This window comes from Setaria viridis, chromosome 5, assembly GCF_005286985.2.
Source record: "Setaria viridis chromosome 5, Setaria_viridis_v4.0, whole genome shotgun sequence".
Taxonomy (NCBI): Eukaryota; Viridiplantae; Streptophyta; class Magnoliopsida; order Poales; family Poaceae; genus Setaria; species Setaria viridis.
This window is the reverse complement of record NC_048267.2, coordinates 12,945,310-13,013,675: the sequence shown is the minus strand read 5'-3', so window position 1 is coordinate 13,013,675 and position 68,366 is coordinate 12,945,310. Positions and strand designations below refer to the sequence as shown.

The window sequence follows — 68,366 nt, the reverse complement described above, 5'->3', positions numbered from 1 at the left end:
AGAGCAACAACCAAAGTCTTCGAAATTGTCTCATTCAAGTTCATTTTCTTCCATTTGAAAATGATGTCGCCATTAAAAAACTCCACAAGTTTCCCATTGAAAACGATGTCGAAAGTCTTTGTTTGAACCAGGATTTTCGTCATAAGCAATGTGTAGTACTACTACATTCAAGTGCTCCAACGGCAGTTTCTGTTTGTTCGCTGAGGAATTCAGTGGTAGCTTTGACGTGTGACATGTCCATGGCAAAATTCGTTTTATGATGAATCCACGTAGTTCATTCACAGGCACGCATCCGGTCGTGATGTCCTGGTACAAGGACGCAAAGCAGGCAACTTTATTACTCTCCAGCGTGCCCGGCTGACGCACAGATCAGACATCGCCGTCACTCGCTGCACAACGCAATCTCCCTCGATCGAGAGCCAGCACGATCACGCGACACGGCGGCGCACGCCGCGTTCCGTCAGACGAAGAGCAAGCCTTCGGCCACCTCCCGCGCCGCCTCGCGCCCCATCAGCTTCTCCACGATGGCCACCGCGAACTCCATGGCCGTCCCGGGGCTCCTGCTCGTGATCACGTTCCCGTCCACCACCACCCTATCCTCGCACTCGCTGCCGTCCGCCGCCGTCGCCTTCTTGCCCTGCAGTTCGATCGTGCAGCAATTCCCAAGGTCATCAGACAAACCGAGATCACATCGATCGATCTTTGTCCGGCGTGCACTGAGGTCAGGTGTACCTTGAGGAGGCCGTGCGGCTCGAGCACCTGAGCCGTCGCGTCGCAGATGGAGCCGTACGGCATGTTCGCCGCCGCCTGCTTCTTCAGAAGCGCGACGAGCTTCTCCTTCCCGGCGAGCGTCTTCGCGCCGGGCATTCCACCCTGATCGATCAAACGAGGAACGAGAGAAGAGCTTCATCAGCGACAGGCATCCAGTTCGGCAGGATATATACATATATGTATCGAGCGGGTAGCAAGAGCTAGCGACGACTTGCCGGCACGACGATGAGGTCGAACTGCTGGTCGGCGGCGGCGCCGAGCAGCACGTCGGCGACGATCCTCATGCCGTAGCGCCCGACGACCTCGACGCCGTCCTCGGCCGACGCCACCACGACGTCCGCGTTGGCCCTGCGCAGCGCGTCGATGATCGTTATCACCTCCATGTCCTCGTTCCCGTTGGCAAGCGGGATCAGAACCTGAAGCAAACCGAGAAGGTTTCAGAAGGAAACTTTTCTTATGGATGCGGCATGTTTCAGATCTTGGAAACGTGAGCGAGTACCTTGGGCGTGCCGCTGCATTGCCATTGGATCGGGTTGAGCTCCTTGAAGGTATACCCATGTTCGTATCTGACGAGCTGAAGGAGAACAGGCACGACAAAGGATCATTAGCTGATCTGTTCTGTCATCATTTATAGCAAATTCATAACTTAGCGTTCAAAAACTGCTCATTTTGTGGTGACGCGACAAAATTCTGTACAACGGCACTTAGCATTAGTGTAAACTTGGGGTTTGCAGGTAAGCATCCTCTTTTGAGACTTGAGAGTAATGATTTCGTGGATAAACTTTATAGGATGAAAGCATGGGCAATCAACGATCACACCAACTCTCAACAGCTGCGAGGCCCCATAAGGACTCATGCCGACCAATGATTTTGTCTTGGCATTTCCACATGCCCCATCGACCTATCCTTACCAATAGACAATACCAGGTTTTCGCTGAAAATTATGCTTCTGATCTCACAAAATGACACCGCAGTACCCCTTTTCGTAAATTATACCTTACACTCCTTTATACAGATTTAATTTAATTTAGAAACTATTCCTTCTTATCCCCACTTCAACCTTTTTGTCTCGACAAATCATTCATATACTCCACACCTTTTTGTGGCCAAACTTGGAACATATGACTTTTTACCATTTCTGGTAAAAATCAAATGGTTCCGTGTAGAAATTGTACCAAAAACTTGTTAAATATATGTGCTCCGAGCGAACGACCGAGTGATGGAACATGTTCTTCCAGATACAACTTATTGGCATGTGTAGCTAGATGAACATGTGTCTCGTTATTGGCGAGCACATCGCCTACCATTAGCTAGTACAACTATATGAGACACGGGATGATGTGAGAGATAATTTTGGTTGACCGGCTTTCTAAACTCTAATAGTAGCGAGCATCGTTTCTTTTGGTTCCTTGTGTGAATCAGAATCAGAGCGCACGCGTACCATTGGTTTGGCAATCTGGTCGACCTTGTCCTTCCCGTAGAGCTGTTCCACGAGGGCGAGGGCGAACTCCATCGCCGTCGCTGGCCCACTTCCCGTCACGACCTTGCCGTCGACCACCACGTTGGCGTCCACGGCGGTCACCTCGGCCGGGAAGTTCTCCACGAACGCCGGATGAGCAGTCGCCTGCACAAAAGCAAGTTAAACAACCACAATTTTTTTTTGTGCGCACGCGTGTGTACATGTAAACTAAAAGTGAGACAGATCTGTCAGACGTGGCATCGATCGATTACCTTGACGCCGTCGAGCAGGCCCCAGCGCCCCAAGGCCAGCGGCGGCGCGGCGCAGATGGCGGCGTAGAGCCCGCCCTTGAGCGCCTGCCTCCTCACGATGCTCTCCAGCGCGCCGCAGCCGCGGAGGTTGGCCGCGCCGGGGACCCCTCCCTGCACAACCGCCGAGGTGAATCATCAGCGCGCAAAGCTAAACGGGAGGGTGCGCGCGAGCGGCCGCCGGGCGGCAGAGCACCGGCCGGCCGGCCGCCACCGCGTGCGACGTGGCTAGTTCACTCGTCTTACGGGGAGGGCAACGAGGTCATAGGAGGCGTCTGCGCAGTCGGCGACGTTGGCGTCCGCGACGATCTTGACGCCGTACATGACCTCGACGAGCAGGCCGTCGGCGCCGCCCGCGGCCGCGACGGTGACGTCGGCGCCCGCGCGGCGGAGGACGTCGATGGGGACCGACGCCTCCACGGGCTCGGTGCCGGCGGTGATCGGCACCAGCACCTGCGACAGCAAGCCATGTCACCATGTGTTACGTTACGCCGCGCGACGGGACGAATGATGGCAAGATCGAAGGCCCCGGGAGAGCGTACACTACTACGGACAAGCAGGCCAGAGAAGAAGAGTACCTTCTTGACGGGAGGAGCAGGAGACGCCATTGCCGGGTGGATCGGCGGATCCGGATGCTCGCTTCGCTTGCTCGAGCTCGACGACGAAGTCCGTGTGAAGCCGGTGGGCGGTGTGGACTGTGGAGTGATGTGGAGGAGTGGAGCGCACCACGGCACCAGTTCGGCGGGCCTTAAATATGGGCATGTGCGATGTGGAGTGGCCAAGTGGGGTGCCGTGCCGGGGGGAGGAGGTGGCGCGGGCGCGGGCGCGGTGTCAGTGGGCGGCAATGCAAGCGCGCGACGCGGCGGGACATGGCGGCGTGCGCCGCGGGCGCATTGACGACGCAGGAGGGCAGGGGTACGGCCGTACGGGCCCGCCATCATTGACCCCACCACCCAAGTCTTTTCCACTCTACCGGAAGGCGTGGCCCCGCCTGCTCCACGCAACAAATCAAACTCCATGGGGTCACTTCACTTGGTCCGATGCCCATCCAGAGACGATGGGAGCTTGTGTGGAAGGAAACGGGGATTGGAGAAGCTGCCCAAGCTGGTCCTGTCGCCTACCGTCGTCGTCGTACCGTGCCAGGTCCCCCGTGGAAATTGCTCCTCTCATTGGTCAGAGCTTGACTGGATAATTGTACTCCCGTGATATTATGCGCGTTTCTCTAATTTTTCGCGAACTGAATTTGCTGCTCTCCGTACCCCGAATTCATGACCGGATCCATCTTGATCTACGAGTTTTTTTTTTATAGAAAACCTTGATCTATACCGAGTAGATAGAAGAGATGATTATGATGGATTGGGCCAGCCCAACAGCATTCGGTGCTAAGACTATTGGGCCTACAACTCCATGGCGTAAAGCCCAAGAGCTAAGCGAGCGGGTTGTTGTTGATTGGCTCGGCCCGAGCCCGTATAGACAGACCCGAGGAGGCGACGAGAAGCCGCTCGCCAGTTTCTCTCTCCGCCGCGACGATCTACCCATCTCCTCCTCGCACGCCGGCTCCGCTCGCTCCTCCTCCTCCTCGTCCCCTCCGCCCGCGGGTAAGCGACAGCTCTCCGATGAACTGATTCTCCGCCCCCCTCCACAGTAGCCTGTGATTTGTTACTGATGGCCTGCGCCGGAATGAATCCGAGAAACGGCGATTAGGGTCTTGATTTGGTCCTTTTTGTTTGTGCGTTCGGCCGGGCTAGCCTAGGTCGTGGGGGAGGAATTCCCTCGGGGATGTTGGCGTTACGGAAGGATTCAGGGTGGGCGTGTTTGGTTTCATATCTAGGGGTTTCTTAGCCTAGGTCCGTCGAGTTTTGACTGTGTGCCCGGGACATGTTCACGCCTCGTTCTTGGGATGCATCTTTGTATCCCTTGCGTATTTGCCTCCTCTAATTCTGGGGAAACTTGCATCAGGGAGAGGAGGGACCGACGGCAAAGAAACATTTCAACTTTGGGAATTTTAGATACATCCTCTGCTGCAAATGTATGCAGATGCAGCTAGACTCTTGCACGCCATATGTAAATATTTTATTTGTTCTTGACAAAAATCACTAGGTGTTTGACTGTTTGCTTTGCTACTGTACTGAATCATGCTGAATGTTTGCAAAGTTGATCTGCTTGTGCTGGTTTGGGCTGATACAGAAAGCGAATTGGGCAATCAAACATGCTAGGGCAGTATCTATCTTGTACATTCAATCCCATTCAGTCCCCTAGGTTATTTTCGTGATGTTAGTAGGACGACTGCTTGCATATTTCTGTTCAATCTCTCTGCTTCTGCAGCTTTTCAGTTCAGGCTGCTCTTGTTGCAGTCATTAAATTTTGTTTAAGGTCTTGAGGATCTCCTTTTTTTCCCTATATATTTGAGAGTTTTCTTAGAACATACATGGTTTCGAGCGGGCTGCAAAATACATGTACCAGAAAACTTGAAAGCGATGTTATTGTACCAAATGTGTTGCACTCTATGTATCTGCTTGACTATATCTTTTTAATGCTCATCTAAAATTATCCCCAATCACCATTCATGCTACATGATGAATTGGTGTTCTTTTCCTGATTCTGTGATAGATATAGCATTCTGCAGTATTCTGAGCTTATTGAGCTGATTTTTTTTTGTATCAAAGCTGTTGTTTTGTACCATCAGTGTTATTTATCAATACTGTTGAAACTGAAATATTTTTTTTCCTTGAGGGCTGTTTTAATTGTTACTGCAATTTGCAAACTGTCAACTCCATGTGATGTATAACTTGGCCTCATTTTTCAGTTTAAGTGTACACGCATTATAATATCTCTGACCTGATGCCCTCACATTTGTTTTGTCAAATAGGAGTCTGACGTGGTAAACACCAAAGAGCTGGTTGTCGTGTCTTCAAGCTGAGGAACAATGCCGCCTCATAAGATTGAGACCGGGCATCAAGATGTGGTGCATGATATCGCCATGGATTACTATGGGAAGCGTCTTGCTACAGCCTCCTCTGACAACACGATAAAGATCATTGGCGTAAGTGGCGCCTCGCATCAGCAGCTTGCAACTTTGAGTGGACACCAGGGCCCAGTTTGGCAAGTCGCATGGGCTCATCCTAAGTTTGGTTCCATGCTTGCATCCTGCAGCTATGATGGCCGGGTTATCATCTGGAAAGAGGGTAGCAAACCCGATGAATGGGCACAGGCACACACCTTTGTTGAGCACAAGTCCTCTGTGAATTCCATTGCATGGGCGCCTCATGAGCTGGGTCTAAGCTTGGCGTGTGGTTCATCTGATGGGAACATTTCAGTCTTCACTGCTCGTTCTGATGGAGGTTGGGACACAACACGCATTGATCAGGCGCATCCAGTGGGAGTGACCTCAGTCTCTTGGGCTCCTTCGATGGCACCTGGTGCTCTAATCAGTGCAGGACCTTCTGGCCAGTATGAATATGTTCAGAAACTCGCGTCTGGTGGCTGCGACAACACGGTCAAGGTGTGGAAGCTCACCAATGGAAGTTGGAGGATGGATTGTTTCCCCGCGCTACAGATGCACAAGGACTGGGTGAGGGACGTCGCGTGGGCGCCAAACCTTGGCCTCCCAAAGTCCACCATGGCCAGCGCCTCTCAGGATGGGACCGTGGTTATCTGGACAGCAGCGAAAGAAGGCGAGCAGTGGGAAGGCAGGGTCCTGTATGATTTCAGAACCCCCGTGTGGAGGCTGTCGTGGTCGTTGACAGGGAATATACTTGCTGTGTCCGACGGTAACAACAATGTGACCCTGTGGAAGGAAGCTGTGGATGGTGAATGGCAGCAGGTTACCACTGTTGAGCCATAGATCGCTTGAAACCTCGTCCTCTCATATATTATCGCAATAATGCAGGTTTTCTTGTAAGGTAAGTCTGTGGCCATGAGGCTGTTCACAGTAGCAGTGAGCAAGGCACAGACTTGCGGGGTATGAGGGATGGTTTCGGCTCGGACCAAAGTGAGAAATTGAGTTCTTATGTGGATCATTCAATGTCTTTATTCTAAGATTTCTCACCCCTGTTGAATAGGTTGTTGAGTCGGATGTTTGTTATTCTATACACGATATTGGTACCCGCGAACAACCGTTTTGGTTTGTTATTATTTGACGTATATCAAGCCAAAAAGAAAACACAAATCCAGAATCCTTTTTTTTTCCTTTTTCAAAAGTTTGGCAGAATGGAATGCTTGGCGCGCTACATTGCTGACGCTGTGTTCTGGTTCATTGCTGCTGTAAGCTACTTGTAGGGCTAGTTTTCTCCAATGAAACTGTGGCCGAAAAAGAAGTATGCTCGCATCACTCCAATGGCTTTATCACCGAGATGTTTTGAACACGAGAGGCAACGCGTTGAAGCAAACCCGTTCCCTCTTCCTCTCTCCCGCAGACCCGACCGCACGCGCTTGAATCTTCCGAGTTCGGTTGCCGTACGATGCGGCGTGTGCCGCGCGCGGCCGGGTCAGGTGAGGTGTATATTGGCTTGTGCGCCAAGAACCCGTGCCTCTACCTACCTACGCGCGCCCCTGCTGACGCCGAGACTATTGCGCCGCCATTGCCGCCGTCTTCAACCGCCGCAACCGTCGGCGTGCGGATCCGCCGCCGTTTCTCCTCACTGCCGGCGAAGCCCGCTGCCTTGAGGAGGACGCCTCGCCGTCGGCTTCCCGTGTCTGCAACTTGCCTACCACGTGAAGGCGACCCATCGCCACCAGCTCTCGTTTCCCGCCGCCGGTGAGCACGTCTGCGCTTTAAGGCTAGAGTTTCAAAAAACTGAGCTGCAGCACTTGAAGTCATATGAAACCTGCATACATTTAGCAAATAGCAATCAGTCCTGGCGTTAAAATCAGGTGTGACAAACATCATGCGGGAAGAACCGCATGCCATTAAAAACAGAACGTGAATTGTCATGTGTTAGTATTTGATTGTAGTTATGTACGATCCGATTGTTGTGCATAAACTCGGATTTATACAACTCAATATCAATAAATAATTCAATGCAAATCTAGTAAATATACAATTCATAGGCGGCCCTGAATCAGATGTCTGGATCTTATTTCTAGAATCTTGGTAGAAATTGTATAAGCTTCTGAAAAGATATTGCAACATTAGTGTTTTTCTAGTACTTCATTTGGAACTTCCAATGTGCAACTCTGAAACAGGGTATTTCCATCCTTTTATGACAGAAAGAAAAAAAAGAGGCTAATGTCGAGAAGCATTGATTCGGATTATCTTGACTTCTCACATATGGGTGGATTCGACATGGAGGAAATTGTGAGAAAGTTCATAGAGGTAGTAGTAGTGCCTTGCCTTCTCCTAACTTTGATGTTAAGCATTTTTTTTTATCTTGGCTTGTTCCTATATTTAGATATCTATAAGATATGATTTTCTTGGCCATGCTTTGTATCTATTTCTCGCATTTTTGACAGCTCCCGGTCAAGTATCTAGATTCAGCTCATGATAAGGCTGTTGAGTTCATTGAAGATGTCCAGGAAATATTTTTTGCTCCCTTTACTGATGATGAGGTGCTAAATGAGGAGGATCAATCTAGTAGCAATGTCATCACTGAATCTTCGCCAACATCTGTTGAATCGGAGCTAGTTGGACCAAATACTGAAGCCTCTACTCCTGCATCTCTCATAACTGCGGAAAACAGTTCTACTGGCTGCGTAGGTAATGATGCTCATGGAACTGAATCATTTTCATCAAGTGAAAGTACAGGTCTGTCCTTGATGAATCATGTGTACCCAGAAAATACTTCTGAGGGAGGTTGCATTGAAGCTAATGATCTGCGTCTTTTGCCAGAGGCAGAGGACACCTCACCAAGTGAAATATATGGTACAAATTTTTCTAATAGACACTCTATTTCTATTTATTGACATCTTATCGCCTAACTAATTATTTTTCTGTATCATTTTCCCACCTTTTTCCTCCTTTCAGACAGCTCTGAGGAAGTTATTCTATGGAATCCGGAGACTTCCGTAAAACCACAACCACGTGGTTCGTGTTTTCTCATGAGATCATTGCAAACTTTTAATATAAATAGTGTAAATTTTTATATTTTTTTCCACGAGATTACACTTGAATTCCATAGCTAGATCATTGACTTATTACATCCATTAATTTTGATCTCCTTTCACATTTGTTTTAATAATGGAAATTATTGACCTGACAGGACTTACCGCCATACCCCAAGATAAACATGCACCTCATGCTCTGGAAACAGATCAAGTGGCAGAGCAAGCTGGACACTGTTCTGGATATTCAGGCAAATTCCTTACCTCAGCTTATCCACATCCATAAGAGTGAGGAAGGCACATCCTTAGTTTATGTCACTTACCGTGCTTTTCATATTCTTGGCAGTTTCTTCTGTTTGTAGCAGAGAAATTCCGCTAGAAAATTTTAGAGCAAATTACGAAGAGGAAGTGGTATTACACAGCGCAAATGACCCTGTCGGAGTAACAGTGCATGGTTTGCACCTTCTCACCTTTTCAATGTGACATAATTTTCTGTTATTACCTCTCCCCTTGTATTTAAAAGAGCTTCAATGCAAGAATGCATATAACAAGTAAATTGTTTTGAATCATATCAACTTCATTTATTTAGTACTTTAGTAAATGCAAGAATACATACAAAATTCTTTTGTAATTAAATTTGTCTAGCAGCAGCTTGTCCTAATTGGTGAAAAGTAATTTGATGCGAGGTATATAAACTTCTAGCAGGGTTTATTAAACCAGATGATGGCCCTACTTGTTATGAAGGCTCAGTTGAAATGCAAACATGCTGAATATTTGATCTTAAAAGATTAAAAGTGTGCCCTATAATGATTTTGATTGTTCACTTGAAAAAGAAAAGTTAACAAGTGCATCATTATTAGATAATTACTGGCTTATTGAACCCATTATCCACCCACCATCGATATGTTGATCTATTGTTACATTTTGAAAAAATGATGTACATGTCCTGACAGATTCCACCACCATTACCGAAGATGATTATGTACCAGACATATTGCACAAGGACCAACAAGCTGAGCTTCACTGTTCTGCACATTCAGGCAAGCTGCTTAAAATTATAACCTCAGCTTATATTTATCCATAAGAATGATAAAGGTACATAATTTTTTTATGTTACTTACTGTGCCTTCATATACTGAATTTCACAGATATTCTGGTAGATTCTGCTGTTTTCTTTCAAGCACTGCTGCTAGAAGGTGCAAATTATGAAGAGAAAATGGTATCATACAGTGCAAACGACCCTGTGGAAGCAACCCAAGATAATTATGTACCTCAAGCATTGAACAAGGAGGAACAAGCTGGACTTCACTGTTCTGGGCATTCAGGCAAGCTGCTAGCTATATTTATCGATAAGAATGATAAAGGCACATATAATTTATTTTTATGTTACTTACTGTGCCTTCAAATACTGAATTTTCACAGATATTCTGGTAGATTCTGCTACTTTTTTTGAAGCACTGCTGCTAGAAGATTCTACTGCAAATTCTGAAGAGCAAATGGTATCAAACAGTGCAAATGCTCCTGTGGAAGCAACCACTCATGGTTTGTACCTGTACACTTCTGAAATGTGACATGCATGTGTTCTCTCCAGTTGTGTTTAAGTGTGTTTCGAAGCAAAAATGCATTTGACAGCAAACTATTCCGAATCTTCCCAACATCTTAGTATTTGGTAATAAAGTTTGCCTGACTTGTTCATCCGTATAGTAAAAAATAACTTCATGTAATATACAAACTTCTATACTTCAGTAAACTGGTGATGGCCTTACTTGGGATAGTGTTTAGTAATTTAATATATTTGAAGGCCCATTTTCTCCACATTCTCTTATTTGAGTGATGAGATAAGTGAGTAATATGCAAGTGTACTGACTATTTATTACAAAATTAAAGGCATGCCTTCTTATGAAGTATGATTTTGATCGTCCATAATAAGAATACTTAGCTAGTGCGTTTAATCAATTCTAATTTTAATCATGGTTTAAGCATTTTTAGATATTTTTCCTCATCACTGTGAATAATGTCATGTTTCTATGCTTCCTACAGGATCTTCTGCAGGAACTAGCATTTCACATGAATCGAGCTCAGATTTTCCTAACTGTGCTGATGATCCAAATATGACAACTGATACCATGGTTAAGTCTGTTGATATAGTTAAGTCTGTTGATATAAAAGACCTCAGGGATGGCCAGGAGCACATGGAAAATGACGAAATTGAGGTGGCCCCAGTCCCTCAACGAAACAATGCATCATTTCAGGTAATATTATTTGAAACACGGTGGTGCTGTTGGTGTATTGCATCGTAATGTCTGCTTCATGTAAATCTAGTAGGGAGAGCTCGTTTCAGCTCAAGGTTGATCTTTACTGAAACTTCTAAAAAAAGGTGCTTGTGGAAAATTTTAAGGGAATAAGATCACATTACAAAACAGTTGTCTCTGAAGAAATATGGGAACTGATGTTTCTTGCTGCTTGCAGAAAATGTTTATGAGGAACTTGTCGAGTAAGCTCCGGTGGTCAAAGAAGCAGGTGAGTACACATCAGGCCATGCCTGCTGGATCACAGGACTCGGAAAACCTTGGATGTCGACTGGTTTCTTCATCAGACGATCTGGAGCATGACTGGGAGATCGTGTAAAACTGCAAGAAGAAGCTCCATGTGTCTGGTTCGAGGGGAAAGCGTGTGTAAACTACAGATCTCCTTAGTTGCTGCTTATAACCTCACAGAAGGATGAGAACGCGAGGTGTTTGCATCTCTAACACATCCACCGGCATAACTGTAAATTCTAGTTGAGTCTGTTCAAATTTTCTCTTACTGACCTGAAATGCATACAAACAAATATGTACCTTCACTTGGTTTTCCACTGTTTGAAAATTTTCACATTCATCGCAAATAATAAAAACCATGGACACATTCATCTCAAGTAACATCACAATATTATCTGAGGATCCAACTACTGTTTAACATGCATCCACCGCTTGACTTCAATTCCATCGCGCGCCCGGTTAGAGATATGGCTACTATGCATATGGTCAGCACTTGGGGGGTTTACAAAAGTCGCAAGTAGCCCTACACTCTGTATACGTCAAGAAGCAATACTCCTTCCGACCAGTCCCCGTGCAGCAGAAGCACGTACCATTAGGACTGAAGAAATTGCACCTGAACGCCATGCACACAACAATGTCCTCGTTCTCTCTCATACACTGACACAGGCCTCCTGGCACCGGCCAATAGCTGAGGACGACCTGCAGCTGCAGGGATCGGGATTTCAGTCAGTGCTCATCAACAATACTCACTCTTACAAAATTCAAAGTTAATAACATGATCACATAAGCAAATAGCTGATCGAGTATACATTGTGCTTGCATTGCAAGTAGGGATCCAAAAAGCACTGCGCACAGGAACATGGCCATCATGCCGCTGTTGCGCCTCATATTGGATTGAATCTACGCAACTGAACTGTATCGATATATATAGTCACAACCAGGCCAGAAGTTAGCAATGGGGAGGGAGAATAATCAGGATGGACTTGAGCAACGTAACAATGAGGCAGAATTCCTCGCCCTTATATAGAGGTATAGCATGCTCGGCATGGCAGGCCGCCATTGATTGATCGATGAGCGTCTGACAGCTACGTACTGTGAGCGAGCGACAGCTACTGACAATTGTTTGGATGCTTTCCAAATTCCAATTCCCGTTGCTCGGTGCTGGAAGCTTTGCCATGAATTTTCTTTTTATGCTGCCGTGATCGAAGCTTTACAGTTCATATTTTTACAAAAAGTAAGATAAAACAACGACCTGTCGCCTTACCACAGCACGAAAACTTTGGATATCGACTGGTTTCTTCATCGGACGATCTGGAAAGTGACTGGGAGGTCCTGTAAAACTGCAAGAAGAAGCTCCATGTGTCTGGTTCCAGGGGAAAGCATGTGTAGCTTACAAATCTCCTTAGTTGCTTCATACAATCTCACAGAGGATGAGAACGTGAGGCGTTTTCATCTCTAACACATCCATCGGCATGACTGTAAATTCTAGTTGAGCCCGTGTAAAGCTGTTCAAATTTTCTCTTACTGACCTGAAGTGCATGCAGACTTTTATTTGTATGTCCACACTTGGTTTTCAACTGTTTGAAATTTTTCACATAGTCGATCTCCCTTCGTGGCGGAGCTTATTGGGGTAATGGTGATTGGTGTTGTCAATTTGACATAGTACGCGTATGCCCCCAAATTTTCGCAATATATGTGTGGCGTGGTTCGCCGGCGATGGCGAGAGGAGACAACCCTGACTGCTGCGTCATCCATCCAATACAATTGAACGAGTCACACAGGGCAGGATCTTCACCGTGGAAATGGAAACAGGAGAAATTCCCCTTGCCCTCGCCATCAGTATACATTATCCAACAAGGGCCACCGCAGTCCAATTGCAAGCAGACAAGCCAGGCAGTAGCACAGCAGCCGAGCGAGGAGCGAGCAGCATGCAGTGCAGGAGCCCAACACACAAACACAGCCATGCAGCTGCAGAGCTTACACACGAGAGTGACTGGCCGGTGGCAGACTGGCAGGCAAAGCTTTCTTTTATTCTATCTTTTGTAGTTTGTGTCAACGATTCATTATTTTTTTTCGAAATATTTATGATCTAGCATGTTCAAAATACTGATATAGCCAACATTTATTAAAACTTAGTTCAACAATTCTAATGAACAAGTTCAACATTTTATATGAAATGTTGAGCGCAGTACATCTAAATTGCTGAATATACATATTCAAAATGGTGAACCAGTATATTTCGAATGTTGATTTTTCAAAACAACTGAAAAGTTAAAACATATTCATATAAGATCTTGTTTTGTTGCATACATCCTAAATAACGCCATAGTTCAAATGGAATCCAAAACGCTTTTACGGTTTGAAAGAAAGTTGAAGCCAAAGTTGCATACATTCAAAATGGAAGCCTAAAGGAAGTTTACATGTCTTGTTTTCCTGCTGCTATTGCTTGCAACTAGTGCTCAGATGCTCAGTCGGCTGCCCGCCTGCCCCGCTTATTTCATTTACGTTGGATGTATGTGTACAATAATCTCAAAGTGGAAGTCATATATCTTAAAGTTTCAAAAAAAGAAGTCATATATCTTCCCAACTTCCAAAAATTATATAAGATTACCTAGGTCGGGGATGTAGTCCGGATCCAGCACATATGGCTCATCTAGGGCTGTGTATAACCCCTAGCCAGGCCCAAGGCCGACAAGGCTTCCCCGGACCTCTCAGGCTCATCCATCAATGGACCCCTTTTTTTAACCCTTTTTTAAAAATAATTTAAAAAAAATCTTCTCCAACTTTATTTGCGCCGCGTGACCCTTTTGGTCGCGCCGCGGCCCGTGGCGCGGCAGGAAGCCTATGCCGCACCACATGCACTAGCGCGGCAAAGGTGCCACGCTCTCACGGCGCTGACCCGGCGTAGCGCTTGTTGCGCCAGCCCGCCTGGCGCGGCAGCACCTTACAGCCGTGCGTCTGCTCCCTCCTCCTCTCTCCCTCCTCTCTTCCTTCCTCCAGAAACACTCGAGCTCCACCTCCAACTCGGCACCGCCCCTCGGCCCCCCAAAATGCCCCCCAAATCCAGTGTTTTTTGTGAGGAAATTAGGGGAATCGATCCTCGCGTCCTTGGGAGGTATTTCTCCACTTTTTTCCTTATTTTACCATACCATTTGCTAGATCGGTGGATGTTTAGGTGACCTAGAGTTACGGATGTTGTTTCAAATTTTTGATGAAATGAAATGTTCTTACGTAGCATTGGATGCTTAGTTCATACGCAGTAGATTCTCTGCCGGCGATTTTTACGTGTAGAACTTGTTGCATGCTTAGATTTAGCTAGTTATTGATCCATTTGTGTATTGTACATGGCATTGGTAGGTTTATTTGTGCAATATGTCCAATTGATGTGTATAGTTGGTATGGTAAAGTAGATGGATCATTTAGTTAATTTTTGGTCACTTGTTGTGTAGGTGCGATGATGACGACCGGGTTTGAATACAAGCGGCATATGGGGTACATGCATTATGTCGGCGAGTCCAATGCGGATGCTCCCGTACCTCCAGCCCTTCCGGTACCAAATTGTAGTTGTGGCATGCTAGCTGAGGTGAAACAATCAAGGCACCCAAAGACCGCCGGAAGAACCTTCTATGTGTGCAAATGGAGGTTTGATCCTATGCCTGCCGCGCCCTATAATTTCTTTCAGTGGATAGATGGACTCGACAAATATGATCCTAGGATCTGGCTATTCCCATATGATAGCACGCAGCTTAAACCATACCATCAGTTTAGGCGTTGGGTTCCTCCTCCACCAAACCCACCTAGAATGACCAAGGAGGAGAAGCAGGAGGCTGCTTGTAGGCGTGTGAGGGATCCTCCCATGTGCAAGTATGGAGTTGCTACTAAGCTTATGCGCTCTAACTTAGGGGTTCCACCTAAGTTCACTCCATTCTTTCGATGCTCGCTAACGACCCATGTAAGTTTAGTAGGAAAATGTTAGGATCATGTGTAGGAAGCAGTGATAGTTTTTTTACAGGCACCGTGTAATCTTGTCACTAGTTTTATGCAGGATGGATGGCCGCTATGTGATTTTAATGAGTACATCTATGGGCCTAAGCCGATGTGGCCAACGGAGGAGCAAGTGCGGGAGTTCGAGGCTGGAAAGGCACCATGACCATGTGTGTCCTCTCCCAGTGATAGATGCAAGTGTGGTATATTGGCAACACAAGGTGTGGTGCCTTCTGAGATTGGATATGGTTCATTCTGTGATGATGCACATGACGAGTACTGGGTGAGTAACTATTCATCTTTTTTGTTGATTGTTTATGCCATTACATGTGAAATGTGTATCCATTGTTACAAATTTATAACAATATGAACATCTTGTTGCAGGAGGGAAGGCCATGTGATTGGGAAGACTTTTCTGGTCATCATGATTTATTGTTAAAGTTGGATCGTAAATCAGAACCATGGAAGTCAAGAGAAACACAAGATCTGAGAGAAAAGATTAGGGCGGAGTATGATGTGCCTATACCTGACAATGACTTACTATGGGGAAAAATATACCAAGACATGATTCGGGAGACTGAGTGAAGCCTGAAGGACTTTATGCGAAGGAAACTCTTATTAAGTATTGGATATAGAATAGAACCAAGTATCCATGGTCTCTAACTAAAGATGAGAGGAGAGAAAATAGGAGGAAGTTGCAGGAGGAGAGGGAGTTGGAGAAACAAAGGTTGAGGGAGGAGAGAGATCGCATAGGTTTTGTTGTTGATCCGAATGCAAAATACCCTAAGGGTTCATGGAAAAAATATTTGCAGCAGGTTAAGGCAAGGAAGAGGAGGATTGAAATGGAAGAGTTATAAGAAAGGGCGGAAGAGCCACAGATGGAGGCGATGAAGGCACTTGTTGCCGACTTACTTGTTGCCATGACCTTTGGCAAGTGTGACAAGGTTAATGTGGATAAGAAAGGGAAGGGAGTTATTATTGCGCGATGATGATGATGATGATGAGTTACTATATGAAGATGACTCCGACTAGATGAACGTGTTCATTGAGTTGGTACATATGTTTCTTTAATTGTGAAAACTATATTCATTTGTGACAGAACTATGTTTATTGTTGAGAACTCTATTGTGAGAACTATGTATTATGTTATTTGCATCACTATTACATTTTGTAAGCCATAGCATGTACGGATCGATAGATGTGCATGCCTTGAATGGTCTGTGGTCTCCGATGGAATCCGAGGTGGGGATCCGTTCCAGGCTCACAGTGACATGCATGTTCTTGGTTCTTGCCCAAAGGCAAACCACTGCAATGGTTCTGATGTTGTTACATGCTGCAAATTAAAGACGGGATTGATTAGGAAACGAGTTAAACTAAATGGCCTTTCAAATTTGTAATAATTTTTGTTAACCTTTGGTTAACGTCTAGTAACCCATATCGATTACGAGTAGAGCGTAGCTGGATTTGATGGGCTTCCAGTCTCGTCTTGTCTTGCCTAGCGTGGCTGAACAACATGCACAGCTACTACGCACAATTACAATAGTTGTTAGGCGGTATATTGAAAGGGCAGAAAAATATTGCTCTGGGCATTATGGTTTTCGAACATGCCAAAAAAATACAATAGCTATGTGAAAATGCCACAGATTTTGGGCGAAGCACTACCGCGCCAGGCCGCCTGGCGCGGTAGTAGGAAGGTGCCGCGCCAAGCGGCCTGGCATGGCAGTGGTTAGCTCCCACGCCACAGACACCACAATTTCAGTACACCCCAAAGATTTTGAAAGCATACTGAAACTATGCTGTCAAAATCTTTGGGGCGGCAGTGGTTAATTGCCGCGCTGGACAGCACAGTTTTAGTATGCTTTCAAAATCTGTAGGGCATACTGAAACTGTGGTGTTCGCGGCGCTGGAGCTAACCACTGCCGTGCCAGGGGGCGTGGTATGGTAACTCTGTACTGCCGCACCAGGCGGCCTGGCGCGGCAGTGCTTAGCTCCCATGCCAAGCGGACACTGCGATCTAGTTAATTTTCTTTCCTATCTAAGGCAAATCCAGCTTACTGAAGTAGTAACACCTAGCACTGATCACTAACAGTTTTGGACTAGCTATCACAGCATCATCTAAACAATGTCTAAGCACCAACATAGGATAGTCAAATTGCAATCCTTTCTGGCTCTTCAGATATTCTTGCCCATGACAAGGGCATATGAAAACCAACAAAGGAACTTTCTAACAAGACCTTGTCAGTCCTCCTCTAGCAAGTACTGCATCACCTATGAAGACACATAAATCTTAGAATAACTAGCAGTAAATAAGCATTGATCGTAAAGAAATGCAACTCAGAAATCCATTTTCTTGTTTATCTATCTTGCCTAAAATAGAATTGAGATGTCATAAGTTCAATTGTCTAATTTATACAAAAAATGCTGGATCATAACTGTGACAAACTATCATGTTTCATGACCCATACCTAACTTAAGATGAAGCTTAATTCAACTACGACTACATCAATTCATAGCCAAGAGTTATATGACTACATCAGAATTCAGAACATGTCTTCCACAAGTTGCTGCCACAAGAGAAGCATGTAAATTACAGCTATTGGTGACAAACTGGCAAATATGCGCTCAATTCAATAGCCAAACAAAAAGTGAACCGGTGCAGAGACAAGATATACAATATGACCATTTCGATAAATTCCAATAGTCTTTTACACACAGGCGGCACAAATTGCAACATAGTCTTACAGTCCAACACCTCCTGCAACACACTTGAGACATGCAAATTTTATTGACATGGACGCCGCTAATTCGGAGGGTTGAAAGGATCCCTTGGGCGATGCTCCCTCCTTGGATGCGTGGGCAACACATTAGCACTGCCAATGTCGGTGTAGTCATGGGAACGACGCCGGCAGGGCCTCCGGGTTGGAGCTGCAGGTACCTATAAAAAATTGAAAGGAAATCATCAAGGTGTACGACTCTTTGGGAATTGTACTTAGCAATTGAGAATACAACTAGGTTGGACTCTCCCTGTGTCTGAGTCACAGGTGGAGCATCAAACATGTTGGACATCTCCAGATGCTCACCATAGGTAGGGTCGTCATCCTTGGACTCGTTACCTTCGGACTCATCACTTGCCTCAGGGGTTGCAGGTGCCTTGCCTCGTGACCTATTGCTAGGACCTGGAGTAGTGGATGCTGATGCAGTCTTGAGGTGTTCACGGAGGGAGTCCTAGATATTCTACCTCTACCATGGTGGATAGGAATACGCCGTGATCCTGAAGAAGTGCCCTGGCCATTGTCGTCGTGGTGCACATCTGGGGCCGACATGTAATTCATCTTCATGGCCATTCGCCTGTAGCTTCTTCGAACCCTCTACAACATGTAAGCAGCATAGAGTCGCCATTATGATATTAAGAGGGTTATAAAGATAGTACGAGGATCAATGAAAACTAGGCTGTGCTTGTACCTATGCAAACTGATGAAGCACACCATCACCAAATCCGCTTGCATGCTCCATGACCACGCCGCCTCGTTGGCAAGCCTTACAAGCTGCTGTCCCTTTACATATAGTTTTCATTTCATGATTTATTAATGTTATGGTATTGTGATTACATACCTTGACAAGGGAAATAGACAGAATGGAATCTTACCATGTAGTCATGCAGAGGTGCACGCTCAGGCTATGTTCCTAAGCGTGTCATCGTGTCGTACTCGTCAACTATGTCATCGAAGGAGTCGGACGATGGATTCTCAATAGGCTCAATGGTCCAAGATGGCTTGATCCTAGTTCTGGTGGCTGCATAGTACCATCGAAGGTACCCCTTGTGTGGTCCTGCATGCCAATACGGCCCATCACCGGGATCACATCTTAGCCTATTATCCTACCGCTGCAGGTACTCAGCATGCTTGACCCTCCAGTCATTCTCCTTGTACCTCTTCTTGCGGTCGATCCTGCATTACAAATTTCACAAGTTATTAGCCTAACATGTTTCATAGGTCTATCAAAGAAGCAAAATGGGTAATGATTCCTGCATACTTGTGCAATGCCTGTGAAGTCGAGTACTCCATGGGAGGGCATTGTTGTGCCCTACCAAACTGCCGCATCACCCTATGCGGCAAATGCACCTCAACGATGCAGTACAGGATCAGTGGACTTGTAGACCTCCACAACTGCCTGCCTCTGTAGCACATAGGTGAAAATATGATCTGACTTAGCTGCTCACGGGTGTATGGTTCCCATTCAACCTTCAAAATTTGGTAAAAACAATAGTTACTTTATAGGTGATTATATGCAATTGAGCTTAAAAGGACTATGGTGACCAAATTACCTAGTTTTGCGTGACACAATCAAGCTCGTTTGTGTAGAACTTGTATCGTCTTGGTGGAGGGCCATGAATAGGCTCCGCATGCTTCCACACATGTGCGAATGTGGGAAACGAATCCTGTCGTTACCAAGGTTGAAAATTCAAAGGAATCCGATTGTTAGCAAGGTACAAAAGATGTGAGAAATAGAAAGCGGAAAGGGGAAGTCATCGTAGTGTTATACCTCCACGCAAAGACAGCAGGGTCGACCCACCGAGATTCACTCCCAAACCCAAATCTGCAGCAGATACGCACACCCTCCAAGATTTGCATCCCTTGTAGTGTGTCTGCAAGCATCACACAGCTACCTGTACAGCCAAGCAAGCACTGCTAAGCCCCAACTGTAGTCACAGATGTTGTCCCAATTCTGACCCAAAATTGGAAAAACCATCCAAGACACGGTGTTCCCAGCTGCATCAGTTAGTAGGAAGGTCCTAACAAAGTGCCACAGCCAAACACGAGTGTGCCTCTCCACAACCTCGTCAGCTGCTCCCGGTGGGCACACGCTGAACTGCTCCCTCAACCATGCGAAGCTCACCTCAGAGGTCTTCTTCGAGTTGTCTCCCTCCTCGGGCTCTGGAGGCCCGATCCCAATGTGCAGCTCTACCATGTCACGTCAGTTCTCACTCTAAATGATCCCCGTCACTGGAAGCCCCTCCAGTGGAAGACCAAGGATCATGGCCACATCCTGCATGGTTACGGTCATCTCGCCGCACGAGAGGTGGAAGGTGTGAGTCTTCGGACGCCAGCGGTCGACCATGGTGGTCAACAAGGGTCCATCCATCGGAGGGAGGCCCGCAGCAACCACCACGGCAATGTCTAGAAATCCAGCTCTCTGGAGGTACGGCACGTAGCACTCATCCCACCTAAGTGGGGAGTGCACTCGCGGTCGTAATAGCTTCAATTCCTGCAAAACAACCAAATAATTGGAAATAAGATTATTTCTTACCATACAAGGAAATGGAAATAAATGGAAAAAGGTTCTTTGCAAATAAATGGAAATAAATGGTATCATATCAAATGGTATATTATCATTCAACTATAAATAACAATAGGCAGTGATAAGATTTACGCAATCATGCAGACGGGTTCTAAACAAGCATACATGGACCACACTGCAACCCACCACTAAACGAGTATCTTTGTGCAAACATGAGTCAGTGTTTAGGTATGTCAAAAAAGCATGAGTCCAGCATGAAGCATGCTCATGGCCATAGCATATTTCATGGAGAATAGAAAAAAATTATGAATGTAAAAAACGTATGTAAAAAAAATATGAATGGCCTATGTGATTCAAATATCATGTCAAGAGGGTTTGAAGTCATTTTTAAACAAAAGGTATTTAGAGGTTGTTGTCAGCTTTTAAAAAGGTCACTCTAGGTTCCAAAAATTATTGAACTACATTTCAAATTATTATTTGGCTTTAAGAATGTTGATGGCATATTTTCTAGATATGAGCACTGAGATAGAAGATACATGCAAGTGCCAAGTATATGTATGGTCAATGTTGCAATGGGCCAAAATATTAAGTTGCAGGTGGTTTCTAACATGTGTTGTAAGACTATATAAATATCCGACTTCCAGGTGTTTTTGGTTGTAATCAATACGAAATCATGGTCTATTTATTAGACACATTCTTAGCTAGGGATTCAGTCTTATTCTTTGAATGAATGACTAGCAGTCTTATGTAAGCAAAAAAAAAACGAATACTAGCAGTGGTTTGCGTTCTTATTGACTTTCCATAGAAAATAAACTGAGCTGGTATAGGTTTGGTTACACTATTACTATTATGTGCCATTTGGTATTATAAGTTACAAAAATCAAGCATACTCATACATTAGTAAACAAAAAATTAGCAAACTTTATTTGAGGGTGAATCTACATAATCTCATTCATATAATATGTAGTACCTCGTGGAGGTTGGCGAGGAGGTGGCTGCGGTGCTGCACGTCGTACACGGCCTTAAGGAGCGGGTAGACTGGGTCCGCAGTCCTAAAATAGAATAAACAATATTCATTAGTAAAAATGTTCTCTGCATGATAAGTAGAGTAACAATGAAAATTTACTATCAATAAATGTTATAATGATAACCATGCAAAATACGACCTTTGCGACTACCCTCAGGTTGGAAGAACGCTTGCTTCTATTTTTCGTTTTAGATTTCTTGCTCTTAGATTTCTTCTTGCGGCATGTACAATTCTTAATGAACTTGTGGCACTTGGAGCAATGATTTTCCGACGTATCCACATCAAAATCACCAGTCCCATAATCTGCTAAAAGCCTCCCTTGCGACTCGTCCATGTCACCTCTCAAATGCTTCTTCTGCCTACTACCCATTTTGTTTTCTCTTCAAATTGGAGTTTGGGACGTACTCTAGCCCTTCATATGGCGACCATTGTGATGGATCAAGGTAAGGTTCAAAGCTTGATTCCCAAATTTTAATGGTGTGCTCCCTAGAGTACAAGGGTGACATGTACATGGGGCTTTCATAATTAAGACCTTTTGCCTTGCAAGTTGTAATGAAGTGTGAACATGGAAGGTGCAACAATTGAGAAATGTTGCAGGTGCACGAAACTTCGTTGAGATCCACTCTATAGTGTCAGCCTCCATGGCTCTCACCGCTAAAGTTAGTAGTATCGAAACCTCTTATAGAATATGCCATTCTTTCTGGGCTGTAAGGTTCTAGTAATTGGTTAACGAACCTAAGCTCAGCCTCTGATATATTTTCATCTGCAACCTTACCATTCCTATGACCTTCATTCAATAGATCACGTGCCTTTTGCCATCTGTCTACAAAATACGTGTTGCATTTTTCGAACGAGTACTCAATAATTCCCGATACAGGTCTACTTTGGATGCCTTTGAAAACAGCGTTTAGGGATTCCGAGTAGTTTGTGGTCATAATACCCCAACGCATCCCTCCCTCATCGAAAGCCTGCACCCATTTGTCCTTATCCTCCATTTCAACCTTCAGCCATTATTTTGCATCATCATTCTTGTCCTTCACTAGATCTTCTAACTTCTCATAAAATTCTTTCTCCGTATGTACCATGCATAAAGTCTTCAACTTTCCAATCACCTCCTTGTTCTTTTGCTGACACCACATGTTGGCAACAAAGTGCCTCGTGCACCACCTATGCACAAGCGGTGGAAACCCTTCCATTTGGTCATTCGCACAATTTAGGAGGCCATGGTGCCTATCTGAGATCATACATACTTGCCGTGACGGTCCAAGTACGTGTCACCGAACAAGTTTCATGAATCATGACCAACTGTCGTTGTTCTCACTCTCGACCAAGGCAAAAGCTAGAGGGACAAGTTGTTGTTCTGAATCTACTACAACTGCCATCATTAGTGTACCCTTATACTTCCCGGTCAAGTATCACAGGATGACAATGTTGAAAATACACGGCATTGTGGGAAGCACCAAAATACCCTTTGGAGCACGTGTTTCAAAACACCATTGTTAGGCTGCATCATGCCGGTTGAGTGAGTGAACCATTTAACCCTAGGATTGTAGTAGGCCATAGCTGTGAGTACCCTAGGAACCATGCCATAGGACTCCTTCCTCTCTCAAAAGCAGGGCAACGGCATATTGCTTCGCGTGCGATGTCTTTGAATACTTGACACGATATCTAGTAAAAGTGAATATGGACTCCATGAGAGATGGCACCGATGTCTCATTGTCGGCACGGACAATGCCTAGAATGTGCCGCCCAAGGTATTTTGCTGTGCACTGGGTGTACACTCTCTTCGGCTATGAACAACGACAAGTATACGGTCGCACAACCTTTGAAATCCTCCATTGTCCAATGCTTTTAATTAGCCGCGACCAGACATGCCACGGGCATCCTTGCTTGCACATGACATCATACCTTAGGTTCTTGTCAAAGTGAACTACACTAAAAGGCCTATGTAACCTCACTGCATAGTCAGCCAAGAAAAACTTGAGCTACTCAAGATTGTTGAGGTTCATTCCCTTTTTAATCACTGGACTCTCACTAAATGGTATCCCTTCAGAATTCACCATAGTAGATTCACATATAGCTTTGTGGACCATGCTTATGTCCTTAGCATTGGGAACGGATGGCAGTTTGATATCACATTCTTTCAACAACTGCAACTCGTTATGGGAGTAAGAAAAACATTCGTCCATATGACCAATATCTTCTACATCATGCACGGTTGCAGTGTTGACCTGCAGCCCATCATCCTCAGATGGTGACTCCCTGTCCTCATATTCAGGCCTATCACCCTGAGATTGTGACTACTCCTCTTCCTAGACATCTTCTATCTCATCCTCCTCAAAGTCACCATCTTCGAAATCTAGATATATGTCATCATCATCTATATTTGCTTCTTCCCACTTAAAAGTATCATTGCGAAAATTATCATTCGCAATGGTCAAGCCAAAATCAGATTGTCTTTCACCTAAACCATCCTACGAAATTTCTGACTCTTGGGTACCATTATGATTCACTAACTGCACTTCATCACTCAAGGTAACATTTGCGCCAGGTATATGAAAAATTTCAACTACCACCTCCAAACATACAATATTTGCATTCTCAACTACCTCCTTATATTGCTTCCAATTTGACTCGGATGCCAAGTTCATAACAACATAATGAGGTCTAGTTTTCCCACAATCAAAACGGCCTCTCAATGTCATCTCATCCACTCTACATCCATACTTTCTCATTGCATGGTCAACTAAATCTTTAAAAGTTGGAGGAGCATCGAACAATTCCACTGCCTCATTCATATTTCCCAAACTCCCCATTCTCTTTCACAATTCCATCATCAAACATATGAACTAAACGATCCATCTACAAAATACACATACTTTACTATACCAACTATAGCAAGTATATTACAAAATAAATATATTGGGCATATTGCACAAATAAACCTACCAATACCATGTACACTACACAAATGCATCAATAACTACCTAAATCGAAGCATGCAACAAGTTCTACATGTCAATATTAGGAGCAAAGAGTCTAGTGTGTATGAACTAAGCATCCACCAACACATAACAATATTGCATTTCAGCAAAATTTCAAATCAACAACCTAACCCTAGGTCACCTAAACATCCTCCGATCTACCAAATGGAACGGTAAAACAAGGCAAAAAGTTAGGGGATACCTTCCAAACGAAGCGGTGAACGATTCCAACTACTTTCCCCAACCGAAATCGCTGGATTTGGAGGGGGGATTTGGGGGTGGCACCAGCCGGCGGCGAGGGTTTTGGTCGGGCTCGGGTGTTTCTGGAGGAAGGAAGAGAGGAGGGAGATAGGAGGAGGGAGCCGACGCGCGGCTGTAAGCCAGGCACTGCTGCGCCAGGCGGGCTGGCACAGCAAGCGCTACGCCAGGTCAGCACCGCGCCAGCGTGGCACCTCTGCCGCGCCAGTGCATGTGGCGCGACAGAGGCTTCTTGCCGCACCATGAGCCGCGACGGGAACAAAAGGGTCACGCCGCGCAAATAAAGTTGGAGAGGGGTTTTCTTATAAATATTTTAAAAAAATGTTAAAAATAAAAAAATCCCATCCATGAGCTGGGCATGCACGGGAGTTTGTCCAAAAGACTATTCTCTAGAACCACGCCACCCTACACGACACCACATCACGCAGCACAACACCCCCCTCCGTTCCCGGCGTGGATCCAGGGGGTGCAGGGGGGTTCAAGCCCCCCTCTCTCCCCCAAGGCTTGATGCCAGCTTTGTGCGCCACCTCAGCAACATCTCTGTGGTTGACGTGCTCGTCGCTTCACTCACCGACTAAAGGTACATGGTGACCGTGGGCATCGGTACGCTGTCGCAGCCGCAGACCCTTATCATCGACACGGGAAGCGATCTTATTTGGCCGCCCTACGACCCCGGGGAGTCCTCTTTCGCATTCTTTCGCTACAGCAGCAGGTTGTGCAAGGAGGGGTACTTGGCACCAAGACCTGCTCCAACAAGACCAGATGCATCTTCGATCACGAGTACGGAAGCGTGGCGGGCGATGACATCCTCGCGTGCCTGCCGCAATGTGCCTATTGGCGTGACCTTCGACTGCAACAATCTTATAGGGGAGCCTTGTTAGCGCCTCGGGGATCGTGGGCCTCATCCCTGCGGCCATGTCACTAGTGTTGCAGCTGGAGGTGTCCCGCTTCTCCTAATGCCTCACTCTGTTTGTGGGTCGTATAAGCATATTGGCGAGGGCTTGGATTCGATGTGATGAAAATAAATTTAAGAATTTCTGCTTGTTTTAAAATGCCGAGCTAGTGCTTATGTATTATGGTGAGCCGGAGGTAGAAGATAACTTTCCAGCCTTCGGATTTTCGTTTGACTGGTGAAGCATTTGACACATGGCCCGTAGCCATCTACTGCACATGACCATTGACCGCCACAGCTTGCAATCACCTCCGATTTTCAGATACATTCCCCCTCGGATCATAAGGACAGAGGCAGTAGGGAGGCTAGGGGAGCCATGCCCCCCATGTTCATGTAACTTCGTTGATTAGAATTAGAATTTTGCATGCAAAGAACATTAACCCTCACGATGTGGCGCCATTTATTGTTAACCTTTGCTCTTTGCCCTCGTGACCTGATGGATCGGATTGTACTCCCAGCTCTAACCACGGATCCCTTCGGACTTAAGATGATCCTTGAATCCTATTGAATGTATCCCTGCAAGAGGCGCATGTGATGCGATCTTGGGAGCGACCTACCAGTCTACCACATGACCGAGTTCAACGCATACCCACTTCAAAGAGTAATCGAACCAAATGAAGAGAATACAAACACTCCACACTCTTCTAGTTCTAGCTAGTCCCTTACCTGAGCTTTCACAACCAGGGCCGGTCCTGAGATTTGGAAGGCCCGGGAAGAAAATAAAACTCGGGATCCTTTCGTATAAAAATTATAACAAATATATATGAAATATTACCAATAAATACTTAAGTGTATCTAAAAGCAATATTCATATCAATTATTTATACATATTACTTAAAAGTTTCTTCTAACATTCCTCGATGCAAAGTCACTTATAATAGGGTTGATGTCAATCTCATCCAACAATTTCTTCTCAATGCATAATGTTGCCAAACCATTTAACCTCTCCTGAGTCATTGTTGACCTCAAATAGTTCCTCAATAACTTCAACTTTGAAAAACTTCTTTCAGCCGATGCGACAGTCACAGTCTCAGTAAATAAGAGTCGATAAGCAATGGAGATATTAGGATAACAATCCACATCTCTGACATGCTCAAAAATCTCCATAGCAGACATTATGTCTTTTCCTTTTTCTTTTCTCGCAGCCTGATTCATATTTTCTAGACGACATGATATCCCACGGTGCTGAAATTTTTATAAATACACAATAGTTATAAATCAGTTAAGATTAATTAACTTGTGATAGTGAATTAATAATTAATGGTATGGAGAATTGGGGAAGTGGCAATCGAGCAGCATACCTGGGTGCCGGCGCAGTCGAACAGGAATAGCAAGAACACGCGCACGAGTCACGACTCTGGAGTGGATCGCGCACGCATGCGGCGGGAGCTGGCGTAGCACAGCAGCAGCTTTTGGCGTGTTTTCGACGGCGGGCCTGGGCGGCGCTACGGCGGTCGAGGAGTACTAGAGTACGATCCGGATCTAAATCTAATATTCTAATCGTGTACGCATTTTAGCCCGTGCAAATTGCAATTGCTGACTCACTGTGCGCGTTTGCTTTTAGGGGAAGTAGTCCTGGTCACTTGCGATTGAGTACCTGACACCTAGACCTAGGTAGGGCTCCTAGGATTTAGGGGCCCGGGGCAGCAAACCCCCCCCCCCCCCCCCCCTCCCAGGGCCGGCCTTGTTCACGGCTTACTAAAATACATCAATTTAAATCCATGTCTTTAAGTGTAGTATCCAAATTTTGTGACGTACTCGTTTATATCAATGTCAATAACTAGTCTAACATCAAAATATACGTTTAATAAAAGTCTTATAGTATAATTTTTATAAACGAATCAGGTAGAAGGGTTACCGATTATGTATTTTTATTAATTTACATTTAAAAGGATGCTTCATCTTCGAGATGCCTACGAGCACTTATTGTACACTAAGCATGGCAGCATGCACACAAACCTTGTCCATTCCGTAGCCGCAGCGTCCCTGCACTGCTAGTCCGCCACTGTGCATCAAGACGCTGCACTGCAAACATACTTGCCGCTGTTTCCCCCAGCACCAGCAAATTTCGTCACTTCCCTGTGCTCAACTTTTTTCCCCAAACGATGGACGCATTTTCCGCGGGTTCGCCACGGCGGCGCTGAATCTTCCGCGGCTGGATTCTGGTGATCTGTTGGTTGGGGGCGTGCGGTGCACTAGCTTGAGCGTGCTGGCGGTGTGGTGATGGAGACTGCAATGCGAGCGGGAACACTGATTGGCGATGACGGCATGCAGCAACGTTATTGGACTGATCATCAACACGCTATCAATTCAAGTCGCGGGATAGCGCAGTGCAGCATGGCCGCGTGGCTGCCTGCTCTAGCTGAAGCTGACGGCCCAAAAAATGCGTGGAATTTCCGGGGTCACGTCCGTGCAGACATGGGCCACCCCTGCCTTTGGTCATCAAGACAAGGATTGCATAGGCTGCCATGATTAGTGCTACAGTGCGGTGGTTCAAGCGGCCAACCCAAGGCCTTGTACCCAAAGACAAGTCACGGTTGCGAGCCAGCTTCTTGTTAGCCCTCTCGAGTGCAAGCGTGAGTTTCCGACCCCATCCCGCGAATAACAAAACGCTTCCTTTCCGTTCTCCGTCAGTCCGTCTTCACCTTTTCTTTCTCAAGTTGATCAGAGTGGCCAGTGGAGTACCGTATTCGTTACTGCAATCAGAGGGCCGGCCACTAACAAGAGGAAAATTAAGCAGGGTTCTCTAACTCTGCATGTAGGCCGACCCGGTGGCTAACAAATGGAAAGCAGGGTTTCTAAAGGTTTCTTCTACTAACTGCGTGTAGACCCCGGCCAACTGTTCTGGTTTCTAAACCTGGTTAATGCAAAGGGGGATAGTCCCAACCTGACCCCAACAAAGCCCGGTCCCAGCATGGCAACGCTTGTGGCGCAAGTTTTCGGCGTTAGCTACTCAGCTAGCAGCTTCTGCAACTTGGGCACTTGGCTGGGACCATGTCCAGCTTCGGATGCAGCCTGCAGACGAGCAGCTCTTCTTCTGCCTATTTCGTTCACGGGTCATCGTGCTATGCCTTCAGCTGCGTGCCCATACGATGGGGTTTTCTTTTCTGCTTGCTGAGCAGCGGTGTACTAAAATGCTTAAACACTGTCCCAATGATTGGCTCCAGCATGAGGTCAGAGCAGACAAAGTGCTTGACCACCTTGGATTGGATCCGTAGATGATCGAGGAGCAGACGAGACGACAACATGTGACTGATAGACCAATCCTCGTGCATGTTTCTCACTCTCCTCGGCCTGTACTCTGTACTGTACCCTCCCAATCTATCTAGTCCTATAACAAATCAGATTCTCTTGCCCACCTGTCATCTGCCTTCCTCTCTTTTTTTTTTCTGCTCGAGACGCTGGCACTGTTCAATCTTTTTAAATCCTTCTAGCATCTGACGATTGCACGCTCGAGTACTAGCAAGAACATGAAAAGGGCGGGTACAGTGAGAGACGGAAAGCCGAGCTCTTTCCTATGATAAAGCAGAGAGATGATCTCTCCTTTGCCCCTGCCCCCTGAAAGAATCAAAGAAAGAAAGAATCCCCTCACGCACACCCTTTTGCCGGCCAGGAAAGGCAAGGAATGAACTGCTAATGCCCAGCTGCCGAATAACTTCTGGAAGGGTGTAACATTCTGCCCCGCCCTACACGCCCGGTTATCTCCATCTCATACCATTCCATTTCGGCACCCTTTTTTTTTTCCTCCCTTCCCCTTTGGGCTTCGGCAGGTCCTGGAGGGCGGAGGCAAAGAATCTCAAGAGGATTGGTTGCCGCAAGAATTCACAGACCAGGAGAAGGATACATGAACGAGCTCGCAAATCGCCCTCATCTTGCTCGCACACAACACAAACGTCCCTGTCCGGAGTCCAAATCAGGTCGCTCGCGGCCACACGAAACGGACCCGCAGTAAAGCGCTGCCGAATCCAATCAGTCGCCCCGCTACGCTAGCCTGAAACGCCACCTCCGTTCATCAGGCGGTTTGGCAGAAGCCGTACCCGTCATGAAGAACCAGTCGGCGCCACCGCCGCCGCCAGATGCTCCGATGACGACGACGACGACTCCCAGAGACGACGCCGCCGCCGCCGGAGGGACAGGAGGAGTGCATGATGGGCAGCCCACCGCGCTTCTGCCAAGGTTTGTTTGGTTCTGGTCGCTCGATACGATTCGGTTCGGTTGGGTACTTGGTTCGTTGGCCCATGAGGCCATGCACGGATAGATGATGCACCGAAAGCAATCAATCAATCAGTAGTGAATCAATTAGCACGCATGATCATGCCATGAATGACCAGTGAATCCCCTGTTGTTACTACCAGCCAGCTGTCGTGCTATCTCCTGGACCCGTGCGTCCCATCCATGGCAGAAGGAGGGCAGTAGCCGCCCACCATTAAAGGAAGCAGCTAGCAGCCGAGCCAAGGGACAGAGAGAGAGAGAGAGAAATCGCATGACACAGGCAGTGGCAGGGCACAGGGGCACAGGGCAGGGGGCAGGGGCTGCTACAAATACCAGGCCCCTCGCCCTCTCACACACTTGCCAGCCAGCGCCACTCCTCCCTCGCCTGGCCCGGCCATCAGACCATCACGCACAGCAGTCAGCAGCAGCAGCAGCAGCATAGCAGCCCTTCGTCTCCCCTCCCTCCTCTCACACCTACCGACCCTTGGTCCGTGTTGTGTTTGCAATTAGGAACAGCAGGCCGGCGGGGACGACGATGAGGCGGCGGCCGGGCGCGCTGTGGGCGGGCGCCCTGGTGGTGGTGCTGGTGCTGGCGGCGTGCACGGCGGCGGCGGCGGCGGCGGTGACCATCACGCGGCGGCAGCACCGGCACGGGGCGCCGGCAGCGTCGTCGGCGGCGCGGAGCTGCGACGCGTTCGCGGCGGGGAGGTGGGTGGTGGACGAGTCGTACCCGCTCTACGACTCGGCGTCGTGCCCCTTCATCCGCGACGAGTTCGCGTGCGCCCGCTTCGGCCGCCCCGACAAGATGTACCTCAAGTACCGGTGGCAGCTCGACCCGCCGTGCGCGCAGCCGAGGTAAGGCCTCGATCGGAATTCACTTTTTTTCCCCCCCCAAGGAATTCACTGTCATGGTGAATGTGGAACGTGTTAAGAAGTGATTGCGACTGCCGGCGTGAACTTTTGCTGATGTGGATTTCTGGATGAAGGTTCGACGGGTTGGCGCTGCTTGGGATGTGGCGCGGCAAGACGGTGATGTTCGTGGGCGACTCGCTGGCGCTGAACCAGTACGAGTCGCTGCTGTGCATGCTCCACGCCGCCGCGCCGGGAGCCCGGACCACCGTGTCGCCGGCGTCGGGGAAGATCGACCCCTCCTACACCGTCCGCTTCGAGGTACGTACACACATGCCCCTCGTTCCGCGCGATCCGATTCCCTGTGTCTCTCTCTTGTGTTGTGCCTTCCTTCTTTATTTATTCGGCCACGGCCCACGACGCCACGCGATGCAAAGTTTGTTAGATTCTGGTAAAAAGCCGGCGGTTGGGGTTGGGGCCTCCGGCGTCTGGAGGCATCATGAGGTGATCGATCACTGGGGCGTGACGCTAGCCGGTGGGTTAAAACAAACCAACCATGGCCGCTGGCCAGCCGGCCCCGGCCGCGTCGGCGAAGAGCTCGGGAGGGTGGACAGGCCGCGGCGCGTGCGCCTGGCTGGTGGTGTCGGGCGAGCGCGCGGTGCCCCTGGCCGTGCGACGGGACGGGACCCGCGGCTCGGCGGGTGACCATCGATTCCCTTGGTGCGCGGGCGCCGGGCGGGGCCTGCGGGTTTTTTGCTGGGCGCTCCCGGCGGGTGAGCGATCTCGTTCGTCTCCGCTGATCTGGACGGAACTCGCGGTGGCAAAAGTCAACAGAAAGCAAAGCAAGGGTCCCCGTGACGCGAGGTCGTCGCCTTTGGACCCCGGTCTCGTTCCAGCGGCGGCCGCCCCCGTTAGCCGTAGCGTCAAGTGTGACGAAACGAAACCCTGCTGGCCATCTTGAGGATTGCTCTTGGTGTCCGTATCCGGATTGCCTAACTTTCTACTCCTAGTTCCTACGCGAAAACTGCATTGTGTACTTTAGTACCGGTCACTGGTACAGTAGAAATTGGGAAGGGACGAAGGGTTGATGAAGGCAGCAGAGCAACTGAGCAAGAGGCCACAGCTGAGCTGAGCTGGGCTGGAATGGCCCGATCTCCTGCTACAGATGACAGATCCAGCGTGACATGTCGGCGGCGGCGGTTGGTGAGAATGCTAGTACCACAATATCTGTGCCTGGCCCGGCCTAGGCGTTGTCTGCTTTTGGTTACATTGGGAAGTTACCCATCGATCCTCGTTACTTGCCGTGTCCAGTATGTCAGTCCGTCAGTTCGTCAGAGTCTCAGAGCCACAAAATTTGGTCCGTCAGTGGACGCGCTTGGCCGTTTGCTGGCGGCCAGCTCGGCGTGTCAGCTCTGCCTGGTACGGAGGCACACTGCCTTTTCGAGCTCTGCCAGTGTGTCGGGTAACCCACGGCGTGTCCCTCGGCGCCATTGGCTGCTACCGAGAGAACTTTAGCAACTCTAATTATTTATAGTTAATTATCTGTTCCGGGTACAAAATGACCTATGCGGCTCTATGGCTGATGATAGTTCAATTGATTCATGAGTATAAGCAGAAAATAATTTTGACAACATTTTTGAAGTTTGTAAAATACAAATTTTGATAAAAATAATTAGTAATACATTTCAAGCTATTGAACTAGCCAAGGCAATTAATCGCCACTTCCATAGTTCATCTCAAAATGAACTACAACAATTAATCACCCACGCAATTAATCACCAAAAGCCACTACTGTCTCTACTCTACTGCTCTGCTTTACTCTGGCCGGCTGCCCGCCTCCTTTGCTCGACTGCTGCCCCAGTTGCCCTGCTTTGCTCTAGCTGGCTGCCCACCTACTGCTCCGCACCACCGCCGGCCTACTGCTCCCTGCAGGCCGCGTCGCACCACCCACCGCTTGATCGACTGCCGCCTCCTCCCCTCCCCGCCTGACGCGCCGCGCCTGCTCCCTGCAGGCTGCGCCGCGCTGCACTGCTGCCCGCTCGGATCTGCCGTGGGGGAGCCGTTTGGCCTCGGAGGGGGCAGCGGTCTGAGAAGGGCGGCGTGGAACCCTAGTGCAATGGAGAGGTCGACAGGAGGAAGAGGAAGGGTAGTGGTGGAAACGCAGGGCTGATTTCTCGTATCACGGGAGGTGTTATGCGTTTTGGTCATAGGGAAGCGACAATGTGGGAAGACCTCTAGCGGGACAGCGCCGCGTGGTCACCACGACCCGTTTGGCGGGATTCTCCGCATTCTCCTGTCGCACCGCGCCGCGATCGCGGTTCCAGGGCCACTGAGCGCCGACACGCCGCGAGCACACGGACACGCGCACGTTTCATTTCAGCGGCTGCTTTGCTTTGCTTTGTTGCCACCGACTGACTGTTCGGTGATTGAGCTATGAGCTACCAGATCTGATGAGTCCTGAAAAAGCAAAATGGGCACAGGGATGGTGTTGCACACTTGCACTATAGTAGGAGCAGTACGAATGGTTTGCGCTACTGAACGTCTGAACATGAGCTGACTCCGGCGGCGCGTGCAGGACTACAACGTGACGGTGGTGTACTACCTGACGCACTACCTGGTGGACCTGGTGGCGGAGAAGTCCGGGCGCGTCCTCAAACTGGACGCCATCGACCAGGCCACCAACTGGCTCGGCGCCGACGTGCTCGTCTTCGACTCGTGGCACTGGTGGCCGCGCTCCGGCCCCACGCAGCCCTGGGACTACATCCAGGAGGGCAACACGGTGGTGAAAGACATGGACCGCACCAGGGCCTTCACCAAGGCCCTCCACACCTGGGCCACCTGGGTCGACGCCAACCTCCTCCACACCGACACCAAGGTCTTCTTCCAGGGGATCTCGCCCTCACACTACAGGTAATTGTTGTCAAGGTTTATGATATGATCCCTTTCTTCTTCAATTCAGTTCTTCTCCCCTCCGGTCTCAATTCCATGCATCCAGCTCACAAGAAAGGGATTGACGACAAGCTAGTCTGCTGCATTGCATTCATCAGAATTCAGAGCCCCCTCCAACCCAATGCATGCCCATGTCGTCCTTGCCCTCGTCTTGACTGCAACAGCCGAACCGCTGCTCAGCCGCAGCCACCAGCTTGCATTGCATTGCTCGCCCGTCCTGAAACCTCTCACGTGCTGAACAAGACGCGTATGAATTGCAGGGGCCAGGACTGGGGCGCGCCGGCGAAGAAGACGTGCATGGGGGAGACGCGGCCGCTCAACGGCACGGCGCCGTACCCCGGCGGGCCGATCCCTCAGCAGGCAATCCTGCGGAGCGTGCTGGCCGGGATGGCCAAGCCGGTGTACCTCCTCGACTTCACCTACCTCTCGCAGCTCAGGAAGGACGCGCACCCCACCAAGTACGACGGCGGCGTCTTCGCCGGGGACTGCACGCACTGGTGCGTCGCCGGGCTCCCCGACACCTGGAACGTCCTCTTCTACGCCGCGCTCACCGGGCAGTTCTGATCACGTAACATTTTTACTGGCATGGTATTGTATTGTTGTTGGGTATAAGCTAAGATAGATAATAAGTAAAGGAAAAAAAGATAGCAGATTATTGCTTGATTTATTATTATAGGATCGGAGGTAAAAGATTTTCAAACAAAAGGAATAGAAAAGAGTATCAGTCAAAGGAAAAGTTAGTGATTCTTTCTCTCATGTTGTTTTCTTTCGTTGAGATGCTTATTGACTGGGCCACAATTTGAAGTGAAATTGCCACGATTGATTTCTCCATGTTGCAAAATGGGCCAAAGATGAAAGTACAAGGACGAAAGCCTATGTTTCACCAAAAAAAAATAGGCCCAAGGTGAACGAACATGAAAATTGGGCCGCATCCATGTGAGCACCAAATGGTCCAATTTTTCTGGGTTATGGACGACCGACCATTGTTTGCGTTTGCACGAAGTGAACAGAGAAGATAGATATCATCAATCCAGTCCAAGTCTCGAAACCGCCTGCACTTGGAAGTTTGAACCAAAGCTGAAGAAGCTTTGCAATCTGCTGTACGCAACGACGCGCACGGCGTACATCAGATCAGAGGCATGCATAACAGCGTAAGCCTTGGGAACTATAGGAAGCACAAGTGAAGCAACCCACGGGTGGATCAACGCGCGAGGCTCAGTATGGGTGGTTGCAGAGAGCTCTTTTACGGTGCATAATATTATCGGATGTTATGTTAGTACGGCTATTTTTTAATATAGGTAAAATTGTAATTAGCGCGACATATATTATTCCCGCACGCCCTCTCCCGTTCGGCCGCCGCCACCGCTTGCATGCTGTCACCGGCTCTTCCTCCCTCTCTAGTCCGCCACCTCCGACTTCTCCAGGACACCGCCAGCGCTGCTGCCTCCTCTTCCTCCTACCTTTCCAGTCTGCCGCCTCCTCCTCCTCGTTTTCCAAGCGGTGGCCGCCGCCTCCTCCTCCTCCCTTCCCATTCTGCCGCCACCGCCGCCTCCTCCGCAAGAGGTCGAGGCTCTCCGGAAGTGTGGGAACCAGGTGAAGCCATCTGTTGAGTTCGTTGTTCTGCTGTTTGCGGCTTGGGGATGTCGTTTTGGTTCATGTGCTAACTCCTGAATTGATTGATGCAACAAGCTAGAGAATCGTTCCTAAAGGACTTTGATACCCAGAAAATGAGGCTACCTGATAGCAGGTAAAGAAGAATTCAGTAACTGTTATCTGTTTGGTAATACATAGGGCTCTTTGGCAGGACTCCTCGCGAGGGGCTCCTCGTGCGGAGCTGGAGCCGGAGTCGGAGCTGCGGAGTCACTTTTTTTGGCTCCGCCATGCAGGCCTAAAACAACTCCGGCTCCTCCCAAATGTGCCAAAAAAACAGCTCCGCGATCGATGCCGTTTGGTGTGGCTCCGGCTCCTCCGTGCTTCGGTAAGCACGTGGAGCCGGAGCTGGAGCCGGAGCCCTGCCAAAGGAGCCCATATACGTACCAAACAAATGTCCAACTAAAACCTATTGTTGCAGCAACATTGGCAATCTTAGGGAATTCATAAAAGCTGTTTATGTGGAGAGAAGGTATGCTGGTGGGAGGTTTTCTCAAAGGTCTCCAAGAGATAAACAGGTAAATTTGATTGGATCTTAGAAGTCTAGTTGTTACCCTATCTAAAAATTATCCGTTATTATCATTCTGGCATTTTGACTATCAGAGGCTTCAGCAAGCCTATTGTTATATTCACTGAATACCTATAGAGGTGTATTTGTGATTAAAGCTCATTTATGTTTTATTCACTAAGTAAAGCCTTCTTATAATGTACCTTTCTTAGCATATTTTGTAGCAATGCATCTTTCTGAGGTAAATGATATTCCATCTTGCAGAACCAAAAGGCCCATGAAGAAGAACATAGAAGGGCAAGCTCCTACCATTCATTTTCACAGAGCCCACCTTATGATTACCAGTATGAAGAGCAATGCAATGGGAAACAATCTGCATTCCTGAGTAGGAAGCCTGGCTCAGATCGGGGGCTTCAGGGGAAGATTTTTGGATTTGCTTACAATTCACATAGCCTGCATGAGAGAATGTCTGAGGATGGCTTTGCTGGTGAGAGTTGTGAATCCAGGACTTCTAACTCCTCAGGGTCAAGCATGAGTGATACAGTTAGAACTGCACCGCAATCACCTAATTTTCGTGAAAATGGATGTTTCAGCCCACCTGTGTTAAAAGATCAATCAAATCAACAGAGTTCCTATGGGCTCACTAGTTCACAGGTGGGTGGAAATGTATTTCTTGAAAAACGTAATTACTTTCATTTGTTATCACGTTATAAATAAATATACCAATCTCTCTTGCAGAGAACTGTATTAGCAGGAAAACATAGATTCAATCTCTCCTAAGTCAGGCAAGTCAAGCTTGTTTGATTTGATTTTTGAGGATGATAATGTTGGCTCAGAAGTCCACAAACTCCGCTGCTCCAAGTTTCATAGCCTTTTCTGATGCAATTAGTGCCCCAAATCAAGATCTCTTTAATTCCACAGCTGCTCAGAAACACCATGTAACTAACTTGGATCAACTCTAGACCTATTTGCAAATAGGCCAACCGAAATTCCATCTGCTGATAAAGCAATACCAGCAGCTCCGTCAATGGACAATGTTGGGTGGGCTACATCTGATACACCTCCAGAGCAAAAGCAATCTTCAGTCACTGGTAAACACCACATGCCAATGCATTGAGCATGCATTTTTGACGTCAGGAATTCTGTAATCCCACGCCAAGGGCCAAGGCATAGTTAGTAGCTGATGATTTGGTGGATAGATCTCCGGTGGCCATTAACCTGTCTAGATGTAGGCTTTGCCCACTGTACTCAGTAGCGTGATAAGAAGGCTTAAGACAGTATTATTCTTGCGATGTGTTGATGGATGTAAAATGGCACGTTGGCTTGCAAAATTGACACATCTACGGTATTACTTTTGGATTGGCTGGGTCCCTAACTGGTGATATTTTCAAACGTGTTCACTGAGCTATCTGTGTTCATTTCAATGAACCTGAATGTTTGTTAGATCGAGCTGAGTCAGGGCACGATGGCATGTTTATCTTTGCCGCTACGGATCGAACCAAGCCAGCGCACGACAGCATGTTTTAGCTCACAGTAAGAAATCTTAAATAGGAAGGTCAATAGCACAATTATGTTAGTTAGCATAGCAAAGTTGCTTGTTCGCTTCACGGACCTAGGTGAAAGATACGTTAGTTAGCATAACAAAGCTGCTTGTTCGCTTCACGTACCTGGGTTAAAGATACGAGTCTATAGCTTAAGCTCTCGCAGCCGTTCATTTTTTAGACCGGCGGAACAAATGCGAAGAACACAAATAATGCAACCATTCGGATGGTGTTCAACCTACGGAGCATGAAAGAATCTCACAACAGCAATGTGATACTGCATACCAGCAAGTATTCCCCCAACAAATTAACTCAACGGAACTCTCTTTAGCTGTTTGGTTCGAAAATATCTCAAGGGCTCAAATTACACAAAACAATTTAACTGTGAAATCTTAACCAAAGCTCAATAACTATTGAGCTCAGGGCATACACCTTACATACGGGAATAGCAACCCAACCCTAAATATCCAGCAATATCATCATCCAAAGGCTCCTAGATGGTCCAAACCTCTCGAAAAATTAGGATTGCAAGGTCATCAAACAGGAAAGATGAGTAACGCAATTGTTTGCAATCACTATTTTGAATGTTTTGCGAGAAGCGAAAAACATAAATTGGTATATCTTGCTGGCAATGTTGCTGGACATCCAGTCCAGGCCTTCATACAATCCCTCACCAGTTGTAGCACAAGTGCTTTGAATGTACCTATCAGCAAGTTTAAAAAGTCGATAAGTCCTCTGCTGTACCAACAAAACAGTACACAGCTACATATATTACCAAGCAGAAGTACAGAAATACAACACTATGGCTACATCACACTTTGATGGCTTATGGGGAGGAATATGTGATGATAGTATGTGTGTTACCAGTGACGCTGGCGAAGTGAGTGCAGTCCAAACTTATCAGTAATCTCAGCAGCGTTCATAGCATTCGGAAGATCTTGCTTGTTAGCAAAAACAAGAAACACAGCATCACGTAATTCATCCTGCAGCTTGATGATTGGATAACCGTACTTCTTACTTCTTAATTCAGTGACTCTTTGAGGAGGTCAAACAGCTGTACTCCCTAGCCTTAAGGCCAAGTATTATGCTTGAAAAAGTAATGAACCAGTTGTGGTCCCTTGGAACTTGTCTGACCTGAACAACGAAGACGGCTACGTGCAGGCCAAATGGGATCTCCCTGCGATAGCCGTGAGCAACCTCGGCACCGGAGGCATCTCGACCTCAACCAGACCTTCGAGAATCTGGACCACCTTCCCCATCGTCGGCCGATCAACTTCGCTGTCCTGAATGCACCAGCAGGCCACCTTGCACGCCCTCTCCACCTCCTCGACGACGGCGTCCCCGCGCAGCCTTCGATCCACGAGGCTCATCACATCCCCCTCCAGAAGCTTTCGCGCGGCCAGGACCAGGAAGTAGACAACATCGTCGTCGTCGTCCTCGTCCTCTCCACCGCCGCCGCCGCCGCACTCCTCGTGCGAGTTCATCCTCCCGGACACGATCTCCAGCAGCACCATCCCGTAGGCGTACACGTCGACCTTGGGCGTGACGGCCATCCCGCCGATCCACTCCGGCGCGAGGTACCCGACGGTTCCCCTGGCTGTGGTCAGCACCCGGCTCAAATCCCTCGCCATGAGCTTCGCCATCCCGAAGTCGGCGATCTTCGGCCCGAACGATCCGTCGAGGAGTATGTTCTGCGGCTTGACGTCGCAGTGGATGACGCAGTCGCCGCCGCCGCGTAGCTGCCGCCGCCGCCGCCGCCGCCCGCCCGGTGCGCGTACGAGCGATTGGAAATGAAGAGGGAGGAGTAAAAGGAGAGAAGATAAGGACAATTAAGAAAGATTTGATATACTTTAACAGTGTCATTTTACATATTTTCAATCGTACCCCGGTACTACCTATACTACTTATATATACTATACTACAGTTTAAGATTTTAGTAGCATAAATTAATCTCAATCGTCGGATCCTTACATACGAGTCCTTATAGTAGTAGTATAAGAGCAACTCCAAGAGCACTCCAAAAAATTCTTCCCCAAAACTATGTATTGGGGTTCTTCCAAAAAAAATTTCCCTAAAAATATATCAATCCACAGCAGATCGCTAATAAATAGTCCCCAATATTTTAAAACAGGCCACGTCATCGTATTGAGCCCATCGAAAGGGACACACGAGCGTGCAGGAATCAGGATTGGGGGAGGAATGCCAACGCTAAAATATACGCGGTGGTAGGCTGTTTTTTAACGTTGCTAAAAAATTGGGGAAGGTTTGGGTGGACTGTTGGAGTTCGTTTTTAATCTTTTTTCCTTAAAAGTATCGGGGGTAAGACTAGCAGCCTCTTGAAGTTGCTAAGGTAGCTATGCAGCCATGTCCCGGCGATGACCCTGTACGCCGCCTCCGTGAGGTGGATGCCGTCCCAGTTCACCGCCCTGGACGGGTCCGCGCACGCCGTCGCGCCGGGGAACCCGCAGGCGGCGATGGGGTTGTAGTTGTACTCGCCGCCGGCCCCGCAGCACGCCAGCAGCGTCGAGCTGCCGTCGAATCCTGTCCACCATGTATGCAACCCTGGCTCAAATGTTCAGACGCACGCGAGGTTTTTCAGCTGGTTCGGTTTCAACACCGTACCAAAATAGGCCGGCCTCTGCAGGAACGCGAGGGCAGGCCGGTAGTAGTCGGCGAACGCGATCTTTGCGTACGGGTGCTCTTCTTCCGGAGCGCCTCGATCTGGCTCCGGAGGAGCTCGTCGTGGTAGCGAGACAAGCCGTTGTACTTGTTGAGGCACCCGTAGAGGTCGTAGTCCGACCTCTCCGGGCTCGCGTACAGCGTCAGCATGACCGGGATGCAGCCCGTCGGCAGGATCCCCGGCACCACGATGCGCCTGGCTCCATGCTTGATCAGCCTCTGCGATGTAGTATATGTATATATGTGCTAGCTAAAAACCACATGTGTCCAGGCCGAATGGTACTCCGTAATCAAGAGCAGTATACCTCTACACCATCGGCGATGGCGTTGACGACAGCAGGAACGTAGGTTTTGGCTTGGTCCACGGTCTTGTTGGCAGCCAGGAGGAAGGTGTAGTCGTTCCCGCCGAACTCTCCCACGAAGAAGAGAGACCTGCCCAAGTAGTCGTCGTAATCTTTGGTGGCGTTGCAAAGCGACGGCTTGAGCTGCTGCTGCTCGAACCACCCCAGCTGGACACTGAGGAAGCTGTTCAACGGAGGCACTGAGGTGACGTTCTCCTGCAGGATATAGGCTAGGTCCAGAGCCGTCGCCGCCACAAATGCAATGTTCGCGCCCTTGCTGAAGTCCTGCCCTTGGGACATGGACGACTGCACCAAGGGCAAACCGAAAGCATCGGCTGCACGCATCATATTTATTTCACATGTCAAATCAAACATGAAACATTCATGCAGATGCACGCGTGCAGAGATCGAACACCATTCAAAGTCACTCAGTAACTTATGATAGGGTTGATGTCAATCTCATCCAATAATTTATTCTCGATGCATAATGTTGCCAAACCATTTAACTTCTTCTGAGTCATTGTTGACTTCAAATAGTTTCTCAATAACTTCAACTTTGAGAAGCTTCTTTCAGCCGATGTGACGGTCACAGGCACAGTAAATAAGAGTCGATAAGCAATTCAAATATTAGGATAATAATAATTAATGGTACGGAGAATTGGGAAATTGGCAATTGAATCACCTGATCACAGAATCGAATTGGCGCCAACCGCAAGATCCGCAAGCAACACGTCGATTTGTCAACTGCATACACGCACGCCACATATTAGTTAGGAACAACGATCGCCGGGCTGCCGGGTTGTGTGCGCACACGTATACAACGACGAGTACCATACCTAGAATCTTAGATGGCGGCAAAGATCCTTGGACAACGGCGTATGAGTTTTGACAGCGGTCCCCTGGACGACGGCACGACGCGTCGCGTACGAGTTTTGGCGGCGGCCCCCTGGACGACGCGCACAAGAACTCAAGTTTCGGCGGCAGCGTATGAGTCGAGTTTTGGCGGCGGCCCCTTGGACGACGCACTTATGCACGCGTATGAGTTTCGGACTTTCGGCGGCAGCCCCCTGAACGACGCACTTATGCACGCGTATGAGTTTCGGACTTTCGGCGGCAGCCCCCTGAACGACGCACTCATGCACACGTACGAGTTTCGTGACGCACACGTATGAGTTGGAGTTTCTATTTGCGCTACATTCGTTCGTCCTAATCCTAACCAGGCCTACGTTGCCTATTCTTCCCATCCTAATCCTAACCAGGCGTCCAGGAATACATTGCTGTGACCTGGGGTGGGCCCCTGGGATTTGGGGGGCCAGGGCGGCCGCCCCCCTGCCCTCCACCAAGGCTGGCCCTAGGGGTACTTGTTGAAAGGAATGCGGAATGGGATGAAGAGCGACCATGACGTTGCCGGTGTCGGCGTAAGAATCGACGAAGCTGAATATGGAGGTGAATGGCTTGTATGGGTGGATGGCGTATGCGCAGAGGAGGAGGTGGAGGAGGAGCACGGCGACCGACAGGATCTTCTTCATGCCTGCAGGAACGTGAAACAATTGCAGCTATAAATTGACATATAAAATTTGTACAATATATATGAAAGTGCTTATATATACGAATCCATTGTAGTAAATTTGTGTGCTACACTAAATAAATTTTTTAGGCCAGTTATTTTGTAACGACGACGATCATATAGTGTCACATTATTATCTTGTAATCTCGATCGGCGTATCAAGCACATCATTGAAACTATGGTAAACTAGGGAAGATGACCCGCACAAATAGTGCGGCTAGATTTGATGTTTTATTCTATATAATTATTTATCCAAGATACAACTGACTAATGCATTATTTTAAGTTTCCTTAACAAATTTATGAAATATAGTTTCATATAACTTTTTGATGATGATGTTTCTACATACTCCATGCTAATCAATTGTTATTAGTGTCTCTTAATTTGGGTATACAATGGAATTTAATAGAAAAACACGAAAAGTGGAGGTTATATTTGTTTGAATTTGTACTCCTATAAATATCTCCTTCCGTAGCTAGCTTACTTTTTCTCATATTATATTCGTATAGAAACCTTTTTTATTCTCAATATAACATTTAGTTACTACAAATTGTGTTTTATATGATTATTTTGTTTATTTTTTCTCTTACCATTACATATAAAATCTACTTGGTATTTCTTTACTGAAAAATTATGTATTTATATCTATTTGAGACGGACTTCTTTTTTTGGTTTTTTTAATTTCGAAGCCACGTGAGGACCAATTGTTAATTTTGCATAATTCTACTACCTATTTGCCCTTACCTTGGATCTTTAATTTTACTTAATTTCACAGTTTCTTGATTCATTTAGTATTTTTATACTTTTTTAAAAATCCATTAATTCTAATATTAATTTGAAAAGAATAGAAAACATTGCATCATGCCACAACCACAACATCTCTATCATCGGTCCTCTCCTTCCCCTTGGGGAAATTGATTTCTTACTTTGTTTCTATCTCCTTTGGCCATTTTTTTTTATCTCAGCGGCAGCTATAAAGCGTCTATGACTTTCGCCAGGTGCTTCACCTCCTTCCTATTTTTCGCATATGATCTACCGATCAGACTACCGCCAAGATAGAAATTTAGGACATATTGCATCTCCTTAAATCATCTCTCTCATCGCACCCCGCTGAATACCAATTCATTCATCTTTTGATTCTAAGGTAATAATGGGTGTTGCTTTTGTAATAACTTAGTCTACTACAGCCCTAATAAACAACATCAATTGACTTCCTTTGCTTCTTTTTAATCAAACTTTGTATTGCTTAAATATAGCTTAAGTACTCTATGTTGATGTAACTGATCCACCATTATAACATGGGCCCATGGAAAATCAAATGGCGTAGATCTCTCTCTGTCTTTCTAATTACATGAAATTTTTTTAGCCCTTGAGAATGAACATGATAGGTATTAATCTTTTGTGGGGGCTGCTCTTCCAAAGCTCTTCTCCTTTGTAGGCGCTTCCTCCAAGTTGATAACGCTAACAATACCGCTTCATAGATTTGAGGACCCTCAATACTTGTTGATGGTTGATCTTAGTACCATGGCATCTCCGTACGTAGCTCAGCTGAAAAGTTTCCTTGTGGTGGAACTTATCCATATGCGTTTGAGTCCTTGACTCTGCGTGGGTGCTCATATTTCCCTAATTTTTTTAGTATTTAACCGGCACTACTCTTTCAATAGTAGGCGAGGTGCTAGTGGTGACTTCGTCAATCTTAAGGATATGTCAGTTTAGTCTCTCGGATGTGCTCATAAGGATAGGGTTGTGTGTATATTCATTTCGAGTCCTCAACTCCATGTGGGTGCTCGCATTTCCCTAAATTTTTTAAGGATTTAATTGGTGCTATTCTTCAGTGGTAGGTGACGTGCGTGTCAATAGCAAGGTGCTAGTGGTGACTTTATCAATCTTGAAGATTTACCAGCTCAATCTCTCAGAGGTGTTCATATGGATAGGAATGCACGTGTGTATTCATAGAATTGCGTGTACGTGCAAATTTGTGAGTTTCTACGGTCTTAATCTTTTTAAAATATTTTGGATATTAATATTTTAATTATTTTAGTATATTTTTATGATGTCATGATTGATTTTGGCTTTACTGTAAATACCACCATTGGATAAAATGTTACTTTTATTTTCTTGTCGCTTTTATTTTCTTTTTATAAATCTTATCCCAAAGCTGTATATGTATTATTTTATGGTGTATTAGCATTCCACGTACTGTTTCTGTGAACCCATATTTAGTTTGAATGATCTTTTTTGCGTTACCATCACAGCCCGGACAGGCACACGGGCAACACTTTTTTTTTCGGAAAGCAAATTGCTTCCTAATAGTAATACATATCGGAAATCAGTAGTATTTGCATAAAGGGTGCTTTTTTATTTACTTTTGTTGTTTGCCTCCTTGTCCGGAAAGCAAATTGTTTCCTAATACTAATACACATCAATTTTTATTGTTTACGTACGTCCCCTGTGAATAACTAATTGTACAGTTTCTTAATGCTAATGCAAGACGGATTGACTGACTTAAATAGCACGTGAACTACATATCTCTGGTGAAAAGTCTTTACCGTTATAATATGGGTCTATCTTCTTTTTTCTTAAGTTTCCAATTTATCTATTTGTTAATGTTTTTGATATGGACTTTTAGTTTAATATAGACCGTTGGATCTTCATAAAATCAAACGGTGTATATTCTTTTTTTTTCAATTAATGTGGTAATTTCTAAACCCCTCGGTGAACGTATTGGCTTCTTTTAACACTATTAAATTAAGATAATAGATAAGCTGTCTATAAGTTGCCACATCATCATTTTATTCCTACGTGGCATTAACGAGGCCAGAGAGACTTTGCATCACCTCGAGAGGATGGCAGCGGCTCGCTCTCTGATCTCGTGCGGATGGCGCCGTTATACTCTCCTGCGCGCGCAAATGGAATGGAACGGAAGCCACCAGCTACCTCGCCGCCGTCGCGCCGCTGTGCCACAGGGCCGCCAGCCGGGCCTCAGCGCCTAGCCACCGAGCAGCGCGCTGGCCGTAGTGCCACCCGCCGGGCTCCACGCGCTCGGATCTAGAACTGAAAGCAAGTGATACGGGAGAGAGGAAGGAGAGACGAGAGTCAACGGGAGAGGAGACGCAGATGAGAATGTTTAGTTCACAAATCACAATCGTCACCACTAGATCCTTGCCATTTTACATTATGACACTATAGGATATGCAATTGCAGAAAGATCCTTTAGCTAGGCAGGTATGGAATGATATATGAAATCAAATGAAACGTTACATCACAACCCTTCCGATAGAATTATATTCTCTTAATTATCATATGACATGCATTCTCTCGTACAAGCAACACGCATTAGCATACAAAAGTATATTTAAGTTCCATCATCATGATTTATGATATTCATGTATAAATTAAATAGTTTACAACCAACATAGTAAATGGTCAGCCTTATTGTTGTTGTCAAGAATTTAGAGTCAAGACAACGGCAAGTGAATTTGTTTTTATGCGCGTAGGGTTTAGATGGTTTGCACGAGAGGACACGGGGTTAGACTGGTTCGGGCAAGAATAGCCCTACGTCCAGTGTGGGAGGTAGCTCGTATTACTCGTGCAGAGTTTGTAGTAGGGATTACAAACGGGTGAGAGAGGGAAGCTGGTCCCAAGTCTCTTGGGTGTGCACTGATGCTCGTATGGAAGGATGGTGAGTTGGGCGTTTTTGGGTTGCTAGAGAGCCATCCCTTGCTCGGGTCCCCCGGTCCTCCTTTTATAGCGCAAGGAGGAGACGGGAGTTACAATTGAGCCAGGAGCAAGGAGAAGTAAAAGAGATAAGCAGGTAAAGTAAAGTAAAGCGCATGGAGGAGGACCGAGTCCCCGAGGTCGCCGCCTTCCCTTCCGGTCTTGGTCTCCTATCAGCATGACCACCGGAGGGGGATGGTTGTAGTTGGTCCCTGTAGGCGACCCGGCGGTCGGCCGCTGTGACCGAGCATGCGGGACGTGTGTGGCGACCGAACGCTGTAGCCATCCAAGATAATGATGATGATGACTGGCCGCCGTAGTGGTGCACGTTGCGGATGGCGGACGACCTCTGTAGCCTTGCGTGCTAGCCGGGAGGCACGATCAACGTGCTCCTGCCACGGGGCCGAGCGGGAAACTGGGCGGCGCTCCTTCCTTCACTAGTCGGCATGGGTAATGAGTGCCCTATGACGAACGCCACAGGGGAGAGTTAGGGCGGCGCCGCTGTAGCCCCGTGCGGTCGTGGCTTCAGTGTACCACCCGAACACTGCGATGGGTCACGTCAAGGAGCACGTGTGCCTTTCTTCGCGTCAGAGCCGCATCCCGGATGGGCGCCCCACAGGTCGCATTTATGGCAAGATCGGTGGGGGCCCACGAGATCCGCGCCTTCGTCTGCCAGTCCGCGCACACCCTCGGGCGAGGCGAAGCTCTGTCTTGTGGGCCCGGATGCGTCCGACCCCCAGCACCTAGGGTCGGGCGAGGCGGAGCCTTGCCGCAAGGGGTCGGGCGCGTCCGACCCCTTGCGCCCGGGGTCGGGCGAGGCGGAGTCTTGCGGTGAGGAATCGGTGTGTCCGACCCTAGGACCACGAGTCGGCGAGGCGAAGCGGAATATTTCCTATCTGTGCCAAGTTGGCGGAGGTCACTGTCGCCGCAGGTGGGCCCAGGCCCTTATGACCGTTGTTTAAGGAGGTCGTTAATATTCCCCCCCCCCAACAGTAGCCCCCGAGCCTTTGGTGGAGCAAAAATGCTCCTCCAGAGGCTGCATTCGTCGCTTCGTCGAGGATCTCCATTTGTCCTACAACCTACATTTGATCAGGGAGAAAAAAGTTTCGCTTGTTTGGCCTGGCCGGGGAGTTTTGGGTAGGCAGGATGTTTCGAGGCTGGCTCAGCTCGGGAAGGTTCCCTATTGATCCAACGACCACGCTTGCTCCACGACTCCAGATTGTGACCACACGCGTGGTCACTGGTTGCGATTCTAGCCCCCGAGCCCCCGCGCGTTGCGGGAGACCGATCGAGAGGTTAGATTGACTTTTGATCACTACCCCTCGAGCGTCCGTTCGCTGGGACGGAGGGGGTGAGCCGTGCCACGTTATCCTCGTTGGACGAACTGTGGTGCTCGTTGAGCTGCGAACGGGTCGGTTCGAGTGGAGTCCCGATCCCTGTTTGGGGGGGTTCGGCTCGGGCCAAGCTGGTGGCGTACTCCAGATTCCGGATGGCAAGTTCATATAGTTCCCGGGTCCGTTCGATGGGATTCGGGGGCTCATTGCCTTTCTCCGAGGAAAAACCATGAACTTAAATAAAAAGGGGGTCTTTTGTCCTGGTTGAGTGACCCGGGACAAAAGACCCCCCCTTTTATCCCGATTGGTTTATTCCGGATGGATTTTCGGGAGATTTGCACCCTACCAATCGGGACTAATATCGAGTTCTCTACCCGTGGTTGTTGAATGGAATCAGCGGGAGGAACGGCTTGCCCAGCTTGATGAAGTTGCCGGTGTCGGCATACGAATCCCCGAAGCTGAATATGGAGGTGAAGGGCTTGTATGGGTACTCGACGGCGTGTGCACCGTGGAGAAGGCACGGGAGGAGGAGGAGGAGGAGAAAGTAGAAGGGGAGAACCTTCATGGCTGCTGCAGAAAACGAGAAATGACTGCAGCCCCAGCCACAGAGGGGCGTGCTGCTTCAGACCTCCATCTATATATACCTGCTTATATAAAGAAAACCAGTGGACAGTTTTGGCGCCAATACGTGCAAACTGTTGGGTAGCTAGCTAGTTGTCTATGACCAAGTGATTAAAGTACCAATTCATCACAAAAAGTCCTGTGACGACTGGGGCCACGTCCAATTGACATGGTTCGAACATGCGATAGATGAATCATGGTTCTATTTTGTTGCGAATGGTTATGTTAATTTGCTATTATTAAGCAGAGGTGATGAAGATGTCAGGGTTGGAGAAGTAAAAATTTTCTTCCTGTCTCATGATGTACATGTCAATGGAATCAACATGGCGGCCAACGACGGAGTGAGACTGTGAGACTACAGCTAGGTCAGATGGGAGGCTTTAGCTAGAAAACCAAGGTGCAGGGTTGATATCCACGCCGTGCACGTGAAGAGCACACGTGGTTTGCAGAAGGGAGACGAAGATAACGTAATTACCAATTAAGGGGGCGTTTTCTTCCACTGACTTATTTTTAGCACGTGTCACATCGAATGTTTAGATACTAATTAGGAGTATTAAACGTAGACTATTTACAAAACCCATTACATAAGACGAATCTAAACGGCGAGACGAATATATTAAGCCTAATTAAGCCTAATTAATCCATCATTAGCAAATGTTTACTGTAGCAACACATTGTCAAATCATGGACTAATTAGGCTTAATAGATTCGTCTCGCCGTTTAGATTCGTCTTATGTAATGGGTTTTGTAAATAGTCTACGTTTAATACTCCTAATTAGTATCTAAACATTCGATGTGACGGGTGCTAAAAATAAGTCAGTGGAAGAAAACGGGGCCAGTCAGCCAGATTGGATGCCGGTGCTGTGGTGCAATGCAAGTGACAGAGAGAGACCGCAGTTGATCGGGATTATGAAATTAATAATGTGACACTTAGGCCATCAATAGTTGTGTGTTGCGGCTATAACTTCAAGTGTTGATTTCTTCTTTCCTTTTCTTGTTGCATAAGTTTTTGCTCAATCTTAATTGTTGCATAATGCGCATTTGCTGCTCAAACGAGCTATATTTGGAGTTAGTTTGGTCTAGAAAGTCTTGAAAGAAGTAATGGTAATTAGGTGAACGTGGCTGCCTACCTAAGCTAGTGCACGGCTCCATGTTAATACAGGGGAAACCCCCAACAGATTACAAGAGTTTGATTACAACTTGTGATACAAGACACAGATGATTTAAACCTTCTCCATCTATACAAGATCTATCTGTAGTCAAGGTTTAACCAACGCATCTACGTATCCAATGTCATCACGTTCATTTGACATGTTAACACAAAACTCTTTACAAGAGACATACCTATCCTTTAACAGCTTCCCTCAATCTTAACCAGACTTGCTTCTGAGGTTTAGATTGCCTTTGAATTTCTCAAACTCCCGAGCTGGAAGTGCCTCGATGAAACCATCAGGCAGCTGATCTTTAGATGGAATAAAGCGAATCTCTGACTGCTTACTTGCTACCCTTTCTCTTACAAAGTGAAAATCAATCTCAATATGTTTAGCTCGTGCATGAAAGACAGGATTAGCTGATAAATAAGTTGCACCAAGGTTGTCACACCATAGGTAAGGTGATTCCTTTATTTCACGCCCAATTCGGATAGTAACGGTTCTACCCAAATAGTCTCAGCTGTAGCATTGGCCAATGATTTATACTCTGCTTCAGTGCTTGATCTAGACACAGTTGCATGTTTTCTAGCACTCCATGAGATTAAATTCGGACCAAAATAAACATCAAATCCACCGGTAGACCTTCTATCATCAATGCTACCGGCCCAATCCGCATAAGAGAAAGCACTTGTCAAATTAGAAGATGACTTACTTATCTCAAGCCCAATATTCAGTGTCCCTTTCACATACCTCAGAATTTTTTTAACAGCCGCCTAGTGAACAGTTGTAGGAGCATACAGAAATTGACACACTTTGTTAACAGCAAAAGCTAAATCAGGACGTGTGAGAGTTAAATACTGCAAGGCCCAACAATACTGTGATATCTTGTACCATCTTCTAATGATAGTAAAGTTCCGTCTTGATAGAAAATTTTTTCTAAGGCTGCCAAAGGAGTCGAAGAAGACTTACAATTTGTCATGCCAACTCTCTTCAAAACATCCGAAGCATACTTTGTTTGCGACAATATAATGCCTCCTTGAGTTGGTTTGACTTCAATCCCAAGAAAATAATTCAGATTTTTCAAATCTTTAAGAGCAAAATCTGCACGTAGATCTTTAAGTAAAGCTGAAATCGCATCCATGGATGACCCTGTTACTATGATATCATCAACATATATGAGCATAAATATGGTTGTGTTCTACTTGAAATAAATAAATAATGACGCATCAGACTTGGATGCTCTAAACCCAAGATCAAGTAATTTTGAACTCAACCATGAATACTAGGTCCTCGGAGCTTGCTTTAACCCATAAATAGCTTTATCCAACTTACAAACATAGTTTGAAAATTTTGCATCCTCAAAGCCTGGAGGTTGTCTCATGTAAACCTCTTCCTCAAGAACACCATGAAGAAACGCATTCTGTATATCTAACTGCCTCAAACACCAGCCCCTCGAGACTGCTATAGTTAACAGAAGTCGAACAGTAGCAATTTTCACAACAGGGCTAATAGTATCTTCATAATTAATACCATATCTTTGTTTAAATCCCTTAGCCACCAATCTTGCTTTGTAACGATCTATACTCCTATCAGCCTTTCGCTTTAATTTATACACCCATTTGCAATCAATAAGATTGTTTCCTTTGGAGGGAGGAACCAAGTGCCAAGTCTTGTTTTTATGAAGCGCCATAAGCTCCTCTTCCATTGCTTTTGTCCACCTGTGATCACTAAGTGCTTCCTCTGGAGTATGTGGTTCTCCTGTAGAAGAAAAGAACCCATATCTAACAATCCCATCTATATACTGCTTTTGTTTAACAATGCTACTTTGAGATCTTGTCCTTAGCCGAGGAGGATTTGGTGTTGAATCAGCAAAATCCGGAGCCGTAGAAGATCTGGGAGATAAAATCTCCGCTTCCACCAGAATTGAGACGTGCTGTCCTAGCACGGGCGTTGGTGCTGCAACGGCCCCCGCCTGTCCTGGCGTGCCACGCGGGTGGAGACAGGGCGGCACGCGGTGCGCTCGGGCTGGCGGGTGGAGACCGGACACCATGCGACAACGCCTGGCTAGCTGGCGGCATCATTCGGGCGGACGAGGAAGGCGCAGACGCCAATGGATCCCCCTGGAAATTAGTGCTCGCAGGCGTCGGTGGATCATCATCGTTTTCTGTGCTGGCCAGGTTTCTGCTAGAACCATGATTTGGATTATGATCATCAGTACTATTAGCATTACAACTTACATCCCTGGAACTATTATTCAAAAGGTGATCCGGTAAAAGAAAAATTTCTTGACGAAGACGAGCACCAGCGTTTTCATGGAGAGTTTCAAAAGGAAAATAGATTCATCGAAGATTACATCACGAGAGATATACACACGGCCAATTGGAATATCAAGGCACTTGAACCCTTTGTGAATAGATCTATAACCAAGAAAGGCACATCTTTTGGAATGGAATGCAAGTTTCCTTGTGTTGAAGGGCCTAAGATTCGGCTAGCATGCACATCCAAAGACACGAAGAGAGGCATAGTCGGGTTTTTCCTAATGAAGAAGCTCTACTGGCATGTGATGATTGATGACTTCATCTTGTTGAAGTACATTGAGATGTCCATGCTTCCCTTCTTGAGGCTTGCAAGTTGCATCCGTAGATTGGTTACTCGTGCACGTGATTGTGCCGAGTACATGTCTTCCAATGCCACCCAAACTTCGGACGACGATGTCAACGTAGCTACCTGTGCCAACACTGTGGACGATAGGGAGTTGACGAGATGGCTGAGTACCTGCTGGTCTTGCGCCAGCCATATCTCATACGCCGGGTTGGAGACGTCATTCTTCTTGTCATCTTGGATTGTTTTTTGTGGTGCCGGAATTGAACCGTCAAGGATTCCAAGAAGGCAAGCACCCCTGATCGGCGGCAACACCTGGGCCTTCCAAAGAATGAAGTTCTCTCGCTTGAGCTTCTCGGAGACTGGCGGCCCGAGAGCACTTGACAATGACGAGGAACTGGAGGCCATGGCAGTAGATGTATTTTGAGGAAGTAGCTCTAATTATCATGAAAGAAGTAGTGGTAATTAGGTGAACATGGCTGCCTACCTAGGCTAGCTCACGGCTCCATGTTAATATAGGGAAATCCCCAACAGATTACAAGAGTTTGATTATAACTTGTGATACAAGACACAGATGGTTTAAACCTTCTCTATCTATGCAAGATCTATCTGTAGTCGAGGTTTAACCAACGCATCTACGTATCCAATATCATCACATTCATTTGACGTGTTAACATAAGACTCTTTACAAGAGACATACCTATCCTTTAACATTGTACACAATCATATTTTTCTTTCAGTGGTACCGGTATTCCTCAAGACACGCCACACACCATGATAGTCAATTATTGCACGTGGACCAAGGTACTAAATAGCATTCGTAGCGCCCACAATAGCGACCGCTACCGCTACCTACCCAAGGTAGCATGTTTGTACTTAGCAGCCGCTATTGTCCGCTATTGCCCGCTATTGCTCATGTTAGACCGCTATTCGCTATATTACAGTTCAAGTGACATATGAATATGAATCAAATAGTAATAATAATGTTTAAAATGGTTATTTAGGTAGTGACGAAGAGTTATTGGATGAAAATAAATTTTTTTATTTATTGATATGTGAATTTAATGTTAATATATATCCATACATCTTAATTATACCTATTTATTTGTGATTCTTACCAATAATGGCTAACTTAAAACTATAACTTTTTATAAGTAAATTTGATGTTAATATTCATATATGCTCTAAAATTATGACTATGTTTTAAATTCTGCTATTTAGACTTAGCGTTAGCTATAGCACCCGCTATCCGCGATCTGCTACACCGGCACTAGTCCGCTACCATGCCGCTAAACGCTAGTACCTTGACGTGGACCGGGCAAAAATGATACATCCATTTGCACCAATGGATCCAGATCTGGATCGCGATTTTTTTTAAGGAAACGTGAGAGGTTTATCCCCTACTGATTATACATGTTACTTATAAAAAGTAGAATACCGATACAAAACAAGCTAGCGAAGCAGAGATAGGGGAGCAGAGCATTACAAAAGAAGGAGCTTACGGAAAAAGGATAAAAAAATTTTTGAAGAAAGAGCAACTAAGATGAACCAGGACCTGATAACAGACTAAAAGCTATGCATCCATACTTCCATCAAAGGGATTAGAGTTTGTATCTTTTTCTGTCGGTAAGGATTGCACCAGAGTACCTTCTACTTCTAATAGGCCATGACTATAGATAGAAGAGAGAAGAATCATTCTGAGCGAGTCCATAAAAAAGCGATCCACTTTTTCATCGGTTCCGAGGGAATATCAAAGATCTTGGCTCGGTGTCGAAGCATTGAGAAGTCCCGAATAAAGTTTATCTGGATCGCGATTGATCCACCAACTGCATTGACGTACACTAACTGATATGGCATCTAAGTGGGCACCTCCAACAACAACAGACCTCGTCAGCTCGTGAAACACGCGCGCAGAAATCAGCCGATCACTGCTGCCCGTGAGGTTTGGTGGCAGATGGGACAGCTACAGCTACTGTTGCCCTAATTTTGCTCGGGTCTACCGGTGGCCCATCCCACTCTTTTTTTTTTGAGCGGATCGATGATCCAGTGGGCCAAACCAGTTCATGGCCATCCTTAAATAGAACTCGGAAAAAGAAACAAATTAAATATGTGCAAATGAGCACCCACCCACTTTGAAATATAGACGACAAGTATTGGAAACGGGAGTGAAAAATATCCAAATGTACATAAAGTAACAAACATTTTCATAGTAGATGAAAAGTACAGAACTGTAACATCTACAGTAGATTAGAAATTTCCTATTCCTTAGTCTCAACTCTCAAGCAGACAAGCACAACATCTCTTTTACAAAAGTCATGCTTAATGAGGCATTGGCATTTCAATAATGATCTGAAAATTCAGCCAAAAATGAAAAATGAAGACAAATGGTCCAATCAGCCGCCAAGATAAAAAAATAGATAAACTAAAATACTATAAATATGAAGTGGGAGTGAAGATAATGGACGTGTTTTTGTTAGGTATGATGAATAAAATGACACAAAAACAATATTAATGATTCACGAAATAAATACATATTTTGTATAAAAAAGGAGATTGTTTGGTCGAACAAAATGAAATGACAAATAATAACAAGACAGAAGAATAATTGATAGAAGCATCAATGAAGGACAAACGTCCCTGTAAAAAATGATAAAATACATTATCATAGCCCACTGTCATGCACAACTGCGCAACATATATGATCTAACCGTGAGGTGCTTTATATGTTTCCAAAAGCAAAAAAAACACCCACTTTCTCTATATGCGCAAAAAGGCTGAAAGTGCACGATTTAAAGGACATGAAAGATGGGCTGCATCACTCGATACTGGGCCACTGCCCACAAGGCCAGATCTGTTGTGCTTCAGGCCTTACGAATTTCTTTCCCTCCAATCATATTTGCAGCGAGCGCGAAGTTTAACAAAGCTGCTGAATGAACGATGGTCTATTTGGGAGCACTCCACTCCAGGAAAAATTGCTCCACTCCACCAACTTCAAAAATTTCGCAGCCAAACACGTCTAGCTCCAGCAACTCCGGTTCCAGGAAAAACGTGAAGCAAGGGTCAGATCCACGTTTTTCTTGAAGTACCTCAGGAGGTGCTCCAAAAACTCCCTTTTCAAACCTCCTCATGGAGTTGGTGGATATTTATCCACCACTGCCATCGGTTACACACGTACCGGTTCGCAATCAGAAACAAAACACCCCCATCCGCGCGCCCCTTCTCTTTCCCCGTGACTCCTCCCTCGTGAGGAACCGTAGGCCAGGCAGCGCCGGGCGCCGCCGAACCTCTTCGCTCCGCCAGACCGCGCCGAACCTCTGTGAGAAGTCGCCCGCTGCCCTTTGTCATCTCGTCAAAGCGACGCTCGACGGCCTTCCACCCCTCCTTCCCGCCGGAGGTCTTGTCGAGATACCGGAGGCCGCGGAGCCCCATCTGGGCGCTGGACTGCATCCGCGTCATTTGGTCCGGGCGCATCCCCATCTGGTTGGTTCACCGGCGCCGCGGATGGCCAGCGTGGACGCGGCGAGGTAAGCGCACAGCCCAGCTCACCACGCCGTGTGCTGGACGCGCTCCCGCGGGGCCGCTCGAGGAGATCTGGACGGAGGCGGACGCCGTCACCGAGGAGGCCCGCGCCAAGGCCGTCTCGAAGGTCGTCGACCGCCGCGACATGCCACTGATGTTGTGCTCAGACGGGCGACCAGATGCCACCGCGACATGCCACTGATGCCGTCTCGGCGGGCGCAGACTGGAGCCTGCAGAACAAGCAAGGGTGGAGCGCGCTGCAGGAGGCCATCTGCTGGTGAGGGCGAGCAGAGGAGTATTCTTCTTATACACAAAATTTTAATTAAACTATCAGATGATGGCTGTTACTGCTATCTTGAGAATACTAATCGCGGTGAAAATATGAAAAAAGAATTACAGCACCCTACAGGCAGGAAGGATGATGGCAAAGGGATTCGTCGTCTCCAAGGGCCTACACGCTACACAGACTGTTAGATTCAGAGCTTCACTCGTCGCTGCTGCTGCCACTGATGTTCAGAGCCTCCCAGAAGTTCCTTTGCTGGAGAAAGAATGCAAACCCAACTACGTTAGGATAATGCTCGGAACGATTGTTCAATTCAGTTCAGTGGCTTCAGGATCACAGTCTCACCTGCAAGTTTGTGCTGGCCGTTCCATCCTGAAACGCGTACTGCTCGGTGGTCGCCTGAGAGAAGAGAGGGGGAGAGGAGGGGAGAAAAGAGGAGAGGAGAAAAGAGGAGAGGATGACACGTGGGTCCATTTACGATGGGTAAAATAGACTATTCACAACAAATCTTCATGTTTTTGGAGCTGGAGTACTGCAATCAGCCAAACACGTCCATCAGCTCCATATTTTCTGGAGTTAGTGGAGTGGAGCTGGAAAAGTATGGAGCTGATGGAGTGGAGCTGGTTTTTGGAAAGTGGAGTGCTCCTAAACAGACTCTGAATCAATGAAGTCAGTTGTGGAGAGCGTTGAGTTGTTTTTCAGTTGTTTGGTCTAGTAATAAAAATTACGGCAAATCTTTTGCCGTTCAGTTCAAAAAAATCAATGAAGTGGTGGTGCCAACTGCCAAGTTAATTGTTTGGCCCAGACATACGGTACTTACTGGTACTAGCACGAACGAGTCACACCGTCACATTATTTTCTTTCCTCCTCAGAGCAAGAATGAAAAGGTTTCGGTTGGATCGTTGACGTTTGGGGCTCATGGTCATGGCTACTGAAACAAGCAGCTGTTAAAGTATCAATTCAGTCGAAGTCTTGAAAAGGTCACATTTTATTCTTAGGCGGTGTTTGGATACGAGGTGTTAAACTTTAACAGTGTCATATCGAATGTTCGGATGCTAATTAGGAGAACTAAACATGAGCTAATTATAAAACTAATTGCAGAACCCTATGCTAATTCGCGAGACGAATCTATTAAGCCTAATTAATTCATCATTAACAAATGGTTACTGTAGCACCACATTGTCAAATCATAGACTAATTAGGCTTAATAGATTCGTCTCGCGAATTACACTCCATCTGTGCAATTAGTTTTGTAATTAGCCTATGTTTAATACTTCTAATTAGCATCCAAGCATCCGATGTGACGGGTGTTAAACTTTAACACCTTGTTACCAAACAGACCCTTAATAACAAGAGTTCAAATGTAGTAGTAACAATAAAGAAACACACAGGTCAAAACGAAGGAAAAAAGAAACACCTTTTCAATCTCCTGTACGCAACGCACACACCAGGTCAGAGCCAAAGGCTCCACTCCCTCAAGGGTCAATCCAAGCTCCAAGCAGTGTTTCAACGCGCGAGGCTCAGTATGGGCGGTTGCGCGAACGGGCCTCGCAGCCATCCTCCGGCGATGTCCCTGTACGCCGCCTCCGTGAGGTGGATGCCGTCCCAGTTCACCGCCCTGGACGGGTCCGCGCACGCCGTCGCGCCGGGGAACCCGCACGCCGCCGTGACGTTGTAGTTGTACCTGCCGCCGGCGCCGCAGCACGCCACCAGCGCCGTGCTGCCGTCGAAACCTGCACGTACCACCGCCGCCATGCGTCGCATCCCGACGGCTTTAGTTAGTTACAGTTCGGTTTCGAGTATAGTTCGGACGGCGTTCTAGTTGGCACGCGATCGATGATCTCACCGGAGTTGGCCGGGTTCTGGAGGAACCCGACGACGGGCCAGAAGTAGTCGGCGTAGGCGATCTTGGTGCCCGGGTACTTGATCCGGAGCGCCATGACCTCGCGCCGGAGAAAGGCGTTGTGGTAGCGCGCCAGGCCGTTGAGCTTGTCGAGGCACCCGTACCTGTCGTAGTCCGCCTTGTTGGGGCTCGCGTACAGCGTCAGCATGATCGGGATGCAGCCCGTCGGCAGGTTCCCCGGCACCACGATGCGCCTGGCGCCGTGCTTGATCAACTTCTGCACCCACACGCGCGTTGGTCAACCGATCAGGTCATCAGAGGAGGAGGATCAGGGCCGGCCGGTGAGTATTCACTGTTGAGTACCTCGACGCCGCCGGCGATGGCCTTGACGACGGCGGGAACGTAGGTTTTCGTTTGCTCGACGGTCTTGTTGGCGGCGAGGAGGAAAACGTAGTCGTTCCCGCCGAACTCGCCCATGACGAAGAGAGACTTTTTCAGGTAATCGTCGCATTTTCCCTTGGCGGTGTTGTTGCAGAGCGACGTCTTGAGAAGCTGCTCGAACCACCCGATCTGGACGCTGAACGAGCTGTTGAACGGGGGAACGGAGGTGATGTTGCGCTCCATGAAGTAGGACAGGTCCAGGGCCGTCGCCCCCACGACCGCGAAGTTCGCGCCCTTGCTGAAGCTCTGCGTCGTGTCCAGGGACGGCGGCACCAACGGCAGACCGTAAGCTTCAGCTGCGTGCGCATGCAAATCCATGTCAGGCGAATTGAAGCATGTTTGTTCAGAGCGGCGGCGGCGGCAACATCGATGGCGTAGGAGCGTACCGATGAAGTCGAGGATGATGCGGCCGTTGCTGGCCCGGCCGGTAGGCTTGTGGAAGAAGGTCTCGCCGTAGGGGAGGTTGTTGAAAGGGATGACGGGGATGAAGGGCGCGGCGAACCTGACGAAGTTGCCGGTGTCGGCGTAGGAGTTGCCGAAGCTGAATATGGCGGTAAAGGAGGGCTTGGGCCGGTGGCCGGCGTCCGCGCCGTGGAGCAGGAACGAGCCGAGGAGGAGGACCACGGCGGCGATGACGGGACTCCTCATGGCTGCAGAATCACTGGATCACGGTAACGAAACGATTACCAAATGCCGCTCGAGAGAGACTACGGCTCGGCCGGCATTCCCAGATTGTACGCCGATCATTTTGGACCTTCAGAGTAAATATATAGCAAATCGGGTACAGCGATTTGCAGATTCAGATTTCGATAGCGCACCACTCGTTGACCTGATACTAAACAATCTCTAAACAAATTTTAGGAATAATGCTGACGCCATTAAGCAAAGACAGCAAAAGCAGATGGGTCGGTGTCGGTGCCACTTTTGTAAATTGCCGTCGAGCGGTAATGTCCATTTCCTTGTCCATGGTCCGCCGTTTACATTTTGTTCAGAAAGGCCCATTAAGCTTAATGGCCTTGTGGACCAATATAGTCTTCAAAGGAACTTTTTAAATTTCTTTATACCTTATTGGCAAAAATTTTATGGGTTGATTTTTTTTAAAAAACACGGTTCCAAATCCAGACGTGCATCTCGTGTATTTGCAAAAGAGCAAAAAATGATAAACTTGCCCAGACCATTGGTGACGTTTTAAATATGGCCTCACGAACGGTTTAGATCCGTAGCTCATTTTTGTAGTCTATACAATGTCTTGGAAGTGTATTTGTTTGTATTATAGATGGTAATATATTTTTCTAAAAATTTAGTCAGATTTAGAGCATTTGACATAGGTCAAAGCTAAACTGAATTGTAATCGAGTACGGAGGGAGTTCGTTGATGCTAGAATTAGGAACCCTTGCATGTTTATGATCATTGTATCTTTCACTTTTCGGTAATTGGTTACAATGTGCTAGGTGCATTGTCATTATAACGATCGTCTATGGACATTTCTAAACCTAGACTACTAAACGGTGTTGAAAATCGCTAGAAAAAGTTTCTTTAAAAGGCCAAGACATCTTTCTTGGGAAATTGTGTGTAATGATAGATTTGAAAATTCCCATACATAGCAACTTTGGAAATCCCCACCGGCGTCGGGATGTCTTTCTAGTACTTAGGCTGAGTTGTAGAAGCGAGTTGACTAAGCTAGTTATGCAACGTGCCACTCTAGCCTACTAAGACAACATCAAAGGCGTCCGATTTTTTTTCGCAAACAAAAAAGGAGTCCGATTTTAGAGCACTTGAGTTTGGATCCGTTGCCAGGACCATGACCAGACCTGCCCTTTTTATCTCTCCAGCGCCTAGTATATGAAGATTGACGTGCACCTTGTCCATGAACGCGTCACTCTTCTGTCCCATCCGTGTACATGGATCAACTATGTTCCAATATCCGTCATCTTCACCAAAGGCTTGCCGATGTCTTTATTCGAAGGATTTCAACTCCAGGTAGGGGGGCTTGAGCCCCCCTGCACCCTGGATCCGCCCCAGGTGTAATCATGCATGTTCTAGCGATGTTCATGTATGCCAACTTCATGAGGTGTATGGCGTCCCACTTCACCATCATGGATGGTATGTGCACGCCGTCGCACCTGGGAGATCGGACTCCGTTGCGGTTGCGCTGTCCTTAATGGTAGCATCGAGTTACCATTTTGTAGATCTCGTCCAATGCAGGGGCCGAGTATCATGCGGTTCTAATGGTTTTGCAGAAGCAAGCTAGTGCTACACCAGTTACTTGTGAAGTTGCACGGTCCCTGCGACGTGCCGCGCTCGAGTCTACCGTGATTAGTTCATGGGAGTACGTACATATATGTAGGATATTTGGTACTCCCTCCTTCCTTTTATGTATGACATGACGTAGATTAGTTCATGGGAGTACATGCATATATAGGACAAGCAGTGGAAGGAAAACCGCTCCATGGCTCAATAACAAATCGATGTCACGTGTCCCAATAATGTTGCATCTTACATTTATTTAATTCAATAGTGTTATATATAGTCTGGAAAAGGCCATGCTGCAACGAGTACGTAGCGATAGTAACGAAAACCAACGGTAGCAGTCCCTGCAAGTTCAAACGGATCAAAGCTCGAGGGCAAGGGTCAGTATCGGCGGCACCGACGACGGGCCGTGCAGCCACGACCTGGCGATTTTCCTGAACGCCGGCTGCGTGAGGTGGATGCCGTCCCAGCTCACCGACCTAGACGGGTCCTCGCACGCCGTCGCCGGCGGGAAGCCGCAGAACGCGGTGGCGTTGAAGTTGTACTCGCCGCCACCGCCGCAGCACGCCACCAGCGTCGTGCTCCTGTCGAACCCTGCACCCGTCGCACAGTCGTCTCAGAGCCAGCTGGTTCCAAGCTCTGTTCATTGTTCAAGCTAGCAGGATGTGTACGATGAATGGATAAGTCGGGCATGGGTTTGGACAAATTGGTCTACAAACCGGTCAGACCGATTTTACAAACATTATCAAATCTATGATTGGACTTCACCATTGTGTAGATCTCATCGAGACGATTGAAATGAATATGTAGAACGTTCAATTTGGAATCGGGATGAGAGAGTTATGGCTCTAGCAAAATTCAGCTCTGCGCAGACCGGTCAGACCGGTTTGGATGGGCGGTCTGACCGGTTTGACCAGCTTAATTCGAGTTAGTAGTTGTATTTTGACACGGGATTTGTGTAATCTTTGACTCCTACTCCGGCAAGACCTCCTCACCCTATAAATATAAAGGGCCACGACCGATTGAGTGCAACCCAATCAAATCAAACAACTATGCACTTACTTTTTATCTCCTAAACCCTAAATCTTTTCCAACCTCTCTTGCTGTTCGTCTACTAATCTCCACGACCAGAGATGGCGTCCTAGACTTGCTGATCGACTTAGGGCACGTCGGCGACGTTCACGCCCTAACGGGGTCCCTCCCGAGTGAGAGCTTTGATAGCCTTTGCTAGCTTGCTTGTAAACTAGTTTTTCTTCACCACGTAAGTGCGTTGGTTATCATTTTGCTAATTTGCTCGTAAACATAGCCGTCCTCCATCACGTAAGCGTGGTAGTTATCCCCTCGAGCAATCGATCCAGGCAAAACCCTAGAAACCGGTCTAACCGGTTTGCTGGCCCGATATGACCAGTCTGGGCAGTATACTGCCGTTCGGTCTTTTCGCGATCCACACACTCTAGTACTTTCGTGTGTTGGCCTTACGCCAACAGGTAGCTATAGCTAGGGTGGACTCGTGATCGATCTCACCGAAGAGCGCCGGCGCCGTGAGGAACGCGAGGACGGGCTGGTAGTAGTCGGCGAAGGCGATCGCGGCGCGCGGGTACTTGGCTCGGAGCTCCCGCGCCGACCTCCGGAGAAGCTCGTTGTGGTAGCGTGCGAGGGCGTTGAACTTGTCGAGGCACCCGTAGCTGTCGTAGTCCGACGCGTTCGGGCTCGGGTACAGCGTCAGGATGGCAGGGAGGCAGCCCATGGGTATGTTCCCCGGCAAGACGATGCGCCTGGCGCCGTGCTGGATGAGCCTCTGCGCACAGGCACGCCATGCGTGAGTGCATTTTCTTTCTAAAAGAAAGGAAACAACTATATATAGTATAGTCGGTTCTGAATTGATGTATATAGGTTTGAGTACCTCTGCAGCGGCGGCAATGGCGTTGATGACGACCGGGACGAAGGTTTGCGTCGTTTGCTCGACGCTCTTGGCGGACAGGAAGGCGAGGTAGTCGTTCCCGCCGAACTCTCCCACGAAGAAGAGGGACTTGCCCAAGTAGTCATCGCAATCTTGTTTTGTGGCATTGCAAAGCGACGGCTTGAGCTCCTCGAACCACCGCAGCTGGACACTAAGGGAGCTGTTCATCGGAGCCGCCGGCGACGTGACGTTCTGCTCCAGGAAGAAGGCCTGGTCCAGCGCCCTCGCCCCGATGACCGCGAAGTTCGCGCCCTTGCTGAAGTCTTGGCTCCTGTCCAAGTACGGCGGCACGAGAGGCAGGCCCACAGCATTCGCTACGCTTGAACGAATAAACGAGCTGTGAGATCAGTACTGCCGTACGGCGTCGACGGTAACCAGATATCAGAGCGGCGGCGGCGGCAACATTATTGGCGGCGACGTACCGACGAAGTCGACGGGGAGGAGGCCGTCGCTTGCGCGGCCGGTGGGGCGGCCCAAGGTGTCGCCGTAAGGTGAGAAGTTGAACGGCCTGGGATCCACCTCTATGATGTAGTTGCCGGTGTCGGCGTACGAGTCACCGAAGCTGAAAATGGCCGGGAACAAGAGCTTCTGGGGCCGGAGGACGGTGGCGTCCGCGACGTGGAGCACGACGACGACGACGAGGAGCGCAGCGACGGAAACCCTCATGGTGGCACGCCGGTACGTAGGCAGAAACCTGTTCGCTCGGAACTGGTGTGCGTATACATATTCGCCCGGAGTGCGTATATAGGGCCGGATGGACATGGACAAGGGATCGACGATTCCAAATCTTGGTAACGCTCTTGGTCACCAGCGGCACTCACACCACACGTACACTTTGCACTCATAGTATATTAGTATTCATACTTTGTACCGTCCATCATTCCACAAATAGGATGCACGGGTTGACTTTGATATAAACCAAACTTACTGTACCATTGTCCCATATTTTCATTAATGATTTAGAGTACCCCCATTCGTTTAAAAAAGGCAAAATTTGCTACGGGACACTGAAAAGTGTCCCCTCTTTGCTAGCGGACATGCAAAATAGAGCAGTTTGCTAGAAGATACTTTTGTTTGTGCCAATTTTGCTGGAAGATACTTTGAGGAGAGAGAATATTTTTTTTTGACATCTAGTACCCCTGCTCGTCCACGTTCCGGCTGAGCCGCTGTTCCGCCCAAGACCCCACCGCCACCTGAGCTGTTGTTCCGCCCAAGACCCGAAGCCAAGCCAAGCCAACGGGGGTTGGCTCGTTCACCGCCCGATGCCAGAAGCGGCAAGCAAGACGCCAAGCCCGGCGTCCCCCACCTCCTCCCTTTCCTCCTCGCCCAGAGCCAGACGGCCACCACCACCGCAACCACCACCCCCAGATCCCCCGCCCGCACCAACCGAATCCTGCCACCCGCACCCTATGCTGCCCCGGCGCCGCCGCGCGCCGCCCCCCACGACGCCGCGGCACAGACTGCCACCGCAGCCGCACCCCCTGTGCACATGAGGGACGACGACGACGACCTCAGCCCCACCGCAGCCCGCAAGAGCAGGAAGAAGAACCCGCCGCCACCGTCAACATCACGTGACAGGACGGCGCGGCCGCGTGCGGATGGCGAGATGTGCATCGTGGTGTCGCTGCAGGGGGTGGTGCAGGGCCGAGGCAGCCTCGTGCTACATCAAGCGCAACCGCCCCCCGGCCGCCGCGCCCGGGTCCCCGCCGCCGGGCCCCGCCTACCCCTCCGCCGCGGGGAGCGCCAACTCCACGGCCGCCTCCCCAATCCACCGCTCCCACTCGCGGGGCCTCCTCACCCCGCGCGCCGCGCTCCCCGGGCTCTCCGCCCGGGGCGTCGTCGTCCGCTCCGAGGACAAGGACTTGCTCTACTACGCCGGCCTCCGCCGCTGCTCCGACAACCCTGACGGACTCATCAACCTCGGCATCGTCGAGAACCACGTACGGAACGTGGACAAGCAGGGGCACTAGATGTCAAAAAAAATATTCTCCCTCCTCAAAGTGTCTTCCAGCAAAATTGGCAGAAACAAAAGTGTCTTCCAGCAAACTGCTCTATTTTGCATGTCCGCTAGCAAAGAGGGGTCACTTTCAGTGTCCCGTAGCAAATTTTGCCTTTAAAAATATCATCCTAGCTCTCTCTTAATAAGTTAAATTTCTTAAATTTGACAAAGTTGATCATCGCCTTGGACGGAGCTGCGCGCTCACAGCGCCATTCTGCATTCGGGCCGTAGTTGTACGGGGCCGCCGCCGCCACACGCCACCAGAAAAGAAGAGGAGGAGCTGTGGTACCGTTGAAAAAACCTGCCTGCATGGCCGCATGCCATGCAAATTGCAAACCACGTGCCCACACCGCAGCATCATCGGTCAAATAAACATGCCCAATGGGCCATTGTCTTGCGAGCTGTTTGTTATATGCTGGCTGAGGGGCCTAGTTCCAACGGCCCACCATGCTAACAAAAAAAAGAGAGATTTCTCAGCCCGGCCTGGAGCATGGAATTGGGCTAGGCGGTGTGGGACGCCCACCAAAAACTCCCGGTTGCGAATCACCGATCTTTACCTGCAGATGCTTTGCGGCAAAGCGCTGGCTTCAGTTCGTCGAACCACCACCGGAGGAGCTGATCGATCTTTGCACCAGGCACCGGCCGGCGGCACGAAAGGTAGGAAACCCAAAAGCCATCTGCTGCATTGGCTGTATAAATTGAATGGAGGATGACTGGTCACTTGTGTTTCCTCGTCACTCGTCAGATACGCCCAGTACCGCAGAACCGGAACCAGCTGTGGCCATCCCCTCTGCTAATACAAGCAGACCATCACACTCCAAAATAGTGGAGTTTGGAGTTTGAGTGCTGCTGCCATGACTGCGACCGACCGAGGAGATGGCCGTAAAAGCCAGCGGCACACTCCGCGCAAAAGTTCAGAACCCAAAACCAACCCATCAGACAGTTCAGAACCCAAAACTCCACCATTTTAATTACGAGTTACCCATCCAGTGTCACGCTAGCACGCACAACAGTTTTAATTACCACTACTAGCTCATCACAGTCACAGTCTTTGCCACGACAGATTAGTTGCTGATCATCGCGTCGATGACGGGCCTTGGACGATCATCAGAGGAGCCTGGGGCTGGTGTAGGGGCCGTTGAGGATGCTGTTGGCGATGGCGTGGTAGGCGGCCTCCGTCAGGTGCACGCCGTCCCAGTTGGCGTACGCCGACGGGTCCGTGCACACGCTCGAACCCCGCACGCCGCAGCTCGCCTTCGGGTTGAAGTTGTACGGCCCGCCGCCGCCGCAGCACGTCCGCAGCGGACCTTGAGTGAAGCCTGCACGCAGAGAGCAGTTTCACAGCAGCAGGTGAGTAACAGAGATATTCAGAACAACATATGCAGCAGGGGGAAGAGCTGAATTTGTTGATCAAGAGGTGTGCTGATTTTTTTTAGGTGTAGGTACTCTGCACTACTGGACGTCTGGACCAGTTTCATGAACAAAGTTGGAAATGCCTAATCATGTTTGCCACCGTATTACTCTGATACTCAATCCAGAGTAATGTACCATCTGGTCTGTGAACTGTCTGTGTCTATTCAAAACCGAACCACACTAACTCTGACAGTGGAAGCTACAGGTCAAGTCTATAAACAGTTGGCAGTTACCCTTAAATCGACATTGTCATTTCCCCTATAGAACAGAAAATAACAGATCATGACAGTTGGTCTAAGCCTGAGCTGCTAACGAACTCATCAATAGAGACGATTGCTTTTCAAAGAAAAAAGAGAGGCCGATTTGATGAACTGACAGTGGCATCTAGCTAAGGGAACTCCAGATCAATTTACTGGTGTGTGACAAATAAATACTCATCAGCTGATCAAGATGCCAGTAGACTTCACTAGTACCTCAAACGACAACGTATCTGAAATTGCAGTAAAAGAAGTTTCTGAATGTTGATGAGTGCTATATCAGGTCGGAGCTTCAGAGTCAAGGAGTTCAGATTTTACTTTACCGCGATGGAAGGATCACACTTCCTAGATCAGCATTCTAAAAGAAAAGGCTTTTACCACTCCTTGGAAAAGATCAAAGATCCATGTTTTTCACTTTTTCAGTGTCACATCCATGTGTTAGCTACTGGAGATGGCTGACTAAAAGGACCGTATGTCTTTTCAGTGTAGCGAAAGCAACTAAGCAAGCAATAAGCAAGACACGACTCTCCTTTCTCGAAAGGAGACTGGATAAGTGGCTTAGATCCCCCGACCTTTTCCGAAAGAGCCCTACAATTGGAACCCCATTTTGATGCCAGATCGTGGCGGGCCATCCTCTCTAACTAAGCATAGTGACCATTTCGTGTCACTTTCAGTGTAGCTGATCAGTCGTGTGATGATCAGATCGATGTAAATTTTAGAAAAGCTCCGAATTCAGATTCGATATCAGTTGGTTGAGCAATGGCACTCACCGAACTGCTTGGGGTTCTTGGCGAAGGACATGGCGGCGCCGTAGTAGTCGGCGTACATGATCCTGGCCTGCGGGTACTTGGCCCGGAGCGCCTGCAGCTTCTGCTGGAGCACGGCGTTGTGGTGCTGCGCGAAGTCGTTGTACGTCTTGAGGCAGCCGGCGGCGTCGTAGTCGCTGCCGTTCCGGCCGGGGTGCAGGGTCAGGTACGCCGACGAGCAGCCCATCGGCAGGTTCCCCGGCACCACCAGGTGCGTCGCGCCGGCTTTGATCAGCCTCTGTTGGGAGTTGCAATTGTTTAGTGACGATCGAATCGTGTGAAGAAATAAACAATGGAGAGCTTGATGCTAGATTTGGTGACCTCAGTGGCATCGGTGACCGCGCCGGCGACCGTGGGAACGTAAGTTTTGGCGTCGTCCAGGGTCTTGCCCTTGAAGAACGCGTAGTTGTAGTCATTTCCCCCAATCTCTCCGACCAGGAACAGGGACTTGCTGAAGTACTCCTTGCACTCTGTTTCGATTCGGGGGCAGTAATCAAATTTGCAATCAGCGCTTCAGTTTTATTCAGGAGCAGAATCCGAAATGCAAAGGCAAAATCTTAATGGGAAAACGAATGTGGACAGACTCTTTGGCGAGCTGCAGAGCGACGGCTTGAGCTGCTCGAACCACCCGAGCTGGACGCTGAGGGACAGGTTGGTCCAGAGCTTGTCGGAGGCGCCGATCTCCTGGAAGAAGGGCGGATCCATGGCGGTGGCGCCGCCGACGGCGAAGTTGACGCCCCGGCGGAGGTCCTTGCCCTTGGACTGCAGGTACGGCGGCAGCAGCGGCAGGCCGAACGCTTGCGCTGCGCGCGTACGGCCGGCCGTCGCAGGGAAGAGACACCATCAGGACCGGCACGGAAACGCACGAGAATGAAATCAAGGCGGCATTAATTAATGGCCGGCGCCGGCGGCAGGACGCACCTAGGAAGTCGACGACGAGGCGGCCGTCGGAGCAGCGGCCGGTGGGGCGGTGGAAGTAGGTGATGCCGTAGGGGTAGCGGCCGACGATGTGGTTGGAGAGCGGGCTGGACACGAGCAGGTTGCCGGTGTCGGTGAGCGAGTCGCCGAAGCTGAACATGGAGGTGTAGTTCTGCGGGGCGCCTCCGCCGCCGCCGCATTGGGCGACCGGCGCGAGGGCGCAGCAGAGGAAAGCGGCGGCGAGCGCGGGCAGCAGATTGCCGGAGGGCGCCATGGGAACGCGGCCGCAGGGCGCTGGTGGTACTGTACAATGGCAGAGCTGCGCAGGCGCAGGGAGCGGTGGCAGTGGCTGTCGACTGTAGCCTGCTAGTGGCGCTAGCAGCTAGCTATGGCACACTGCTAGTACTAGTAGCAGCACAGCAGGGTAGGCCGGGAGCGGCATGAGGTGGTGGCGCTTCCGCGTTGCGAAGGGCGATGGGCTCAGGTCAGTAATGGCGGATGGCTTGATATTGTAGGTGGGGGAGTAAATGGTGAGGGGCAAATCTGAGTGAGCAGGAGGTGGGTGGAGGGGAGAGCGGAGAGCCACAGCCACTCCGGCCACTGCACTCCAGTAGCCCTGAGCCAAAGGACGGTTGATGGCAGGTTCACACGTGATTCCGATTTCCGGAGCCTGACGCTCGCTCCCAAACCTCAATTTATCTCTTTCTCTCTCTGTTCCCGTTTACCGCTCATCTCGGCCTCTCGGGACATTCCTCGCTGTCGTCCCTTTAAAAAAAAAATCCTAGATGGGAGACCTGGATTTTCCGGTAGCACTCGTCCATGTCCATGGAAATGGAATGGATGGATAGACAATGCTGCTGGGCTGTTTCATTTGTGATTACAACGACTGTCGCGGAACCATTCATGAGCTCCATTACTGCTCCTTAATGAGCATTCATGAGGCTCGTAAATGGCAGTCTGCCACGTGGACTCCAAGAATACTGGGACCACATGACGCAACACTGTGCGAGCTAGGAGTACCAGCAGTAGGCCAGGAAATAGAGATCTCAGCAGCAGGGATCAAAATGCTCAGTATTCATACTGAACCAGCTTGATTGATGATTGCCATGCTATCTCCGGATCGCCATGCCAATGGCGTTTAGCAAGCAAATCTCAGAGACCAGCAAGATCAGAGGCTTCAGAGCATCCAATACAATAATCGAGCGGATCAACCTGTCCGTGCGCCGCTGCCGCGCAAGATTAGATTACCCAAGAGACCCTAACGCACTATACTGCGATCAAGGTTGTCCTTGTCTGCCAGCTTTCCAGGATACTAGTATCTTATTATTCTGGGCCTTTTT

The 68,366-nt window shown here is 48.1% G+C and overlaps 7 protein-coding genes and 1 pseudogene across 8 annotated transcripts; 3 read left to right on the top strand and 5 right to left on the bottom strand.

The window, feature by feature from the left end:
* Positions 1-236: 236 nt before the first annotated feature.
* Positions 237-3,426, bottom strand: LOC117855989 (protein DJ-1 homolog B). Its single transcript, XM_034738395.2, has 8 exons — positions 3,117-3,426; positions 2,785-2,991; positions 2,503-2,652; positions 2,213-2,395; positions 1,271-1,345; positions 987-1,187; positions 733-873; positions 237-637 (listed from the first exon to the last, which is right to left on the bottom strand). Exons 1-8 carry the CDS (start codon positions 3,144-3,146, stop codon positions 461-463), a joined length of 1,164 nt encoding a protein of 387 aa, XP_034594286.1. The 5' UTR covers positions 3,147-3,426; the 3' UTR covers positions 237-460.
* A 549-nt stretch (positions 3,427-3,975) lies between these two features.
* LOC117855992 (protein transport protein SEC13 homolog A) lies at positions 3,976-6,672 on the top strand. Its single transcript, XM_034738397.2, has 2 exons — positions 3,976-4,136; positions 5,408-6,672. Exon 2 carries the CDS (start codon positions 5,465-5,467, stop codon positions 6,380-6,382), a length of 918 nt encoding a protein of 305 aa, XP_034594288.1. The 5' UTR covers positions 3,976-4,136; positions 5,408-5,464; the 3' UTR covers positions 6,383-6,672.
* Positions 6,673-7,765: 1,093 nt separating this feature from the next.
* On the top strand, positions 7,766-11,419 carry LOC117855990 (uncharacterized). Its single transcript, XM_072293926.1, has 9 exons — positions 7,766-7,852; positions 7,990-8,398; positions 8,501-8,560; positions 8,736-8,828; positions 9,531-9,617; positions 9,726-9,902; positions 10,000-10,119; positions 10,618-10,829; positions 11,047-11,419. The coding sequence occupies exons 1-9, from the start codon at positions 7,766-7,768 to the stop codon at positions 11,203-11,205; spliced, it is 1,404 nt and encodes a 467-aa protein (XP_072150027.1). The 3' UTR covers positions 11,206-11,419.
* A 17,997-nt stretch (positions 11,420-29,416) lies between these two features.
* Positions 29,417-34,383, top strand: LOC117859100 (protein trichome birefringence-like 41). Its single transcript, XM_034742284.2, has 5 exons — positions 29,417-29,793; positions 30,340-30,684; positions 30,816-30,999; positions 33,254-33,588; positions 33,888-34,383. The coding sequence occupies exons 1-5, from the start codon at positions 29,660-29,662 to the stop codon at positions 34,189-34,191; spliced, it is 1,302 nt and encodes a 433-aa protein (XP_034598175.1). The 5' UTR covers positions 29,417-29,659; the 3' UTR covers positions 34,192-34,383.
* Positions 34,384-38,477: 4,094 nt separating this feature from the next.
* LOC117856237 (G-type lectin S-receptor-like serine/threonine-protein kinase At2g19130) lies at positions 38,478-38,969 on the bottom strand. The gene is made up of 2 exons (XM_072293925.1): positions 38,794-38,969; positions 38,478-38,676 (listed from the first exon to the last, which is right to left on the bottom strand). The coding sequence occupies exons 1-2, from the start codon at positions 38,967-38,969 to the stop codon at positions 38,478-38,480; spliced, it is 375 nt and encodes a 124-aa protein (XP_072150026.1).
* A 571-nt stretch (positions 38,970-39,540) lies between these two features.
* On the bottom strand, positions 39,541-41,875 carry LOC117856236 (GDSL esterase/lipase At5g45910-like; annotated as a pseudogene).
* A 14,236-nt stretch (positions 41,876-56,111) lies between these two features.
* On the bottom strand, positions 56,112-58,181 carry LOC117858235 (GDSL esterase/lipase At5g45910). Of its 2 annotated transcripts, none has more exons than XM_034741267.2 (4): positions 57,810-58,181; positions 57,346-57,719; positions 56,986-57,256; positions 56,112-56,872 (listed from the first exon to the last, which is right to left on the bottom strand). In XM_034741267.2, exons 1-4 carry the CDS (start codon positions 58,069-58,071, stop codon positions 56,646-56,648), a joined length of 1,134 nt encoding a protein of 377 aa, XP_034597158.1. In that variant the 5' UTR covers positions 58,072-58,181; the 3' UTR covers positions 56,112-56,645. The 2 variants fall into 2 exon arrangements, with proteins under 2 accessions (XP_034597158.1, XP_034597157.1); XM_034741266.2 differs by having other exon boundaries at positions 56,986-57,259; positions 57,810-58,180.
* Positions 58,182-59,854: 1,673 nt separating this feature from the next.
* On the bottom strand, positions 59,855-67,800 carry LOC117859054 (uncharacterized). Its single transcript, XM_034742228.2, has 9 exons — positions 67,030-67,800; positions 66,693-66,911; positions 66,430-66,578; positions 66,073-66,346; positions 64,743-64,951; positions 62,056-62,434; positions 61,577-61,947; positions 61,198-61,471; positions 59,855-60,267 (listed from the first exon to the last, which is right to left on the bottom strand). The coding sequence occupies exons 1-9, from the start codon at positions 67,298-67,300 to the stop codon at positions 60,035-60,037; spliced, it is 2,379 nt and encodes a 792-aa protein (XP_034598119.2). The 5' UTR covers positions 67,301-67,800; the 3' UTR covers positions 59,855-60,034.
* Between the last annotated feature and the right edge of the window lie 566 nt (positions 67,801-68,366).

What these genes read in the sequence shown, in the direction of transcription:
- LOC117855989 (XM_034738395.2), bottom strand. Translation starts at nt 3,146, where the DNA reads ATGGCGTCTCCTGCTCCTCCCGTCAAGAAG. An exon ending in ATGACCTCGTTGCCCTCCCC is followed by an intron (nt 2,653 to 2,784) that starts GTAAGACGAGTG and finishes GCGGTTGTGCAG; the next exon opens with GGAGGGGTCCCCGGCGCGGC. An exon ending in TCGACCTCATCGTCGTGCCG is followed by an intron (nt 874 to 986) that starts GCAAGTCGTCGC and finishes TTGATCGATCAG; the next exon opens with GGTGGAATGCCCGGCGCGAA.
- LOC117855992 (XM_034738397.2), top strand. Translation starts at nt 5,465, where the DNA reads ATGCCGCCTCATAAGATTGAGACCGGGCATCAAGATGTGGTGCATGAT.
- LOC117855990 (XM_072293926.1), top strand. Translation starts at nt 7,766, where the DNA reads ATGTCGAGAAGCATTGATTCGGATTATCTTGACTTCTCACATATGGGT. An exon ending in CTCACCAAGTGAAATATATG is followed by an intron (nt 8,399 to 8,500) that starts GTACAAATTTTT and finishes TCCTCCTTTCAG; the next exon opens with ACAGCTCTGAGGAAGTTATT. An exon ending in TCACTGTTCTGGGCATTCAG is followed by an intron (nt 9,903 to 9,999) that starts GCAAGCTGCTAG and finishes GAATTTTCACAG; the next exon opens with ATATTCTGGTAGATTCTGCT.
- LOC117859100 (XM_034742284.2), top strand. Translation starts at nt 29,660, where the DNA reads ATGAAGAACCAGTCGGCGCCACCGCCGCCGCCAGATGCTCCGATGACG. An exon ending in CCCACCGCGCTTCTGCCAAG is followed by an intron (nt 29,794 to 30,339) that starts GTTTGTTTGGTT and finishes GTTTGCAATTAG; the next exon opens with GAACAGCAGGCCGGCGGGGA. An exon ending in CCTACACCGTCCGCTTCGAG is followed by an intron (nt 31,000 to 33,253) that starts GTACGTACACAC and finishes CGGCGCGTGCAG; the next exon opens with GACTACAACGTGACGGTGGT.
- LOC117856237 (XM_072293925.1), bottom strand. Translation starts at nt 38,969, where the DNA reads ATGGCGAAGCTCATGGCGAGGGATTTGAGCCGGGTGCTGACCACAGCC. An exon ending in AGGATGAACTCGCACGAGGA is followed by an intron (nt 38,677 to 38,793) that starts GTGCGGCGGCGG and finishes CGTGGATCGAAG; the next exon opens with GCTGCGCGGGGACGCCGTCG.
- LOC117858235 (XM_034741266.2), bottom strand. Translation starts at nt 58,071, where the DNA reads ATGAGGAGTCCCGTCATCGCCGCCGTGGTCCTCCTCCTCGGCTCGTTC. An exon ending in CATCATCCTCGACTTCATCG is followed by an intron (nt 57,720 to 57,809) that starts GTACGCTCCTAC and finishes ATGCGCACGCAG; the next exon opens with CTGAAGCTTACGGTCTGCCG. An exon ending in CCAGAACCCGGCCAACTCCG is followed by an intron (nt 56,873 to 56,985) that starts GTGAGATCATCG and finishes TGGTACGTGCAG; the next exon opens with GTTTCGACGGCAGCACGGCG.
- LOC117859054 (XM_034742228.2), bottom strand. Translation starts at nt 67,300, where the DNA reads ATGGCGCCCTCCGGCAATCTGCTGCCCGCGCTCGCCGCCGCTTTCCTC. An exon ending in ACACCAGCCCCAGGCTCCTC is followed by an intron (nt 62,435 to 64,742) that starts TGATGATCGTCC and finishes CGCTGGTGACCA; the next exon opens with AGAGCGTTACCAAGATTTGG. An exon ending in CCATTGCCGCCGCTGCAGAG is followed by an intron (nt 61,472 to 61,576) that starts GTACTCAAACCT and finishes GCCTGTGCGCAG; the next exon opens with AGGCTCATCCAGCACGGCGC.